The sequence below is a fragment of the Rhinopithecus roxellana genome, chromosome 6 (genome assembly GCF_007565055.1).
Source record: "Rhinopithecus roxellana isolate Shanxi Qingling chromosome 6, ASM756505v1, whole genome shotgun sequence".
NCBI lineage: Eukaryota > Metazoa > Chordata > Mammalia > Primates > Cercopithecidae > Rhinopithecus > Rhinopithecus roxellana.
The window spans coordinates 75,210,867-75,282,955 of NC_044554.1; the positions used below are offsets into that span (position 1 = coordinate 75,210,867).

The 72,089-nt window shown below is 39.2% G+C and overlaps 1 pseudogene across 1 annotated transcript; it reads left to right on the forward strand.

Moving 5' to 3' along the window:
• The first annotated feature begins 15,969 nt into the window (after positions 1-15,969).
• On the forward strand, positions 15,970-17,392 carry LOC104665043 (annotated as a pseudogene). The gene has a single exon (XR_748354.2). The product of XR_748354.2 is annotated as a cell division cycle-associated protein 7 pseudogene (transcript).
• Positions 17,393-72,089: the final 54,697 nt, after the last annotated feature.

A 72,089-nucleotide genomic window follows, 5' to 3' on the forward strand; every position in this document is an offset into this window, starting at 1 on the left:
ACACTGCTAATACAGACAGACCCAAGACTGGGTAATTTACATAAAGAAAAGAGGTTTAATTGACTCACAGTTCTGCTGGGCTTGGGAGGCCTCAGGAAACTTACAATCATGGTGGGAGGGGAAGAAAATACATCCTTCTTCACATGGCAGCAGGAAGAAGTGCTGAGCAAAGAGGGGAAATCCCCTTATAAAACCATCAGATCTTGTAAGAACTCACTCACTATCACAAGAACAGCATGGGGATAACCACCCCCATGATTCACTTTCCTCCCACTGGGTCCCTTCCATGACACATGGGGATTATGAGAACTACAATTCAAGATAAGATTTAGGTGGGGACACAGCTAAACCATACCAGCCATAATAATGTATTTTTTTAAAAAAACAAATACCTCCTCTTAACAGGACTGAATCTTGGTTCTCTACCCACTACTTCACTTCAAGCAAAGATGTTTGATACATAATCCAGTAATATGATTTTCAAAAGGCCATTAGAGAAGACAGTCCACAGAGTCATCTTGTTAATATTTCTGCTATTAAGACATCTGTTTCCTATATTTAGAATACCCAGAAAGAATGGAATCTAAATATTTAAATGTCTCACAGAAAGAAACAAATCTGACAACTGGAAAATGTCTTAAAAGCCTGTAAAGTCTGGTGCTAGATAATCAGAATCAGCTAACAGGATTCATTTTTATTAAAGCATTTCAAATGATCAAGTCACTGATGCGTTTTAACACTATAATGACATAATACCCTTTTCCCAACTCTTGGAAGAGGCAAAATGTTCACAGATTAAGCGAGTTCAACTGCACACAATGTTTTCACAAGCACAGGAATGTTACTCCATAAGAAATACTTCTGCTATGAATGATGAGATTTTGAGAAAGCATCATTTTGGTATAAAATGATCTAGTTGCCTGTGGTTATAAATGACTTCAGGCCCAGTCATCTTTCCCTTCCTCCCCCAGGTTCTCTTTCTGCTTGATGACAAAGGGAGTTCTGAGCATGGAGGAAATGAACCAAATGATGAGGTGAACAAGAACCTGACCGTACCTAATTTTTTTTCTCCCTCTGCAAACCCCCCCCACCCCGCCCCACCCTTTTGTTGCGTGTGATAACTGAGAGTGTGGCAGGAGGTAACCAACAGAGAGGCACAGACACTTGAAGCAAAGATAGAACAACATTTGCTGCCAGGAAGTAATCTCAACTTTCAGCTTTAATTCCAGCCCTAACACTCATCCTTATAAGAATGAAAAATGAAGTGAACAGTGATGTTTTACTCTCTGTGCAAGAACTAAGTTGTCTAAGGACCCAATGCAGTGACCCTATAGATAAAGGATGCTGGGGCAATGTAATCATTATTATTGAGAGGAGGTATCTGACTTCTGTGCCCTATACAGGGCTATAGAATACAGTAACCTCATGTGGAACCGGGTGGCTTGAAGAGACTCATTTGCATGGAAAATGCCAGAACTACTGTCTACTGTCTATGCTTTGCTGGTCTAGCATCCCCTTATTATAAATTCAGAATAGGCTCTGTAGCCCAGGCTGGAGAGCAGTGGAGCAATCATAGCTCTCAGCAGCCTCAACCTCCTGGGCAATCCTCCCATCTCAGCCTCGTGAGTAGCTGACTTAGAGGTGCACCACCACACCTGGCCAATTTTTTTGTATTTTTTATAGAGACAGGGTCTCGCTATATTGCCCAGGCTGGTCTGGAACTCCTGAGATCAAGTGATCCTCCTGCCCTGGAGTCCCAAAGTGCTGGAATTACAGGCTTGAGTCCCAGGGCCCACTGAAACTTTTTTTAGTTCGTGGAGGAATAACTCAGCACACTCCCATGGAGAGGCAGTATGGCAGAAGTTCAGAGCATTCATTCTGAAATAAGACACAACCTGGTTTCAGATCCTGCCACTACCTCATACAAGCTGTAAGATATTGAGCAAGCCACTTAACTCCTCGAAAATCAGCTTACTTGTTTGTAAAATGAGTCTATTGAGAACACCTTCTTTATGGGGTGTTGTAAGGGTTAAAATTGAGAGCTTATGTAAAGTCTTCACTCAGTGCCTGGCACATGGGAAGGACACAAGATAAGTTGCCTCAGTGTCATGACTACCAGTGATTTCTTAGGTAATTCATATGTTGTCCACCTTTTAAAAACTTTTTAATTTATATATTGTTTTTATTTTATTTTATTTTATTTTATTTTATTTTATTTTATTTTATTTTATTTTATTTTATTTTATTTTATTTTGAGACAGAGTATCCCTCTGTAGCTCAGGCTGGAGTGCAGTGAGGCGATCTCAGCTCACTGCAAGCTCTGCCTCCTGGTTTCACGCGATTGTCCTGCCTCAGCCTCCCGAGAAGCTGGGACTACAGGCGCCCGCCACCACGCTTGGTTAATTTTTTGTATTTTTGTGGAGACGAGGTTCCACTGTGTTAGCCAGGATGGTCTCGATCTCCTCGATCTCGTGATCCGCCCGCCTCAGCCTCCCAAAATGCTGGGATTACAGGCGTGAGCCACTGTGCCCGGCCTGTCCACCTTTTATTTTTTTGTTTTTTCATGCCCATAAACCCAATGAGACAGCGTCCTGGTCTTTTGTAATGTTTTGTAAATTGTCCTATGTGTCTCTGGTGATTTATAAATAACAAAAACAATACCAATGCATGTCTAATCACTTGCAAGTGGACTTCTTAAAGTTTTCATGGCATTGGAATCATTACAAGCTAATTGGGATCTTGATGTTATCTAAATGCTGTCTAGTAGATCCTTCCAACTGCTGCACTTGCTCTTCTGATTTTTCCCCTTTTCATCTTTTCCACATTATCCTACATCTAGGAGCAGGAGTCAGCAGCTGGAGTCACCACAGGACCTGACTGTTGGTTGTAGGACCCAGATGGCAGAAGCCTGAAAATGTTTCTGGCAAATACCTCCACAAGCTGGAGAGTGTGTGTGTGTGTGTGTGTGTGTGTGTGTGTGTGTGTGTGTGCGCGCGCGCACGCGCGCGCATGCTCCTCCTTTTTATTGGCACTTGAATTAAATGCCTAGCAGTCGCTTCTTGGCTGGATTCCATTCAAACTACAGTTGGCGCCTGTAAAAATGGCTTTGGCTCCAGTATCTTGTATGTGACTGTCTATCATGAAGAATTTTCCCACTGCTGATGATTTCTATTTTTATGAATACTTGAAAATACATGTCTCACATAAGAGTTTTGACCTCCTTTTATCTTTCCAGTGGAAATTCTTTCATAAAGAAGTGTAATCTCTTTTATACAATTATGCTTTGTGAGGGGCTATTTATAGCTCTGTGAAAATTAGGGAACGTAGTACTCCTTTTGACTTTCAGAAAAATTGTTAAGCATCAAATTGCATGTCAAGGGAAAAATGATCTCATGAAAAAATCAACAGGCCTCACTATTTTCCACAGTCCCTCATAGCTCCCACTCCCCAAATACATGGAGGATGAGTAGTCATTACCCTTCAATAAAATAAAACTATCATAAAAAATAAAACTATGCTTTATCTTGCTTGATGCGATAGCTATGCTGCTGGAAGGGGGACATTTTAAATGCACTACAAGGATGAAAGAGTTGTTTTCCAAATAGAAACCGTTGGAGAATGCTTTCTGAAAGAAATGATTCTGGATCTGACTATCCAGAACCTGATATGCATGGCTTATTAACTAGGATTTTCTCATACTGCCATTCCTTAAAGTTGGGATCACCTATTAAAAGGCTAAATGTATTACATGACTTCAAAGCTCTCAGGTCATGCATGAGCACTCTTTCTAGACATTTCTCTCTCTTTCAGCCATGATTTCTGTGATTTTCAGAAACAGTAAGATTTTCATTCTACTGGGAAACTTAAAATATACTAAACCAAATAAATAACTAAATGTCTCCATTTAAATGTCAAGAGCATACTCCACAATATACCAGATGTGAAAAGAAAGAAAGACTAGTTCAAGGTGTTGGAATCCTCAACAAGTAAGAAATGTTTCCTTTAAACTGTAGTCAAAGCGATAAATACAGGTTGTAGGACTTATACAGTCAGTCCTCTGTATCCATGGACTCTGCATCCATGGATTCAACCAACCAAGGATCGAAAATATTCAGAGAAAACCATTGCATCTATACTGAACATGCAGAGACTTTTTTTCCTTGTCATTATTTCCTAAACAATATATTATAATAATTATTTACATAGTATTTACATTGTATTAGGTATTATAAGTAACCTAGAGATGATTTAAAGTATATGGGAGGATGTGCATAGGTTATATGCAAATACTATCTCATTTTATATCAGAGACTTAAGCATCTGTGAATTTTAATATCCAAGAGAGGTCCTGGAACCAATCCTCCTCAGATACCGAGGTACGACTGTGTATTTCTTGATTAATTAGTGTGTAGAAAATTTATTTCTGGGAAAACAAAAGATATCAAGATTTCTCTAGTGTGAATTTTAAGAAGTTTTGCACAAGAAGTTAAATAAGTCTCCCTAGGAGACCTGGAGGATCCAGTGTCCAAGGAAGGTCGAGATCAGGTGCTGGAATGATTCATTCTGTGAATCATCATCCTGTGAATTTGTTTAGCACTAATCCTAGATTCTGGAAGCTGGATCTGTCTGATAAATTCCAACTCAAATACATGAATGCTTATAGTGACTGTATTTGTAATCTCCAAAAACTTCAAACAATCCAAATGTCTTTTGGTGTATAAATAGGTAAACTGCAGTTCATCCATATAAGGGATAATACTCATCAGTTGAAAGGAATGAAGTACTGATACCCAAAAAAACATGGATGTATCTCAAATGCATGTCAAAGCAAAAATGCTAAATTCTGTACAATTTCATTTAGATGGCATTCTGGAAAAAGTAAAACTCTGAAAAAAAGAGACCAGTTGTTGTCAGGGGTTTGGGGGCCAGGGGTCTGACTATAAGTGGCATGGAAGAGCATTTTGGGCTGACAGAACTGTTCTTGATGGTAGTGTGGGTTACGTAATTGTATGTATTTGTATAATCCTGTAGAACTATGCACTTTTTAGAAAGGTGAATTTTACTTATGTAAGTTATACCTGAATTTAAAAAATTAACCCATTCTATTCAAAAAACAAAAATGATAAATAAGTTAATGGTAAGTTTGACAGATACATTTAAGCTAATGAAGATTTAACAAATTTATTTATAAATATCCTTTATAAATACTTTCAGTATATTTTTTTAAAAAAAGAAGAGAATGAGTGGCTTAAAAAAAAATCTTATTCAAACCTGAGTGCCTGGCTCTGTTTGTGGCAGAGTTTATCATTCTGATGTCACTGGTGGTAACAACTCCAGGCCCACCACACATCATTGGAGATTTAACCCTCAAGACATTTCTTATATTCTAAGTAGTCACAGTGGCAGAGTTCTTCAGAAGCCCAAGAACATCTAGGCACAATCTCAAAGACTAGGAAGGGGTCCAGACCACTGCTGGGATGCCCAATATTTTACATTCAAGAGGGTAAATCTGATCACTCAGGTTTGGGAACCACTGGTTCAAATCAATTACTTTAATACCAATCCGAAAATGTGAGATGCCCAGGCATATGCAAAACAAATCTTTTTCTAGGTAAGATCCACTTAAAATAAACCTTAAGGGAAACCTTGTGTAGGAAAAACACAAAATAACATATTGCCTTTGGAGTATGTTGAAAATAGCAGACCAAGTGTCACCCAATCATTGACAGTGTCTGTTCAGGCCATGGTTGGATATAGGCATATATATGTGTGTGGGTATGATGTGTGTGCATGAAGAGTGAAGCTGTCTCTTCATTCCTGAGAGCTGCCTCCTTCAGCCACGGCCCTACCTTTTTATACACAGTTATGTAAAATCCACCCTCATCATGTGATGGGCTAAATCAATTTTCCTGACTTTCCTAAGTGTTTTGGGAACCACGCTGTGATCTGAACTCCCAGTGTAGGCCCTTATCTCTGGAAGACCATGTGCACATGTCCTGTCACCTTATTTGGCACATCTGGGCATCCTCTTGCCAAGTACACATGCACACATTCAAGTATGAGAGATCAGTTGGTTACAAAGTTTCTGCAAATAGATGAAGTCAGGACTTCTCCTCATTGTGCATATAACTCAGCTTCAGAAATCCAGTCTGAAGAGGTCACTGGGATTCACCTTTCATGAAATCTATATTTCTAATATACCTGGCTATACAGGCCCCAAGATTTTTATAAACCTCCCAAGTCAATATAAGAACAACAACAAAAAAATACGTATCCTTTGGAAGATCTTGAAAGTGCTTCAATAAGCAGACGAGAATAATTTGTAATTAGCTTGGTAATTTGGGGGCATGCATGTAAAGTGGATGCTACTAAAGTGATTTTTAATGTACTTGAAAAACAGTTTGCCTTTTCCCTGGAGAAGGCTGAATAGTTTTCTCTTTAGTCCTGTTGACACTATTAATTTGCTTTGCAACCTCTTCTGCCCCCTCCCCTTTCTCTTCCATCTCTACTGCAAACAGAAGCGAGGAAAGCAAGGCTTGGAGAGCTCTTGTAGAGAGAGTCATTTGCTCTGGCTCAAGCAAATAGCAAGTCCAATCAGCCTGAAATCTGAATTTTTCAGACACATAATAGGCCCTTGGCTTATCAAAGTCTCTTATCGGATTGGAAAAAATCAAAGGTAAACTTCAGGGCCCATGGAATTAAAAGACAAATGAGATGTCATAATTATCAAAGTGGCTAATTTAGAAAATTAAGCTGTTCACATAGGTGACATAATTGCTTGTCACAATCATTCTTTTTCTCATTAGCTTCTTCCATTCAGCACCTACATGCTGTGGAACAATCTCTGGCCTTGCTTAACAGTATGGGTGTTCTTTTGTGGTTTAGCATCAGGTAATTCTGTCAACTCCTTTAAGAAATGCATAGATTTATTCTGGGGTTTATTCAGAGAAGACTTCCAGAAAATCCCAGTCTTTCCCAACTTGATATTTATTTTAAATTTGAGACCAAACTTTCTTTCAAAATAATTAGTTAATTCTCAAGAGGATTTATAGAGTTGATATAGCATACTAACATTTCTTGGAAAACATTAAGTGTTTCGGTATATGTAATATTTAAAAACCTCAGAGGTTATATAGAATTTGCTTTTAGTTGTCTTCCCAAATTCTGCATAGAAGGAAAAGAAATATATTTTCAAGACTGTTTTATTTTCCTAATGTTTTATTATTTGATTTCTATAATCCAGCCAAATATAAATAAATTCACTCTAACAGTTATTTGTAAGAGTGACCATAATACTGTTTATATGTTAGCAAGTTCAGAAATTATAAAAGATAAGGTCTAAGAAAGGAAATGACTATTGTATGCTTCTAAAGCATACCATTGTAAATGAGCAAGATTAAATATTTTGGATGAAAATCATGAATATGAGATTGACTAAAGTCTATAGTCTTATAGAGTTGTAGAATATGGCTGACCTGACTTATAGAGGGACTCCCTTGATGTTACTCATCTGAAGAGATAGTTCATCCTGATTGCATACAATGCAGCTGTCATCTGTGTTCTGAAATATTATATAACCATAGTGTTTTGATTTCATTAACATTGATTTAGCAAAGTAATTGCATTACAAGAGCTATTATGGTCACATACTAAAAGACAAAAGCTCAGAAAGAAAGAAAAAGAAAATCCAATCAAATCCCTAAATATATCAGGTTACTATAAACTCTGCCTCTATTCATTACTGAACCTGAAGTGGTGAAGTCTAAGGACCTACAGACATAGAATTATATAGACAATTTATCCCCCACAGCAATAGATACAAGCTCAATTACATCAATGTTATGCTTAATTCCCTTGATACTCAACAGTTGCAATCTTTGGAGCGGGGGTGGGGGGGGGGGGGGGGACGGGAAGCACACTGAATGCTCTAACCAGGCAAGAGTGAAGACTACGAAAAAAAGAGCGTGGACAACTTGTCTAAGCTTTCTTTGTCCATTATTCCTGCAGTCTCTGATAGTACAGCTGAGCCCTTGAGTGTATAATGGTTTTATAATAAGAAAGACAATGTGCTGCTTTATAGCAGAGGAGATAGTAGAGTAGAATTTTTAGAAACAAAGAAAGGGACCAAAAAGCCTGAGAGAAGATAGTCTTTTGCAGGTAAGTTGGGCTTATGATAAACGTGTGGCAACATCTTCGAGCTATCTCGATGGAGAACCGAGAACTAAGGGAACACCTGCCAATTATAGATGGAAACTACGCTTGGCTATTTTCAGTAATTTGGCCATTCATTTGACTCATCATTTGAACTATCCATGGAGTTCAGTGGTGTTTTAGTGCAATGGTTTCAAATTGTGCTCTATTGAGTCTTAGGCATTTGAATCAGGAAGGCAAAATAGACAAAGGCCTGTCTTTCAACTCCTCCTCCTTCAACCAGCACAACTGTGCTCTCATCTTTTTATACAATTGGATTCCATTTAAGGGTGCATTTGAAGATAAAGCTTCACAGCTAAAAAATCTGCTGCTTCAGTGAGTAGGCTAGTGTGTGGCTAGAAGACCATATGCTTGCACTAGTAAAATAACAATGATATTGAACAGGAAGTAACATATTATCTATGTTTTCACCCAAGGCAAATCTGTTGTCAACTCAGAAAGTTACTCCCAACATTCATCTGACAAATATTTATTGAGTTCTCCACTGCTCATTACCCTCCCCTCGGGTAAGCCGTAGGTCACCCTAAGACAAGACATCATCTGGTCACTAGAACTGCTCATTTGAGCTATCTGCTGTAGCTGTGGTTAGGCTGTCTTTCCAATCTCCCAACCAGAAACCAACTTGTGACCTTATTTGGGCTGAATTGTTAGCAAGTCCCTGCCTTATTAGTATCTGTGATGAACTAAATGATATCTTAACAGTAATGGAAGAAACCTAGAGAAGATCTGTTTTCTGCTGATAATTTCAGGTGGCAGCAATGAAGAAAAGAATACAGGATGTCTCAATATTTTCATATTTACAAAATGGATCTTGTACATGATACTAGTAAGATTAGGAAATGTGTGCTGATTCTGTGCCTCTTATGCATCATTAAACAAGTGACTTTCTCAAGTTAAACCAAGAAGTGACAAACGGGATCTAAACATAAGCCTGTCTGAAACCAAAGTCTACCTACCACACCAGTAACACCTCAAGTGTGGTCTACAGACCCTTTGCCATTCTACAAGGAGATGAGTCCAGGAATTAGGAGGTAGCATTGTAGATACTTTTGGATGCCTTGACAAGGTAATTTTATACCTGTTAAATGTAATAGTAAAAACCTGAGGCTTATAAATTGAAGGTCTTTGCTTTTTATTTCATATTTTAGCAATGCATTTGTAGTATATTTCATAAAAGTATTGATCCATGACAAATTGGGGGAAAAATGCTAAGGCAAAAGCTGGTCTACTCCACAGATCATTTGAGGAGCATCACACTGCACCAAATGGTTCCCTAAATTTTGAGCTCTCAAGATAAAATGGATGCAGTACAGAAAGGGTAGCACCACTGTTAGCGGCACCTTCTTATCTTTCAATATAAAGGATGATATGAATTCCCAATGACATGACTCAGTTCCGCCATCGAATACATTTCATGTCCAAGCATAAGAACTTTCCCACAGCCTTTTGCCCACTGGCTGGCTGAAACAGCATACGGGGTTTCTGTTCTTGTCTCCAAGCTGCAAGCTCTTCTTCCAGCTTCATCAACTTTACCTGGATGCAGTTTTAATTAGTTTCCTTCTTAGACTGAGCTGAATTAAAGGGAGACTTTCTAATGGCCAGTTCAGGGGCACTCGCTGAAGAAAGATCAAATTTATGTAGGATGCCCTTTGGCTAAGTGCTTGCTTTCCTTGACAAAACATCACTTGAGTCTTTAAAGGTTTATCTTTAGGTGTTCTATAGCTGGCCTGAAGCCATGTTCTCTTAAACGGTGATCAAAGGCACAGACAATACAAAATCAATCAATAGAAAGTGTGTTCTATTTAAACATACTGCCTGTTTAGCTTTTTCATTTTTAAAGGGCCAGAGCCATGTATTGGAGACAGTTATACACAATTCTACTGTACTGTAATTATGTGTATCTTAAATTGTCCTTATTTTCCCTTTTGACACTCAGAAAGAACTGTCACAATTCAAATACATTTTCTTATTTATTTAAATAACATGCATTAGGAATTTAAGTAGCATATATATGGTAAGATATATTGTTAAGAAGGTAGCTACATCATAATTGTAGCCAAAAATTAGAAACTATAATTTATAAGGCTTTTGTTTAGTAGGAGTGCTCACATTAAAGACAGGTCTCTTAGTAACTAGAAATATCCCTGTTTTATTATGAAACTCTTATAATAAATTGAGACAAAACTGTTAAATTGTGTTTTGAATCTCATTTTAAGGGGGTGCCACTATAAAGTTTAAAACAACAAGTCACTGTTTTCCAAGCTGTACTGCTAAAATACATTTAGTCACTATCAGAAGTCAGACTGTTGTGACCAGAAATAAACTTACATTTTAAAAGGATCAATTACTCCTGCAGAATTAAATCTATCCTAAGTAGCATTTTCTCAGCTGTTGCTTGTTCTAGGTGTACATTTGATTCTGCCAAGTTGGCAGCCCCTGTGTTACTTTCAAACTAAAGTGCTTAAGCCCCTGACAGAGACTGTCTTGTTATCTCTTTACTGTAAATATGGGTCTTTTGCCAATAGTGAATACACAAAGCAAGGAGAGTTGCTTGTGTTATAACTTTAACCTACTGGTCGATATTGGGCCTTCCTTATCAGAAGCTTTTGAAAAAATCAGGGATGTTTTCTCATATTCTTTGAGGCAAAATTGCACATCACTAGATCAAAGGGCCAAAGTATAGACTACTGGTTATCCAATAGATAATTTATTATTAGATCAATTTTTGAGATTTAAAAAGTTGGAGAAAATATTTCTTTTTTATTATTATTTTGCTTTAAGTTCTGGATACGTGTGCAGAGCGTGCAGGTTTGTAGCACAGTTATATGTGTGCCATAGTGGTTTGCTGCACCTATTGACTCTAGAGGAAACATTTCTGAAGTGCCAGTAAGAACAAGATTATAAACAGAGAATTCACTCAAAAAATAAATGAAATCTTTAGCAAATATTTGGCAGTCTATTTAAAATTTGCTTTCAAACTGAGATAATAAAATTGTATTTGATGAGTCTATGTGGAAATAATGCCTTGGTCCAAAGCTATTTTATAAAGTGGAAGCTTAAGAATAAATTACCTGGAAATATCCAAGCTAGGGAAACTTACCTGTTTAAGCATCTGATATGGAACTGGTGTTGGTGAGAAATAAAACCTAGCAAACTCAACAAAATGTGACCAGGTTTTCAGTTGGATTTACTCATAGCCTTCATAGATAAAGAGGTATTTTATTTATTTTTCTTTTCCTTTTAGAGACAGGGTCTTGCTCTGTCTCCCAGGCTAGTGTGCAGTGGCTCTATCACAGCTCACTGCAGGCTCGACCTCTTGGGCTCAAGCCACACTTCTGCCTCATCCTTCTGAGTAGCTAGGACTACAAGCACATATCACCATGCCCAGATAACTTTCTGATATTTTTTGTAGAGATAGGATTTCGCTATGTTGCCCAAGCTGGTCTCTAACTCCTGGTCTTAAGTGATCTTCCCACTTTGGCCCCCGAAACTGCCGGGATTACAGATCTGAACTACCGCACCCAGCCAAGAAGTCTTTAATTCAGGACTAGTGTTAGTTAAGTAAATGCAAGTTGGCAGGGCAATTGATAAAGTTCACATTTATGTAATAATATAGACCTAACACCTCTCTTAAGCCCTCTTAAATTGTCCTTCTCCCCTAAAGACAAAAAGGACTGTGGTCAAAATCTCTAGTCTCTTTTGCATAGGTAGTTCTTTGAATTCTATACTCAAGTCATGGGGATAAGTAATTCCTTCTAGGGTAATAATGCCTCTTGAAGTATAGGGTCAGTGCTAGACACTTTGATGTAAGAATAGCTACCCCTGCTTGCTTTTGTTGTCCATTTGCATGAAATGCCTTTTCCCATCCCTTTAAGTTTATGTAAGTCCTTACGTGTCAGGTGAGTCTCCTACAGGCAGCAGATGGTTGGTGAATTCTTATCCATTCTGCAGTTCTGTACCTTTTAAGTGGAGAATTTAGGTCATTTCCATTCAATGTTAGTATTGAAATGTGAGGTACATTCATTGTGCTCTTTGTGGCCTGTGTACTTTGGTTCTTTTGTTTTTTGTTTTTGCTTTTTAACTCGAATTTTTGTTTTATAGATCCTGTGTGATTTATGCTTTAAAGAGATTCTGTTTTCATGTGTTTCCAGGATTTGTTTCAAGATTTAGAGCTCCTATTAGCAGTTCTTGTAGTGAGGGCTTGGAAATGACAAATTCTCTCAGCATTTGTTTGTCTGAAGAAGACTGTATCTTCCCTTCTTATATGATGCTTACTTTCGCTGGATACAAAATTCTTGGCTGATAATTGTTTTGTTTGATGAGGCTGAAGATAGAGCCCCAATCCCTTCTAGCTTAGAGGGTTTCTGCTGAGAATCTGCTGTCAATCTGATAGTTTTTCCTTTATAGGTTACCTGGTGCTTCTCATAGCTCTTAAGATTCTTTCTTGCCTCTTAACTTTGGATAACCTGATGATAATGTGCCTAAGTGACGATCTTTTTGTGATGAATTTCCCAGGTGTTCTTTGTGCTTCTTGTATTTGGATGTCTAGATCTCTAGCAAGGCTGGGAAAGTTTTCCTCGATTATTCCCCCAAATATGTTTTCCAAACTTTTAGAATTATCTTTTTCCTCAGGAACACCGATTATTCTTAGGTTTGGTCATTTAACATAATCCGAGACTTCTCAGAGGCTCTGTTCATTTTTTCTAATTCTTTTTTCCTTGTGTTTGTTGGATTGGGTTAATTCAAAGACCTTGTCTTTGAGCTCTGAATTTCTTTCTTCTACTTGTTCAATTCTATTGCTTAGACTTTCCAGAGCATTTCACATTTCCAAAAGTGTGTGCAAAGTTTGCTGAATTTTTTATTGTTTTTTCTTTAAGTTCTTTATTTCCTTGAATATTTCTCCCTTCACTTCACCTAACCAAGGTGATGCCTCAACCCAGGGGTCCTTGCAATTCACTAGTCTACTTTTCACTAGATCTACTTGGCCTTTGGACTTCAGTTGGGAAATAACAACTTCCCAGAAAGATTCTATGTCTCTGAATGAAATCGACCCATTTTTGGTTATTTTCTCCCATTAAAAATGTACCTCTTCTCTCCTTTATGGCAATGGACAAATGCTTGCGTTTGATCTGTAAAAGCCAAGACACATATTTAAATTGTTGTGGCCTAGCAAAAAATCTCTGTCAAGAGTTCAAAATCATTTATTTCCTTCTCACTCCCTGAAGCACATATTATATAAGCCAAATCACTTACTGAAAAATCTTAAAAGATGCAGTGTGTGCATTGCTGTTATTAAAAATGGAATTTAAAGAATTCATTACCTGGCCAAAAATATGTATTAAGCACAAACGATGTCATGAAAAAATGAGAACATATTCACATCTCTTTAATAATTTTTTGATTTCAGAGGAATATGCAGTCTGTACTATTTATTATTATATCATATACTGAGGTAGATATGTACATTTATGAAGTACTTAGCAAGTATTTATTAAGTACTTGCTGTGCACGGAACTTGCTCTAAGTGTGGAAATACAAAGGCATGCAAGATGGTCTCTGTCATTCCCTGATGAGGCCTTGAACCCTGGACTCCCTCTCAAAATCTCATAAATAGCCAGGGTTTTTAAACTTTCCTGTGCCATGTCCCTTTTGACAGTTTGGTGCTGCCTACAGACTCCTTCTCAGAATGTTTTGAAATCTGTAAAGTCAAATACATAGGATGATAAATACAAATAAAGTCAAATACATAGAAAATCAATATTAAAAATATGTAATTGTAATACAGAAAATAAATGTCTTTTTCCCAATCCATTTTATCAACACAAGATCTAATGAGATTCTTATCCATGATATCACAAGTGCTACAAATTCTCCTGGGATTTGTTGCCTATATTTATAACTGAAGAAAAGGCTAAGTTTCATTAGAGGGTAGTAGAAATAAAGTATAAAGGTGTAACTCTTTCTCCATCCATGTTTAAGAACTCCCAAGATTCCAGTTTATTTCAGTACGCCTGGTCTAAGTTAACGCTAAAGAACAGTTTCAAAAAAAGAGAATCTTAAAATGTTAGCCTTAAATGATGATATAATTCTATTTTTCCTAATTATTAATTGTAATTTTGATGAATTACCCGCAAGTATACCGTATTCTCCTCTGAAAGAAAAACAAAAGGAATCTTTAAAGGAAAGAGATCTTATCAGTAAAAGGGACAATGTGCTGTTGCCTGTTTATTTATTTGTATTCTGCCTTGTTCCAGGAAGGATTTAAGGCGGCTTGTTCCTATGTAAGTTCCTAGAACTTGGTTAATTAAATCTTCTGAAAATGTAAATTAAAATGCAGTAATGTTATTTGACAAATGGGACCAAATTATTATCATCTTTTAAATAATTATGTGATTGGGAATGTCTACATCATATTTATCTAATCTGCAATTAAATCATTTATATATGCAATTAAATCATTTATATCTGCAATACATAAATTCGCATCATCAATAACGGGAAATGTGGCCAATGGCCAAGTGTGTTGCAAGAACAAAATGGCCTGTGTCAGAAGGAAGGGTCACCAATGATGTTCTAATTGAAACACTGACAAATTAAACAAGGGCATAACTCATCCTTACAGCTAGCAAGTGACACAAAGATCCTCACACTTAACTGGCACTATTTTGTTTACCCTTTTCTACATATTCTGTTTGTAGAATATTTGCCTCATGGCAACATCATTGTTAATCTCTGAAGTAATGGCTTTCTAGATAATTTCTAATCTCTTTTGGGGGTGGGGCGTGTACTTTATTGTATAAACCTCAATTAGCATTGCTACCATAAATTTCCAGGTTCAATTTCACACCAATTCAAAAAACATTTATTAAGCACCTAATATGTGCAAAGCACCAGGCTTAGGCATGCATAACAGTAAGACTATTAGTCTACAGATTGTAAGGTCTGCAAGGCAAGTCTCTATTATTATCTAAATAAACTCAAAAGTGACTCTGAACTCTCTACCTTAAAAAGCAGCATTAAGCTCCATCCATCTCCATCCCTCTTTAGGTCCTACAAAAACTCAGAAGACCTACCTGAAACAACAGAAACCTCCGGACCATTAAGTGACCACCCATATCCAAGTCAGTGCAGACTTTAAATTCTGGCAGCAATCTGTTTCCATGTGTTTTTGCGAGATACAGAAATCTTTGCAGAGGATGGAAGCACCAGTTGGATGCCTACGTGCGTCTGGTCTTCTTCTGAAGTGTGCGCACATGATCATTTCCCCTGAGAACTTGCCACCTCCCTGGAGTGATGATGCCAAGGAGTGTATGTGTGAGGGCTGAGGGCTGTCTCTACTGTTCCTGCAGTCTATGGGCCTTCTCCCCATTCTTAGCCTGAAAAAATCTTTCTCTTTTCTCCTTTTGCAATTGAAGAGATACCTTCCTCTCTCTTCTTGCCCTCTAAGACAAATAAGTAGTGTTACTGATGAATTTAAACTCATGCAGAAGAACAGAATTGCTGTTGACTCTCAGCAGCTTTAGTTTTCTCTGTCCACAAAAATAACCCCTGCCCCAGATAGGTCTCTTTTCTACCCACCAGAAAAAAAGGAAACAAAACATGCTTGAAGGTTGGGGTGGGAGGGTATAAAAAACATAGTCTGAACAAATACAGATCAGTATCTTAACAAATCAGTTTGCCCTCATAGAAGATGTGACTTCTGGCGCTGCTGCTCCGCTCTCCCAGCTCCAAGCACCGACCTGGGCACCCGCCACCAGCATGGACGCTCGCCGCGTGCCGCAGAAAGATCTCAGAATAAAGAAGAACTTAAAGAAATTCAGATATGTGAAGTTGATTTCCATGGAAACCTCGTCATCCTCTGATGACAGTTGTGACAGCTTTGCTTCTGATAATTTTGCAAACACAAGGCTGCAGTCAGTTCGGGAAGGTTGTAGGACCCGCAGCCAGTGCAGGCACTCTGGACCTCTCAGGGTGGCAATGAAGTTTCCAGCGCGAAGTACTAGGGGAGCAACCAACAAAAAAGCAGAGTCCCCCCAGCCCTCAGAGAATTCTGTGACTGATTCCAACTCCGATTCGGAAGATGAAAGTGGCATGAATTTTTTGGAGAAAAGGGCTTTAAATATAAAGCAAAACAAAGCAATGCTTGCAAAACTCATGTCTGAATTAGAAAGCTTCCCTGGCTCGTTCCCTGGAAGACATCCCCTCCCAGGCTCCGACTCACAATCAAGGAGACCACGAAGGCGTACATTCCCGGGTGTTGCTTCCAGGAGAAACCCTGAACGGAGAGCTCGTCCTCTTACCAGGTCAAGGTCCCGGATCCTCGGGTCCCTTGACGCTCTACCCATGGAGGAGGAGGAAGAGGATAAGTACATGTTGGCGAGAAAGAGGAAGACCATGGACGGCTACATGAACGAAGATGACCTGCCCAGAAGTCGTCGCTCCAGATCGTCCATGACCCTTCCGCATATAATTCGCCCAGTGGAAGAAATTACAGAGGAAGAGTTGGAGAACATCTGCAGCAACTCTCGAGAGAAGATATATAACCGTTCACTGGGCTCTACTTGTCATCAATGCCCTCAGAAGACTATTGATACCAAAACAAACTACAGAAACCCAGACTGCTGGGGCGTTCGAGGCCAGTTCTGCGGCCCCTGCCTTCGAAACAGTTATGGTGAAGAGGTCAGGGATGCTCTGCTGGATCCGAACTGGCGTTGCCCGCCTTGTCGAGGAATCTGCAACTGCAGTTTCTGCCGGCAGCGAGATGGACGGTGTGCGACTGGGGTCCTTGTGTATTTAGCCAGATATCATGGCTTTGGGAATGTGCATGCCTACTTGAAAAGCCTGAAACAGGAATTTGAAATGCAAGCATAATATCTGGAAAATTTGCTGCCTGCCTTCTACTTCTCAAATCTTTCTTATAAAAGTTTCCAATTTTTTCACTGAAACCTGAGTTAAGAATCTTGATGATCAGCCTGTTTCATAAGAAACTCCAGTCAAGTTAATCTTAGTAGACATGTGTTTCTGGAGCATCACGGAAGGTATACTGCTAGTTACACTTTGCCCTCCTGCAGTTTCTTCTCTGCTCCCAACCCCCATCTCATAGCATCCCCCTCTATTTCCAATGCCCCTCTCCAACCGCTTAGTTTTTGAATTTCTTTTAAATTACAGTTTTATGAAAGCATATTTTATTTACTTGGTGTTGAAATAGCCTTCATAAAACCTAAGCACTTGGAAACACAATAAAAGTATTAACTAACTAGATCTATTGAATTTCAGAGAAGAACCTTCTAACTTGTTTACACAAAAACAAGTATGATTTAGCATTCATACTAGTTGAAATTTTTAATATAAGCAAGGCACAAAAGTCTTACAACCATGTGGAAAAATTAGGTAATTATTGCAGATTGATGCCTCTCAATCCCATGTATTGCGCTTATGTTACAAGTTGTTGTCACAGTTGAGACTTAATTTCTCCTAATTTCTTCTGCCTGAAGGGTAAGTGGTGCGTCCAGCTTACACAATCATGATTCAAAGGTTGGTGGGCAATGTAATACTTTAAAAGTATGATGGAAGAGCTATCTGGAAATTATGAGTAGGCTGAATTTTTGGTATAAAACTTTAGTGTAATTGTAGTTTGCAAAGTTTATTTCAGTTCACATGTAAGGTATTGGAAATAAATTCTTGGACAATTTTGCATGGAAACTTGATATTAAAAACTAGTCAGTGGTTCTTTGCAGTTTCTTGAAAATTTATAAACCAGGCACAAGGTTCAATTTAGATTTTAAGCACTTTTATAACAATGAGAAGTGCCTTTTTGGAGATGTAACTTTCCGCAGTTTGTTAACCTGACATCTCTGCCAGTCGAGTTTCTGGGCAGATTTCCTGTGTCAGTGTTCCCACTCCTCGTTGCATTAATCAAGTTACTTGCTAAAGGCGGAATCTAAGTGTTTGTATGTCCCAGTTTACTTGCATGTGTAAACCATTGCTGTGCCATTCAATGTTTGATGTACAATTGGACCTTGAATCGATAAGTGTACATACAGCTTTTGATTTGTAATGCTTTTATACAAAAGTTTATTTTAATAATAAAATGTTTGTTCTAAAAAAAAAAAAAAAAAGAAGATGTGACTTCTACCCTTAAGGAAACAGCAAACTAGACTTTAAAATACAGACATTTTTGCATGGCCCCTGGTGCTTATTAAATTCTTAATAAAATAAGTAGGTGTTTAATAAATACTTTTTGAGTCTAATAATAACAAGTTAATAAACAGAAGTCTATAGAACCATAATTTTATTACTACAGTTAATAACATTGGACATTTAAGCCTGTGTAAGTAAATGAAAACGCTTAATTTATATATATATCACACTGTAATTTAAAGTAATTGTTTTTCTACTTTTTAAATTAGGGGCACATACAAAAAGTCACCATATTTAATACCAGCAAAAGCAAAGAAACTTGATGTTTAGCCTATGCAGCCTTCCTGAAAATAAATCTCTCATTTCCAGGGCCTTGTTTGAAATATTAATGAGCATTTGTGGATCCTGATTCTTCCCTTTATAGTCCCCTATAAACGGGAAGCCAGATTGAATAGTTTCCTAAGCATTTACTATGGTTAGCTACTATCCTAAGCGATTTATATAATGGTTTTATTTCATCCTTGCTGCAATTCCCACTTCACAGATGTAGAAACTGAGGGTAAGAGAGGTCAGACAACTTGCCCAGCATCAGTGGTAAATGGGGTTGCAGAATATTGACATGGGAAGGGCTTGGCCAAGGCAATTTTGTTGAAAGAGGTGCTGGGGATTAGTGCTAGTCAGGAGAGTCATCCTAAAGCTACATTTGCAGGCAGGGGTATGTTTCTACTGAAAGATAGAGACTTATTACAGTGGCAAAGATTGATGGAGATTTTAGAGCTGTAGCCACCACCCCTATCCAAGTTGGTATCACTATGGTCCACAGTCAGAATTCAAGTCCAAGGCTTCTGGAACACATGCTCTTAAGCATTGAGTTGTGCTGAGAGTCACAACCCATCATGGATCACAGGTCTGGTCTCTCATTTCACAACCTCAGTTCTGTACCACAGAGTTTTAATGATCCTCTTCACTGCTCCAGGACTTGTTCTAAACTAGGGACACAGAAGTGGAGAAGTTGGCCTGTGAGATGGACCTAAACTGAGGCCCTCTGGGAAACCCAAACTTCCTGGATGGGATTCAACCAAATCTTGCCTTGTCCTGAATTCTGGGCCATCCTGAACAATATTATAACATAAGTCATTTTAAAGAGTTTATCTTTCCTTGTTGAGATAGCACTGTATGGTGGTTAATAGAATTACTGGAGCCAGATTGCCTGGTTCCAATTGCAACGCATTACTGACTAGTTGCATAACCGTGGGCAATGGACTCCTCATCTGCAAACCAAAAACCACAGTAATACCCACCTCACAGGGCTCTATATAGATTGAGTAACAACAGAAACAAAACCTAACTTAATGTTATGTGTTTACTAAATAACATAGGGGATAAAAAACAAACAAACCCAAGTGCTAGATTTACCCACGAAAAATGAGAGTAGAGTCCAGCATAAGGAATATACATCTCAAAGTTTTGCTTATTTACCAATCACCACATTGCAAACTCTGAGTCAGATACAGCCATGTGAAACTTTTCCTTGCTTTAGTGTAGCAGCAGCAGCAAGTTTCTTCATATAACATCTGCTTTTATTCATTTGAATAATAGCTTTCATAGTTAATATAACTGCTAAGAGTTACATTAACACTTTGCTATGAAAAACATATTATTCAAATGACCTAAGTGACTTGAATAGTTATATATGTAAACTTATTTTTACAAATAGAAAATAGCATCCTCCTCATCGACCAATGCTGAAAAGGTTGGCACAAACTTAGGAGGCCACCTGAGCCAAACCACAGATCAGAGACTATGTCTGGGAAAGAAAGACATTACATAGATTTCTGCAAGTCTAGCCCAATGTGAAACAGCAATTTGCCAACAGTCACAGGAAACCAAAAGTGAAACCGGAACTGGAGCTAAGGCAATGTAATAGTTGCTACATCCATTCATTTATTTATTCATGCTATGTTGAGCGCCTACAGCTAACTTCCACAGCCATCTTCACTTTTGGTTCAACATCCCAAATTTATTTTTAAAGTGCAGGTCAACTTCCTCACTGTAGTGCTAATTACATCCAATCCCAAGAGCTTTCCCATTTTTTTAAAGCAGAAATTAGAGTATTGCAATAAAAAAACTTATCAGTGTTGCTATATTTATGTATATTTGGATGTTTTAAATTTTAGAAGTAACTCCTAAGAGAATGGAGCACATTTAAAGTAGCGATTTTGGCAGCTTATGGTAAATACCTTATCTATTCTAACACACAATGAAGTGGAGGAGCAGGTCAGAATTGGGGAGGAGGAGTACAACCTCTTGGGGAAACCAAGGGGCTCACAGAATAATAACTCAAAGCCACTGGAAGAACTTACAGAATATGAGTGACAAACCATTACCAATGTAGAACAGTAAAGGTCAACATAAATATATTGTCAGTTTCAAGTATTAGACAATGATTAGTCAGAGATGAAGAGTTGAGTAATGGAAAAACCAACCAGGAAGTGTGAAGCATGGTGAGGACAAGGAGAGAGGCTATGGAACATTTTCTATAAAAGCTCAGAATTGAACTATGGTCAGAAAGACGGCAGGAAGAGAAAAATCATCCTTATATAGTTTTGATCAAAGAAGTGTCATATGATTTGCAATACTCAAAACCAGTCAACATTAGTTCTGATCCTAAGAAGAGACTGTCTGGGGAACAAAAATGAACACTAAATACCAAGCTTCCTTTGTATTATAACGACATGACAATGGACAGGATCAGAATTCATGGGCACATATGGTTTCAGGTAGTTGGTATAGTAAGAATGTCCCAAAAGAGGTATTGGCCCAGAATCTAGGACAGAATCAAAAAAACTAAGGAAGGAGGGCAGAGGGGAGAGTTGTATAAATATGGTCATCTAAGTATGTATATTTGAGAATGTTTGAGGTGTTTCCCTCTATGATGCTGTTTAGGCAAATAGAAGGTAACTAATCCATAGTTGTAGGTCCTAAAAATTGAGACCGTCATAATTCCTTGCCCCTAGATTAAGCAACGCTAGGACCAGATATAAAATACTAAGCTTATCTTGAAAGATAAGATTGTGATCTAACCAAAACAACAAGTTAATCAAAACTTGCTTCAAGACCCTCTCCTAGCTATGTCCATCAATACAAAGCTCTTGTGTCATAAACTGTTCCCAAATCCAGTCAGTTCCCACATTTTGCAAGATCCACCTGGAAATCTTTCAGCTCAGATGCTAAAATCTTGTAAATAGCCCTCCTTTATCTTTGCTTGAATTTAAAAAATCAGAGTTGGGTTGCAGCAAGCTTTGTGTTACTGGGTGTTTTTCTAGCATTGGAGTGTCAGTGTGGGTCAGAGGGTCAGACTGAACCATGGGGCTGATGCTACTGTCAGCATTGTCATCAATGGGACGGAAACAGGATAGATGAAAGCAAAGACAAAGTGGTTTTGCACTTACTCTTAAACTTAAAGACAATAACTCAATTTTCTGACTAGTATTCAGACTTGTTGGATATTAGTCACTATTAATATCTGAGAATAGAACACTTGATCATGAACATTATGGCTTTGTATCAAAATGGCTGCATCAGGACATCATGTGTCCTGCTGTAACAGACTGAGGTTTCTCAATGTCTACTTGTCGTTCAACTATTTTTCTTGCAAAGGGCTTGTAGAGCTTTCAAAATATAATCATATTCTGATAGTGGAGCTCATGATGCAGCACATAATAAGATTTAAACCTATGAGGAACCCTATGAGCTTCCTACCAAGGGAACTGTGAGTCAAGCTCCAATTAAGAAACAAGGGTCTCTATTGACCCTCAAAAATAGGTCTCTAAGAAATTAGATGTTTTGGTCAAATCCTTATTTTGATTTGTCAGAGTCATTTTTCTTTGAGTTTCTCAATATTTACTTTAATTCCCTTGATGCAACATGCGGCATTCTATGCCTTAGAAAAAACAACCTTTTTTCCAGCACCATTTATTAAGTAGGGAATCCTTTCCCCATTTCTTGTTTCTCTCAGGTTTGTCAAAGATCAGATGGCTGTAGATGTGTGGTATTATTTCTGAGGACTCTGTTCTGTTCCATTGGTCTATATCTCTGTTTTGGTACCAGTACCATGCTGTTTTGGTTACTGTAGCCTTGTAGTATAGTTTGAAGTCAGGTAGCGTGACGCCTCCAGCTTTGTCCTTTTGACTTAGGATTGTCTTGGCAATGCGGGCTCTTTTTTGGTTCCATATGAACTTTAAAGCAGTTTTTTCCAATTCTGTGAAGAAACTCATTGGTAGCTTGATGGGGATGGCATTGAATCTATAAATAACCTTGGGCAGTATGGCCATTTTCACGATATTGATTCTTCCTATCCATGAGCATGGTATGTTCTTCCATTTGTTTGTGTCCTCTTTCATTTCACTGAGCAGTGGTTTGTAGTTCTCCTTGAAGAGGTCCTTTACATCCCTTGTAAGCTGGATTCCTAGGTATTTGATTCTCTTTGAAGCAATTGTGAATGGAATTTCATTCCTGATTTGGCTCTCTGCTTGTCTGTTACTGGTGTATAAGAATGCTTGTGATTTTTGCACATTAATTTTCTATCCTGAGACTTTGCTGAAGTTGCTTATCAGCTTAAGGAGATTTTGGGCTGAGACAATGGGGTTTTCTAAATATACAATCATGTCATCTGCAAACAGGGACAATTTGACTTCTTCTTTTCCTAACTGGATACCCTTGATTTCTTTCTCTTGCCTGATTGCCCTAGCCAGAACTTCCAACACTATGTTGAATAGGAGTGGTGAGAGAGGGCATCCCTGTCTTGTGCCAGTTTTCAAAGGGAATTTTTCCAGTTTTTGCCCATTCAGAATGATATTAGCTGTGGGTTTGTCATAAATAGCTCTTATCATTTTGAGGTACGTTCCATCAATACCGAATTTATTGAGCGTTTTTAGCATGAAGGGCTGTTGAATTTTGTCAAAAGCCTTTTCTGCATCTATTGAGATAATCATGTGGTTCTTGTCTTTGGTTCTGTTTATATGCTGGATTACGTTTATTGATTTGCGAATGTTGAACCAGCCTTGCATCCCGGGGATGAAGCCCACTTGATCATGGTGGATAAGCTTTTTGATGTGCTGCTGAATCCGGTTTGCCAGTATTTTATTGAGAATTTTTGCATCGATGTTCATCAGGGATATTGTAAGCTGAAACTGGATCCTTTCCTTACCCCTTATACGAAGATTAATTCAAGATGGATTAGAGACTTAAATGTTAGACCTAATACCATAAAAACCCTAGAAGAAAATCTAGGTAGTACCATTCAGGACATAGGCATGGGCAAGGACTTCATGTCTAAAACACCAAAAGCAACGGCAGCAAAAGCCAAAATTGACAAATGGGATCTAATTAAACTAAAGAGCTTTTGCACAGCAAAAGAAACTACCATCAGAGTGAACAGGCAACCTACAGAATGGGAGAAAATTTTTGCAACCTACTCATCTGACAAAGGGCTGATATCCAGAATCTACAAAGAACTCAAACAAATATACAAGAAAAAAGCAAACAACCCCATCAAAAAGTGGGCAAAGGATATGAACAGACATTTCTCAAAAGAAGACATTCATACAGCCAACAGACACATGAAAAAATGCTCATCATCACTCGCCATCAGAGAAATGCAAATCAAAACCACGATGAGATACTATCTCACACCAGTTAGAATGGCAATCATTAAGAAGTCAGGAAACAACAGGTGTTGGAGAGGATGTGGAGAAATAGGAACGCTTTTACACTGTTGGTGGGATTGTAAACTAGTTCAACCATTATGGAAAACAGTATGGCAATTCCTCAAGGATCTAGAACTAGATGTACCATATGACCCAGCCATCCCACTACTGGGTATATACCCAAAGGATTATAAATTATTCTACTACAAAGACACATGCACACGTATGTTTATTGCGGCACTATTCACAATAGCAAAGACTTGGAATCAACCCAAATGTCCATCTGTGACAGACTGGATTAAGAAAATGTGGCACATATACACCATGGAATACTATGCAGCCATAAAAAAGGATGAGTTTGCGTCCTTTGTAGGGACATGGATGCAGCTGGAAACCATCATTCTTAGCAAACTATCACAAGAACAGAAAACCAAACACCGCATGTTCTCACTCATAGGTGGGAACTGAACAATGAGATCACTTGGACTCGGGAAGGGGATCATCACACACTGGGGCCTATCATGGGGAGGGGGGAGGAGGGAGGGATTGCATTGGGGAGTTATACATGATATAAATGATGAATTGATGGGTGCTGACGAGTTGGTGGGTGCAGCACACCAACATGGCATAAGTATACATATGTAACAAACCTGCACGTTATGCACATGTACCCTAGAACTTAAAGTATAATAAAAAACAAAACAAAACAAAACAAAAAAAACCTTATAGGATTGCTTTCCTCTTAAGAGATTAAAAAGAAAAGTTAACTTCCCAAGTTAAAAAGAAGAAATGGTTCCGATAGAGAAGAAGGAAGGCGCTTTTTCAGAGTGAAATTGGGAAACCATGCAGAGGCCAGCAGGAGGTAAAGAGTCAGGCAGTCAAGCAGGTGGCCCAGCTGCAGGTAAGCTGCACGCCTTGCCATGCTAATTGATGGCAATTACTCCTGTTGTTTCCATAGTTTTAGGAACAGTTGATCTTAAAGTGGTGGGAACCTGCATTTATATTAAGAAATTCAATGAGAAACCTGGAATTGAAACTTCTGCCAAGTGATAACCATACTCTGCTGCCTTCTGGGGCTCTCTCTGGAGAGCCAAGAACATGTCAAAGGCACAGACTTTAAGGCATAGGTGCTCCATTGTTCATGAAGAAAAGGCTTACATACTATTTTCATAGAAATGCATCAAAATTCAGGGTAGTAAGAGGCTTTTATTATAAACAAAAAGTTACCTATTGAGCCAGCAACTTACATATTCCTTGAGGCAAAAGATAACCTCTGTTCTAATGCCTAGCATAATACATGGCCATGGCAGCTATTCAATAAAATTCCTGTTGAATAAGACAGTTTGTTTTTACAACTTGGACTCCTTCCTGATAGACTGATAAAACCTTAGGGGGAAAAATTACTGTAAAAGAATTTCTTGGACTCAGTGGAGGTGTATCTATCAGGCATTGATTACCTGAAATGTTTTCAACCCAGCTTGTTAAGATATAATCAACAGTAACAAAAACATTCCAATTAAGGAGTATTAAAACCCGGGGCACATGAACTGGTAATGTCTAGCATGACACAGGGGTGTGTAAAGGGTTTATGGAACCATCAGTTAATCAGGGTGAGACTTCACCTGTCATTTAACTTTAGGCAAGAGTTCTGTGACAGGTAGGCCATAGTTACAGACAAGATTGTGAATAGTAGACAAGTAAAAACACAGGAAATGCCACTTGGCTGGAGGCCACTGAACAAGAAGATTCTCCTGCGATGGGCTCAGGATGGTGAAGGGAAGAAGGATCCGTGTTCTGTCCAAACAGGTACATGGGAATATTTGAGTGATCAATTCAATAAATTGAATATGGCATTCCCATAATTGTTACCACAGTCATCCTTTTAAGGTTCGAACTATGTGGGACAACATTAGGCTTAATTAGAAAAAAATTTTAAAATCCTGGACAGAGGAACCAGAAAAGAAAGAGAAGAGAGTGAGATTATAAATGCAAACATTAAAGGAGAGCAAAATGCTAAGAATTGCAGGTGTTTAAAGCTGGAAGAGGTTCTAAAGATCACCTAGGATGGAGTCCTCTTATTGAAGACTGGCCAGCAAGCAAGAACAGAGAGAACTGACTTGTCCAAAGTCATTCTGCTTTGTGACTTGCTATTGAGAGCTGAGCCAAGGGCGACACAGACCAAAGGATGCTAGAAGAAGTAGCCAATTCCAATGGGGTATTTGGATGGAAAACAGCCATGTGTGTTGAGCTCAGTGAGATTTTTAATTTGGGAAACAATTTTTTAGAATAACTCTTTATCCCCCTGCTTGTTTAAAATGTGAGTGCTTTTCCTGTTGTGTAGCATTGATTTTGGCATGGCTAACAATGGCCTATTTTACGTGATAAACTCCTAGAGATTAGAAATCTGTCTAGCCTTGTTTGTCATAGCCTAGTAGCACATGACTCCTACACAGATCCACACTAAAAAAAGCCTGTGTTTGGACAACAAAGGCACTCAATGAAGAAGCTAAAACGAGTATGGTTACAGATATTTGGGAACATGTTGGTTGGTGTTTTTACTTTAAGGCATTTCTATGGATGAGTTATGAAGAGATATTAATATCTCCTGAGCACACAGGACACAATGCCCAGCACCAGAGCTCCACTTTACAAATCATTTTACCATTAGCCTGAGCAGCTCTAACACTTCAACAACCAGTGCGAGTGCATTTGCTTTATTTTAAGGTAGAATATTTATTTTGGATAATGGATTATTAAATAGATATGTATCATTTATCTCTGCAAGTCATTTTATTGAGAATGATTTATAGCACATCAACAGCCATTGCAAATGCATTTGCTCTCTTTTGAGGGCTGCTCATTTTATTATGAATGGCTTACTGAGCAGGGAGAAGCCAATTGCAGAGAGCCTGCTTTCTTGGGGCCATTATATTTTACAAGGGTTGCCTTATAATATTTTGTGAATTACTTATAAACCTCTTTTTGGCAAAATAGTCTGAAGTCCAATTAATGTTTCAATTCTAGATGGTCATTCTGGGAAAGAGGGTACCTCTGAAAGGGATGCTGAAATTTGGACTTCTTTATATTATATGGTAGCAGGGTACCAGGATAGAATTATGTCAGGAAACATTGATTTCTCTTCTGAAATTCCAGTGTAAATTAGACTATTTATTTATTAGAATCTCAGTGACATTAGAGAAGTTTCCCAGTTGAGAATGTGAAGAAAAAAAACACCTCTAGCTAATCTCTACCTTCTGTTGTTGCTGCCGGGAGAAGTCAAAGTGTTATGCATTCAAGTAGATGAGGGTTCACTGTGCATGAAAAATACTGAAATGGTGGTGAAATAAAAAACTGGTGATAATTATTCGGATTGGCTTAAAAAAAAAAACTTGACTCTTAAGTTTATCTTGAATACTCTAATGTACAGCTAGATGAAAAAATACAGATACTTGGCTACAGTATAATGCTGTCAGGTTTTTAATTCCAGAAAGGGTAAACATTGCCAAGTTTTGAAGGTCTGCATCAAGGATACTGACATAATTTTCAAAGTCATGGGTAATACTGCAGCACCTCCCCTTAACATAAAACCCAGGGGGTTGACATCAGTACATCTCTCCCTAATCTATCCTGTGCAGAACAATGTTGCCTCAGAGCCTTCCTGAATATTTGCAGCTGCACAGGCAGAAGTGGGTTTTGCAAATGAGGCAGGGGTGATGTATTTTATTGCTGATACTGTTTCACCTGTATTTAGTTCCACTGACATTGCAAACCCCACGACCAATTGTCCTTATTATAGCCCCTGTGTATTTCTCCCCAGTACACTTGCACAGGGGGAAGATGTGAGCATGGAGCGTACTTAACTGCCAAGCTGAATGGCTCTGTAATGTAGCTTCAGTGTGGCATAAATTAAGCTGTCATTTTTTTGGCAGCAAGTGCAGAGAGGCGATTTTCCTGTACTGTAACATTTGAAACAACAATTTTCTGGCTCCAGTACTGACTGACAGTTCTGTGTGATACATTCTCAACATGTGTGCTTCAGGGCTGCAGCTGGAAACTGCCTTCAGGGCAAGGTATTGTCTCTATTAGCAAATCCTGGCTGTGGTTACCCTAATGCAAACGTTTTCTGACTCCTGCTGCTGCCAGTCAGCCCAGGGAGGCTGCCACTGGGCCAGCAAAAATGGCACTGGGGATCTATCAGCTTGAGCAATGGTTTTAAGCATGTTTCAAATATGCAAAATCGTCTTTTATCATGAAAATCAGATTGTATATTCTTGTGCGCTGGCTCTGTGCAAAACCTTTTGTAAACAGGAAGATTTTCCCAAGCTGGGTTGAGGTTTCATGGCTAGGAAACACTGAGGGATGCTCTGAGGGGCCTCCAAGTGTGGACTGGGAGTGCTACTACCACTTTGTGTCCCATGCTGCCGGTAAGCTATGGTGGAGAAGTAGAATATTGGTAAAAGTAATGAGAGGTGTTGGCGGGAGGGTCTCCAGAGGGAGCACAGCATACTGCTCTTTCTTTAAATGTCCTCCATCCCTGCCTTCCTCTTCCCTACCCTCACAGGTGTCTACAAAGCAATAGGGGCACCACTTGCCAACTATCTTGAATACACATAAAACACAGAAAAGGTTACCTTGAAAGCCATCAAAATAATACAACTATAATCACATCAGTCAGGATGCAGCAGGGAGAAATAAGTTATGCTAAGCTTGTACTTGCATCTGAAGTTGAAGTACAAGCTTGCACCTGGAAGGGTGTTGCTCTTCAGATCAGAGCCAAGGCTTTCACCAGTATACAGTTAGGGAAAACTGCACCTAAACTGACTCCAGAGTGGGTTGTGATCATGTTTCAAGAGCTCTTCAAGGAAGAACCAATGTCTTCCCTGAGTTGGAATAATCAAGCTATTTGCTGAGTAACTTATTCACAGCCAGTAGGGTCTTTCTGGCATAGAACCTAAGTCTTTGTCTGTATTAGTTTCCCTTTATTCTGTTTAGTGTTGTCATTGGGTCACATAGACAAAATGTCATAAACCATCCTCATAAAATGGCATTTAAAGGCAGCCCATCCTCAGGTTCAAGTATCTTGTTTCTACAGTTTTTCACATTGATTTTGTGAAGCATTCACTTATTTGTCCAACCAGCAAACATACAATGCTTGCCAGTGGGTCAAGGACAGCCCTAGGGAAACCAAGGTAAGTTACAGATTAAAATTCAAGCCCTCCATTCATGACCATAGGCATACCTTCCTCACCAGCCTCATTTCCCACCACTTTCCAGGCTCATACCTGTGATGTCAACCACACCTACTTTTTACCAGTGTATTAGTTCATTCTCACGCTGCTATAAAGAAATATCCTAGACTGGGTAATTTATAAAGGAAAGAAGTTTAATTGGCTCACAGTTTCACAGGACTGGGTAGGCCTCAGGAAACTTACAATCATGGTGTAAGGGGAAACAGGCACGTCTTACATGGTGGCAGGTGAGAAGTGCAAGCAGGGGAAATGACAGACACTTACAAAACCATCAGCTCTCATGAGAACTCACTCATTATCACAAGACCAGCAGGGGGGAAACGGCCCCCAAGATCCAATCACCTACCACCTGGTCCCTCCCTCGACATGCAGGGATTACAGGGATTACAATTAGAGATATGATTCAGGTAGGGACACAAAGCAAAACCTTACCAACCAGCAAGAGCCAGCCACATTTTCTCTTACTTTCCTGTCATGGCTCCAGTGGCTTTATTTATCGGAAAGAACCACTCATCCCCTTTTCTTCCTAATTAACTCCCAACTCAGACAGGTAGCCTTGTCTACCCAACTCCTGAAGCTTAATTGGGGTTAGGCATTTCTGTTGTCTGTTTTTTGAGGATTTTATAATATGTATCTCTTTCCAATTTTAATATTTTTAAAATCTGCCTATTTCTAAAGCTACACATTAAATTTTTTAAGACGGGGACTGGATTTTCCTCTGTAATCCTGCCACAATGCCCATTATTTAATAGGTATTTAATACACTTAAGTAAATAGATGAATAAATTTATGGTTTTTATCCTCAAGATATATCCACAAATCATAAATCCTTAATAAGAGAAAAAAATTCTATGATAATGGTTCATTTTTTTCTTGGGGGGTAGGGGGTGAGAATTACTATATAGGTCATTCATCTTATATTTCTTTCATGATGTCCTAACAAAATCTATTTTTTACCATTGCTTCAAGTTCCCACATTGCTAGTTCATGTTCAGCCCATGGTCAACCAGCTTCTAAATGTTTTCATGCTGTGTATAATATCCGGCCATTCCCTAGAGTGTATTTCCACAATTTGCTGAGCTATGATCATCCATATTGACTTTTCATTCAGCTTATTCTAAGCCACATTATGAGCTTGTCAAAACTCTTTAAATGTTTTCTCTGCCCATGAGAGCACAAGACAAGGAGAATATATGTAAAAGGAGCAGGAAAAAAAATTGGTAAAATACTCCTCAGGCCCTGGAGTCAGGTTCTGGCAGTCCCAGAGTTCTCAGACCTGGGTGCTGGTGGATGGAGGAAACAGGCATGCAGAGACCTGGTTTCTGGTCTTGAGTTCACTATTTACTAGCTGTGTGACTTTTAGTAAGTCACATAACCATTTCTGAGCCCAGTGATACTTACACTACATATAGGATTTTTGTGTGATGATGTATATTATAAAAGATCTGAAAGTTAGGACTGATTAAATGAGAGTGTTTTTGTTATTCTTGACATTTCAACAACCATACTGATTTACAATCAATAGGAAAATAATCTTTGCTCACTTCCCACCTTTTTCTCTGTCTCCTCCTTCTCCTCACAATTATCTCCATAAAACATTTGAATTACATACTTACTCCACTAAAATCACTAAACCAAGTCCTACAGTAACCTGTTAACCAACCAACCAAACAGTGTGGGAAAACCCATATATTTAGCCTCAAAGGCTTACAAAACACTCCTATAATAAAAGATAAACAACACAAGTATCTATATGATAAGTGCCAAGTGGTTCTTTCCAGTACTTGCTCTCAGATGTGTAATGATCTAGGACAGCTTCAGGCAAAGATTATTCCCACCTGGAACTTGAAGTTTTAGTAGAATTCTGATCAGTGGAGATAAGGAAAAAGGATATTCCACAGGGGAAGAGATGGCAGGTGCAAAGTTCAGAGATAAAATTTGTAGACCCATGTTCATAGCAGTGTAATTCATGATAGCCAAAATACACAACCAACCACTATTCATTGAAAGATTAATGGATAAACAAAATGTGGTATATACGTAGAATGGAATATTTTTCAGCCTGAAAAATGAGGGACATTCTGACAAATGCTACAATATAGATGAACCTTAAGGACATTATGCTAAGGAAAATAATTTGTCATGAAAGGATTTCATGTACGATTTTACTTAGGTAAAATAAATCTAGAGTAGTCAAATTCATAAAAACAGAAAGTAGAATGGTGGTTGCCAGGGCAACCAATCTACTGGGGAAGTGGGGAGTTTTCTGTTTAATGGGCACAGAGTTTCAGTTTTGCAAGAATGAAAAGGTAGCTGTGATGGTTGCATAAGAAATGGTGGTGCTGGTTGCACAACAATGTGAATATAATTAATGCCACTGAACTGTACATTTAAAAATAGGAAGGTAAATTTTATATTATATGTATTTCACCATAGTTCTTTTTTAAAGGTTGGAAGTAGAAAAGGGAAATTTAGAGAAAAATAAATAGATGTATTTGGCTAAAGCCTAAGTTTCTGAATCCTAGAAAGATTCAGACTGGATCACAGACAGTCTTCAGAGAACACTGAGAATTGCTGATGAAGAATTACTGAAGGCTTGTAAGTGGGAGAAGGACATTGTTGGAACTGCGCTTTGGGAAGCTGAGACTGGTGGTGGCATGCAGACTGGCTTGGGAAGCCCAAAAATGAAGACAGGATCCTGATGTGATGACCTGTCATTACTTGAGGAGTGAGATTGTGAAGGCCTGAAAGAGGATGGTGGAAGAGGGCATGAAAAGGATGGGGCTTGGTGGAAAACTAAGATTACCTTGGGACTGACTGATTGAAGGTAGGGAATGGAGTAAGGGGTATTAGAGGTTGTATTAGTTTGTTCTTATGCTGCATTAATAAAGGCATATCCAGGACTGGGTAATTTATAAAGGAAAGAGGTTTAATTCACTTGCAGCTCCACATGGCTGGGGAGGCCTCACCATCGTGGCAGAAAGTGAAGGTCTTACATGGCAGCAGGCAAGAGAGAGCTTGTGCAGGGGGAATGCCCATTTTTATAAAACCATCAGATCTTGTGAGACTTACTATCACAAGAACAGTATGAGGGAAACCGCCCCCATGATTCAGTTACCTTCACCTGGCACCTGGCTCTGCCCATGACATGTGAGGATTATTACAATTCAAGGTGAGATTTGGGTAAGGACACAAACAAACTATATCAGAGGTGGTTCCAAAATTGTGTCTGAGAGACTTGAAAACTAACTGTATTATCAAAAATGGCAACATTAATAGCTTGTTTTATTTGGTTTGAAGGTGCTGAATTGAGTCCAAGACATGTTGAATTTGAGAAGATCATGAACTACATAAAAGAAAATACCCATCAGGTGATTGGTGTCCAACAAAAGATCAGAACTTGAGATAAATGCCCAAGAGTCATCTCCTAAGGAGTAGAAAGTAGGCTACTTTCATAAATATAAGAGGAGAAGGGAAGGAACAGTATGGAATGCCCCCACTAGGCCAGGCACCCAGTGAGAAATTTCTGAGGACTTCAGAGCACAACCCTGTGGCATAAGTGGGAATATTGATGCCAATCATAATCCCCAGAAAAACCACAATCTTGAATGCCATAATACCCAATATTAAAATCCTAAAAGATCAAAACCTCTAAAGTCTAAAATCCCTAACATTTGAAATCCCAAAAGATTGAAATCCTAAAAGCCAAATTCTGGGGAAGGGATTAGTGCATTTCCAGGTATAGCAGGACAGCTGCATCACATTAGGAGAAACTACCACCTTTTATTGTTTTTATTTGCATTTGGCAGAAAATTCAGATGAATGGATTGGCCACTCCATTGGGCAACAATGAAAACTTCAGTGTATTTATTTTTTATTTTTATATAGATACCGGGTTTCACCATGTTGCCCAGGCTGGAGTGCAGTGTCTAGTCACAGGTGCAATCATAGCTCACACTCCTGGGCTCAAGCAATCCTCCCACCTCAGCCTCCCAAGTAGCTGGGACTATAGGCACGCACCACCAAGCCAGGCTAAAATTTCAGTTTAAAAATGTGTCATTTTTCTGCATTGGCACTCTTTCCAGCTGATAATGAATAAAAGCCACGTTTGCCTAAAGAAGCCAGCAAAGTTACCGACTGTTTCACAAATAATCATGTGCATTGTAGGATGAAAAGACACTTAAGCAACAGTGTTGCTGTTTGATTACCAGTATTGTTTCCACCAAATTTGTGGTCTGCATACTAGTGCACATGGAATACATTTCTGAGTATTCAAAGCAATGTAGAAGCATGGCACAGAAGATGAGAAACTTTAACAGGGAATGCTCAAATTGGTGTTTTAAATCATGGAAGAATTTCAAAGAGTAGTGCCACATAGAAAATGAATGTGAACGTATTCTCCAAGGAGAGCCATGCCCCACTCCCCACCCCCGACAAAAAACAAAACAAAACAAAACAAAAGAAAAACAGCTATTCATCACAATGCAATACTTTAGAATACAGTTGATCCTTGAACAACATGGATTTGAACTACATAGGTCCACTTATGCATGGATTTATTTCAATAAATATATTGGAAAAGATTTTGGAGATTTGCAACAACTTGAAATATTTCACAGACAAACTGCATAGCCTAGGAATATCAAAAAATTAAGAAAAAACTATGTCATGAATGTATAAAAAATACATGTAGATACTAGTCTATTATATTATTTTCTGCCATAAAATATACTTAAATCTATTACAAAAAGTTAAAATTTATCTAAACTTATATACACAAACACTTATGGACTATAAATGTGCCATTCAGTCAAGTAAACAAATGTAAAGTTTCAGGATTAAATCATAACTGCACAAAATCAACTGTAGTACACACTGTACTACTGTAACAAGTTTGTAGCCATCTCCTGTTGCTATTACAGTGAGGTCGAGTGTTGCAAGTATCCACTTAAAATGCCATGTGACACTAATCATCTCTGCATGAGCAGTTGTCTCTCCAGTAAATTGCGTGTCACAGTGAAAACTGATTTCTCGAGATCCTCCTATATTTTTCTGATGTTTAGTGCATTACCATAAACCTTGACTAACACCATGGGACCCATATGAAATGTTACTGGTGATGTTGGAAGTGCTCTCAAGAAGCAGAGAAAAGTCATGACATTACAAGAAAAAGTTGGATTTTCTTGATATGTACTGTAGATTGAGATCTACGCTGTGGTTGTCCACCATTTCAAGATAAATGAATCCAGTGAAAAACCATTATAAAAAAAGGAAAAAAGAAGGTGAAACCATTGCTGAGGCTATGCCAGCAGTCATGAGAACTTTGCAGTTTTTTTGAAATACCTTTTTATCTCGTATCAAAAATGCAGCTTTTATGTTGGTGCAGGATTGCTACAAGAAAGGCATACTGATAGATTCTAATATGACTCAAGGAAAAACAAGTCATTATATGGTAACTTAAAACAAAAGGAAGGTGAAGGATCCGAAGGTAAAGAAGTTAATGCCAGCAAAGGATGGTTTGATAATTTTAGAAGGAGATTTGACTTTAAAAGTGTCAAGACAACAGGAGAAGCAGCTTCTACCAAGTGAGAGCCAGCCGATGAGTTCCCAGACACCTTTTAAGAAAATCATTGAGGGGAAAGAATATCTGCCTGAACAGGTTTTTGTTGCAGACAAAAGTGCTCTATTCTGGGGGAAAAAATGTCACAAAGGACATGTATTAGTAAGGAAGAGAAGTGAGCACTAGGAATGAAGGTGGGCAGGAAGAGGCAAACCCTACTGTTTTGTGCAAATGCAGTCAGGTTTATGATTAGGACTGCCCTTATCTATAAAGCTGCTAACCTCTGAGCTTTGAAGAACAAAGATAAATACCAGCTGCCAGTCTTTTGGTTGTACAACAAGAAGACCTGGACAATGAGAACCTTTTTCTAGATTGATTACATCGATACTTTGTCCCTGATGTCAGGAAGGACTTTGCCAGTAATGAACTTTTAAAGTTATTTTGATATTGGACAATTTCCCTGGTTACCCACAACCCCATGGATTCAACACTAAAGGTGTCAAAGCACTCTACTATTCCCCAAAGTCAATGTCTCTAATTCAGCCTCAGATCAGGGGGTCATAAAGACCTTTATGCCTCATTACACACAGTACTCTATGGAAAGGATTGCCAACACTGTGAAAGAGAACCCCAACAGAGGGACCATCATGAAAGCCTGGAAGGAGTACACCATTGAAGATGCCATCATTGTTAGAGAAAAGGTTGTGAAAGCCATCAGCTCAAAACAACAAATTCCTGCTGGAGAAAACTGTGTCCAGATGTTGTGCATGACTTCACAGGATTTAAAACAGAGCCAATCAAAGAAATCATGAATGAGATTGTGAATATGGCAAATACAAAAAAGGTGCAGGGTGAAGGGTTTCAAGATATGGATCTTAGAGAAATTCTGAACCATTCCCAGGCAATGAAGAAGAGGATATAGGAAAAGCAGTGCCAGAAAACAAATTGATATTAGACAATCTGGAAGAAGGGCTCTAATTATCCAAGACTCCTTTTGACTTCTTTTATGACATAGGCCTTTCTATGATATGGGTACTGAAACAAAAGTAAATGGTAGTGTACTAAGTCCATTTTCAAACTGCTATAAAGAATACTACCTGAGGCCGGGCGTGGTGGCTCACAACTGTAATCCCAGCACTTTGGGAGGCCGAGGTGGGCAGATCATGAGGTCAGGAGATCAAGACCATCCTGGCTAATACAGTGAAACCCCGACTCTACTAAAAATACAAAAAAATTAGTCTGGCGTGGTGACACGTGCCTATAGTCCCAACTACTTGGGAGGCTGAGGCAGGAGAATCACTTGAACCCAGAGGCGGAGGTTGTAGTGAGCCAAGATCGGGCCACTGCACTCCAGCCTGGGGGACAGAGCAAGACTCTGCCTCAAAAAAAAAAAAAAAAAAAAAAAAAAAAAAAAAATACTACCTGAGAATGGGAACTTATAAAGGAAAGAGGTTTAATTGACTCACAGTTCCACAGGCTTAACAGGAAGCATGGCCAGGAGGCCTCAGGAAACTTACAATCATGGTGGAAGGAGAAGCAGGCATCTTCTTCCCAAGGCAGCAGGAAAGAGAATGAATGCAAGAGCAGGAAAAACTGCCACTTTTAAACCCATCAGGTCTCATGGGACTCACTCACTATAATGAGAACAGCATGGGGCAAACTGCCTCCGTGATCCAGTCATTTTCCACCAGGTCTCCCTCTCAGTATCCCAGGATTACAATTCAAGATGAGATCTGGGTGGGGACACAAAGTCTAACTATATCAGGTGGAAAAAAAATTGGTAAGATATAAAAATATTTTTAGAGAAACAAAAAAACAAAAAGTCAGACAAAAATTATGGTGTATTTTCATAAAATTACACCAAGTGTGTCTGCCTCTCCTGACTCTCCTTCCACTTCCTCCGCTCTTTCACCTCTGCCACCGCTGAGAAAGCAAGACCAGCCCTTCCTCTTTCTCCTCCTCCTCAGCCTACTCAACACGAAGACAAGGCAGATGAAGAATTTATGATGATTCACTTCTTAGAATAAATGTATTTTCTCTTCCTTATGATTTTCTTAACAACACTTTCTTTTCTCTAGCTTATATTTATTGTAGAATACAATATATATAACACATATAACATACAAAATATGTGTTGACTATTTACAGTAACCACTGAGGCCTCTGGTCAACAGCGGACTATTTGTTAAGTTTTAGGAGAGTCAGAAGTTAGATGCAGATTTTCAACTGTGCAGGGAATTGGCATCTATAACCCTTGTGTTGTTCAAGGGCCAACTGTATTGCTAAGAATTGTAAAAGTTGGCATCATCCCTTATGGACCTGCCCCTAATCTATCCCTGTAATATATTTTCACATGTCAAATTTTCTTTTTAGTTGCTGGAAGGTTTTGTTTCCTTTTTGTTGTTGTCTCTTACAATTTTACAATTTTAAATCGTCAGCATTATTTTTTACAATTTGCTATGCTATGTTGCTATGTATTTCATCTTTGCTTTATTTCCAATACTGGAGATATACATTGTGTAAAGACTTTTAGAAAGTTATAACTTGTTTTATACATTTTTGCAAATTTCACTCCAGGAAAGCACACTATCACAATGTTGACTTTGTGTGTAAGCATTGTTCATGTATGTAAAAACATTACGACTTCCTCAATAAATGAAGGAATATGTAGTGTTGACCCATTATAGTTTTAGATGGCTCTCATCAAAAGACTTAGATTGTCTGTCACACTATTTCAGATGATCACAGTCATGAAGCTGAGGACACACAATTACCAACCATAGTGATAAGCATCGATACATTTTGCTTTTTCATTTATTTATTATGAATAGGGTTTGTCTGCTAGTAACTGTTATACTTTGCAACTGTCATTACTATACCTGTTTATACTTGCAAAGTTATGTATGTTATTATTGCCTTTTTTATTATGTAAAGTGACCTATGAAGGGTCCTTTCATGTTTTTATGTTTCTCAAATAAATCCCTTTTTAAAAGAGTAAATAAATGTCTTTAAAATGTTTTTAAATTATTTTTTCCAGAGTTATATTTTTGGGATTTTGATTCTTCAGGATTTCAACATTCAAGATTATGGCATTCAGGATTGTATCTTTCAGGATTGTGGCCCAAACCCAGTGATTTTCTCATTTACAGGAGTGGAAACTGAGGCATAGAAAGGCTAACTTGCTTGCCCAGTTCCACAGGCAAATAAAAAGAGGCAGGGCCAGAAAAAGCATGCATGATGACCTGACCCCAGAGTCAATGCTCCTCCCAGACTATTCCATGCCGACTGTCTGGGAAGACACATATCCTAGTTCTGGCTCTGCAGTCATGTGCTGTGCGGCCCTCAGGAAACATTTTGTCTGAAACTAAATTTATTCAGCAAAAATACACATTATAGGTTATTAAATGCAATTATTAAGTTCTTTCCTAATGCTAAGATTCAAAGTCTGTAAATGTGGATTGACGACGCTGGAATGAATAATATCTCTGAGAGACTATCAAGAAAGAGAAACGGAGATAAGGAAAGGTTGTAAATAACAAAAAGTTGAGGTAAAGAAGGTTTACCATTAGAACCATTAGAACACGTGAAGAGAGAGAGCCAGGAATGCAGAGAGAGTGAGCAATGAGAGATGAAGAAAGAGGATCAAGGTAGTGCTCTTTTATAAAGGTCATGAAAGAAACACTTTTATAAGAGGCAGACAATAGGGTCAAGAAGGATGAAGTTTGGTATTAGACCATCAGGTTCGGCCGTGGTGGGTGGACCCCGCATGACATAGGGACGCAGATCAAATTGCAAGAATTTAGGAAGAAGGTGAATAATGAGAAAATTAAAACGAATATAGCATTGCTTGCTTGAAGTTTGAGTCTGATTGATATTTCATCTATTTTTATGGTTATTGGAAAACTTTTAAAAGTATTTTTAGAATTAAGAGGTAAGAAAAGCTTTTCATCTGGGGGTTGAAACCTGGACTTCAGATCTGCTTTTGTAAGCTGTATGCATGGTCAAGAAACAGCTCAATTAAGTTTCCATTCCTCATTCGGAAAAGTTCCCAACTTCTTTTTTTTTTTTTTTTTTTTTTTTTTTTTTTTTTTTTTTTTTTGAGACGGAGTCTTGCTCTGCCACCCAGGCTGGAGTGCAGTGGCCGGATCTCAGCTCACTGCAAGCTCCGCCTCCCGGGTTCACGCCATTCTCCTGTCTCAGCCTCCCGAGTAGCTGGGACTACAGGCGCCCGCCTCATCGCCCGGCTAGTTTTTTGTATTTTTTAGTAGAGACGGGGTTTCACCGTATTAGCCAGGATGGTCTCGATCTCCTGACCTCATGATCCGCCCGTCTCGGCCTCCCAAAGTGCTGGGATTACAGGCTTGAGCCACCGCGCCCGGCCCCCAACTTCTTAACATGAAAGTTGTACCCAGGTTTGAAGATCTGGTTTACCATCCTAAATGCACTTAAAAAATAATTATCTTATTTTTAGTAAAATCAAAGGTATAGCACTACCACATCTGGTAATAATACTAGCTATTGCTGACTGAGGACCTGCAGTGAGCCCAGCACCACTGTCAGCACATTGCATGTATTAACTCATTTAATCCTCCAACAATCCTGCAAGGTAGATTTTATTGTCAGTCCCTTTTTATAGATGATGGGACAAAGAGAGGATTACCTAAACTTACCTGAGGACACATAGTTAGAAGGTGTTAAAGATGGGCAGTTTAAGCCAGGATCCCAGTGAGTAGCAAGCAGATGCAAAGTCACTCAATATTTTAATTTACTTGTGCCATCTTGTTCTAGGTAAAATAAATTCTCACTACTTCTTAAACTTTGTGAAATACAGAAACCAGTTTGACTTTTATCTTCAGAAATGCCCAAGGTGCCGTGAATCCCATACTGGGAGTTCTTGAAATCCTTATTCTGAAAAGTGTAGTCTACGGACTGGCAACATCAGCATTACCTGGGAGCTTGTCAGAAGTACAGGGGTTCAGGTCCCATCCCAGACCTACTGAATCAGAGTTTGCATTTTTTAACAAGATTCTCTGAGTAGCACACATTTGAACACTCTCTCTCTCTCTCTCTCTCTCTCTCTCTCTCTCTCTCTCTCCCTCTTTTGCTCTCCCTCTTTCTCTTCCAGTTCTGGTGTTCTATCCTGATTCTATCAATTTGCTCTCCTCCTTTCCTCAGCATATTGACTTGCCCAGCAGAGCTGGTTTTGCAGAATTCCTCCAGGATTATTTATTTGGCACCCAATGTTCTATGTTCTCTTATCAAATGAAGAAGTTACTTTCCTTAAATAAATATAAACTTTATTGATTTTCACAGTTCTCTAGTTCCAAACTTGACTAAATGCTGTCTGTTATGCCCATAATGTGACACACAGGTCTTTAATGGCATAAGACTAGGCTTTCCTATTTCTTGAGTCCTGAAAGATATGTATGGAGATCATTTCTCTACCACTTATCTTCAGATATTTTGATACTTTTGCACACCTTTATTGCCTGCTAACTGAATTACTACAATTCCTTTCTAATGGGTCCACTGCCAACTTCTATTAGCAAATTTTCCTGTATTGAATTCGTTGCTGCCAATCAGGCAGCACCACCTATTCCAATGTTCATTCAAATCACCCTCTTCTAAAGGTATTGGCTTTCATTTCCGACTAGTATTGATTTTGGACCAATGGGAGACACCCCATACTGCTGAGAGTTCCTGTCTTCCCACTTTCCCACTTCCCACAAATGTAGGACTCCACATCGTGAAACTCCAAGTCAAAGAATCACATCCACAGGAATCTGGGAGGCCTTCTTTCTTCCTACTTGCTCAAAAGACATGGCTGTTTGGTGACTGTTCTGTTACTCACAGGTTTCCTGGCTGCATTGGGGTGGTTTATGAACTAGCCCCACACATTTATTATATCCACACTGAGTAGTGTCATTATAATTAAGTGGCTGTTACAATTTCCATTACCCTCTCCTGCTTTAAGGAACCTAACATACAGCCATAAAATTTACTTTTGACTGAAACTTGGCATGTCTCAATCCAGTGCCTACTCACTACTTTTCATAAACAGCATAAAATTATATTATGCTCCCCAAATGCTAGTTCACTCACAATACTTTTATGTACAGAAGAACAAAGATGCTACTTCTCTATCTCAGAATGTTCGTTCAATGAATATGATAAACTTGAATGAAACTGTGCTATAGGGCATAAGAAATTTCATAACATCTGATTGATTTATAAACCTCATGCTACATCTTCAAGAATTAGCAGTGATGGTTACATTAAATGCTATGAAATATATGCTTGTGTAATTTTATGTAAATAGCCTAAAGAAGAATTATAATACAACACATTTTGAGGCAGTTATATCCAGCAACCCACCGTATTTATGGCTTTTTCTTAGTTTTGCTTTGAGTAGGTAGGAGTAAAAAGAGAGGTAGAGAAAGAACATGAACATGCCACTTTTATGGCTGAAGTTCCAGATGGGTAAATATATTATAAGAAAACCTGAATGTAGAAACAAAAGCCACCAAGAACCCTATTTATAGCGAGAAATACTCCTCCGAATAAACGACTGTGGTAGATTGAATAATGACCTCCATTGATGTTCATGTCTTAATCCCTGGAACCTGTAATGTTACCTGCTTACATAGCTAAAGAGACTTTGCAGGGGTGATTCAATTAAAGATTTTGCAATGGGAGATTATCTTGGATTATCTGATGGACACAGTGTAATCACAGGAGTCCTTATCAGGGTGAGGTAGGAGAGCCAGAGCCAGAGTAGGGGATGAGACAATGGAAGCCACAGGTCAGAATGATGTACAATCACGAGTCAAGAAATCATCAGCTTCTAGAAGGTGGAAAAATCAAGGACACAGATTCTCCCTAGAACCTCCAAAAGGTAGGCATCCTGCTGACACTTTGATTTTAGGGTTTCTGACCTCCAAAACTTAAGAGAATAAATTTGTGTTGCTTTACACCACTAAGTTGGTGGCAATTTGTTATAGCAGCAATACGAAAAGTATATAAATACTTTTGGAAATTAAAAATATCAGGAAGAAGAACACAGATGAGTCCATTATTTTTGAATGTTAAGATCTGTTAACGTATTTCAGAGATATAAAAGGAAATGCTTTGGGAAATCTATTTCTTAAAAACCTTTGAACTGCTTTTATTTATCAGTGATTAATCTTTTACTTATTACTTTTTCTTTACTAGTAAGCTGATTTTAATTGCTCTGGTTCAAGAATTGGGTTACACAGTTCTATTACGTACCTGAGATCATTACCCAAAAGCAGTGGCTTCTTGTTTGTACTTCACGACACATGGTTGATCAGGATGACTTATGGCTAAGTGCAGCCTCCTTTATTGGTAGGAAGAATGCTGAAAACATTTAGTTCTCATAGACTTTTTAAGTAAGTTGCTTCTGGAAATGCATGTATGGCCGATTGATTTATAAACCTCATGCTACATCTTCAAGAATTAGCAGTGATGGTTACACTAAATGCTATGAAATACATGTTCGTGTAATCTTATGTAAAGAAGAATTATAATACAACACATTTTGAGGCAGTTATATCCAGCAACCCACCGTATTTATGACTTTTTCTTAGTTTTGCTTTGAGTATTCTGTATGCTTCTACCAGATGTATATTAGACATAGAAGCACAACCTCTTTTGGCTAAGAGAAAATCCCCAGTCCTCTGCTCACCTGTGTAAGGGTAAGAGTGAAATAAAGGGATGCACCAGCTCCTGACAAAACTCCGGAGCATAGATTGTCCTGGATATAGGAACTTGTCATGTTCACTTTCTTTATCAAATAATTTTAACAAATAATGAAGTAAGTGTTCAGCTATATTGTGACCAGATGATAAAATTGATGAGTCTCCAAATTACCTTAACTCCACAGTGAGGAGTAGGGGAGGGGATTCTCCAAACCAGTACAGGAACTACCAACACCACTTCCTCAACTTTGCATTTTGCACTGGAAATGATACCAGTAAATTATATTCCCAAGCAGCCTAAACCCTTGCATCCAGATGCATCTGAGAGGCATATGTGCCAGGACCAATTCTCTTTTAAAGGGTGCCAGAGCCTCTGGAGGAATGAAACGATTATCCTGCAGCTTGCATCCTGAGCCATGTACAGTGATAGAGATCCAGATAGCAGACTGTGTGAGGGTAAATAAATAACCACACAAGAATCCCACCCTGTCTCACAAATAAAAAACACCATGCACTCTAAAAGTAGGAGATTTACGACTTTTATGGCTTTAAATTCTGTAAGTGTTTTAAAATTCTATAAGAGATCAAATGGGACTGAACAATTCCTTCATACCATAATGGAGCCATTAGATGATTTTTACCTGGTTTTATACTAAATGGATACCTAGGTTGCTGAAAAAGAGCTGAAAATTGACCTGAATGCATATGGAGGTCCTGTATTTGAAAACCTTTGGCACAATTTGGAAACGATGTATGGCTCTTATCCCTTTTGGCCTTGTAATAGCGTTACTTCTGCATGTGTCTAATCTCTACTCCTGGACTGTAGGAACCTAGAATCTAGGTGTGACTAGGTACCTAGTCACTACACAATAAGCTTTTCTTGGAAAAGAGAGAAAGGGAGGAGAGGAAGGATCGAAGTAAGCCAGCCCTTTTCATTTGCCTTATGTATTTTCACAGACAAAAGAGGAAATATACTTCACATTTGGCTACAGGGGCTAGTACTCCTGGCTTTTCTAGTGCTGGCTTCATAAGTCACCAGGATGTTGGCACAAGAAGCACCAGATAAGGATAAAGAAAGAGAAGAAGGAAGCCTGGGTGGTGGTGGTGAATTTGTAGTTTCATGATCATCCTGATGGATGTGTCATAGCACCCCCACCCCCAAACACACGCATATACGTGGTCTCAGAAGAATCTCCCCATGGAGGACTGCCCTGGATGGAGGAAGCTGCTTGGAAACATGAGGCTAGTTAGTCTGTTTGAATACTGCGATCGCCCTCTGTGTAGCTTCTCCGGTGAGCAGCTGTTACTTAGTGTAATTAACCTGAAAGCCCAAATTTCAAGCTTGTTACCTCCAGTGGGTAACTGTAGGACTTCAGCCCTTGGTCTTTCCGGGTGACTGTCCCCCACTCAAAAATCTTGAGGGTTGACTTACATGTGTTTGTGAATCAGACTGAGCCAATGCTCCTCTGATCCAAGGTTCCCTGTCCTAGCGAATTTGATCCCCTCTGGAGGGCAGTCCACTTGGGTTGACTCCACCTTCAGCTCCTCCATGGTCACAGTTCAATGCTCCGAAGTGGCCACTGTCCTGAGCAAAGTAGTTTCTGCTGATTCCAGGGAAGTTTCTTCATCACTCTGAGTAACCTGAGGCTGGCATGTGGATTTGCCAAGGCAGAAGGTCAGAGATTGAGGTTTGGCAAGAGGGGCAAGTTGGTTTCACAACCTTTATTGCCAGTTACATCTTCATCATCTTTCATTGAATTTCATCACTGGGGCTCTGGATTCCACGTGGTCAAAGGTGGTGGCTCCTGTACTCGTTTGGAGCATCCCCTCCCCTACTTCTCACTGTGGAGCTGGGATGTTGAGGGGAAAATTCAAATCAGGCTTCACTTGAGGTGGTAAGTCATGGCGGTGCCTGTGGAGTTGCTCCCACGCTCTCCCCTCTTCCTTTTGCTGGATCACGATCCTGGATTGTTCAGTGTCTCCTTCAGGAATTTTTTCCAGAGTTAGCTGAGCCATTTAGGAGGGAGGGTAGCACTTGTTTCAGTTCCATTTGCTTCCCTTGCCCATCCCAGAGAGCCCTAAGGCTGATTCTTAGCAATACTACCTTCGACTCAGACACTACTCTCTGAGGTAACAAAAATGAAATCACAGCAGGTCTGCTTTGCTGAGTCTAAGCATTTTCCTTTTGAGGGCTGGGACATTCTTCTTCTAAATACAGTGGACTCCAGTCACGCTGGACCATGTTCTGAGGGGCAGTGACTGGTCCCTTTAACAACTGAAAGACTGGTAGGGATTTTGAGCCTCTTTCAGATGTCTTGAAGTACTTTTTGAAGACACTGAAGGTGGCCTCCTTCTCCTCTAGGAAGCTGGAAACCGGACTCAAAGCAGGATACTGAAGCTAGACCAAGTAGGGCTTACTCAAGGCTGACATAACCCTCATTGAAACAGGCCCTTTTTGAAACAGGGTTTCTAATCATGACACAAGGGGAGACTTGCTTCCCTGTCCACTGCTAAGTCCTAGGACACCACTGCAAGTCTGGCCATACTTCTGAACACCTGCCTAATATCTGTCCCTTCTCATACCGGCCTTCCTGCTGCACCTACTCAGCCACCAGCTGTCCACCACCTTCTCCTTGACTCTGTGTGGCCTGTGACAGCCAATGTTACAATTCTTCTCTCTTTTTCAGTTTGCTGAATATTCTTCCTTACTGCCTTACCCCTTGGGGGTCATACTCGGGGTCAGAGGCTAAAAACAACTGTAATTGTGGCAAAGATTCTGGCCACACCTGCCTCCTGCCACCTAGTCTTTCTCCAGCAAAAAGTCACTCTTAAAAATCTCTAAGCAATGCGAGGTAATTAAACATCACTTTCTAGGGACCATATTCTTTCCTTGTTTCTTCCTAGGGACAGAAGGAAAATTGACATTTTCTGCAAACTCTAGAAGACTAACTTTGTTTTCTTCTCTCCTGAACATCTGATGAGCATTCTCTATGCCTGAGGAGGATTTTTAACAAAAACATCAATTGGCTCCAATCCCTGGGGCAGTAGTTAATTTCTGGTGCAGAAGTGCACAATCCAGGATTCAAATAACCCCAGAGGAACCCCACAGAATGCAGCTTAAACAACCTGCAGGCCTCACAGAGGCTAGTTTCAGTGTGGTCTATTGTCACTGAATCACAGATTTAACTAGATCTTTAGCCCACATCTGGGTTATTTTAAAAATCTTGATCCAACCCACCCTCTGAGTTTCCTCCTCCCTCCAGCAATGTTTTTTGGCCATTCCAAGGAGAACCTTGCATCTTGCTCTATGACCCACCTGTGGCCCAGCTGTGGCCCCAGTAGTCACTAGTCTGAGTTGTGGCCATTGGGGCTACAGCTGGGCCAAAGGTGGGTCATAGAGCACTATTGCCACTACCACTGCTATCAGAAGCCCAGCTTGGACGCCCTCCTACTTCATGAGTTTTTGACAGTGTGCTGCCATCTTGCCCACTGCTGTTACTGTTTCAATCCCAAATGTTGAGTGCTGAAGGCAACCTGGCCTCAATGGCACTATAAGAAGGGGACTCACTCTTTCCCTTTGTATGACATGCTCTGCTAGGTAGGGCCCACAGCAGGAAGGCTCAGTCCCCTGAAGTGTTAGGGAGTGTGAGTAGGCTTCTTTCCATTTACTATAACCTGTAATAGTAATAACTCCAGGGAGATTGCTGGCAAGATGGCCGAATAGGAAGAGCTCCGGTCTGCAGCTCGAGATCGATGATGAGGGGTGATTTCTGCATTTCCAACTGAGGTACCCAGTTCATTTCACTGGGACTGGTTGGACAGTGGGTGCAGCCCATGGAGGGTGAGCCGAAGCAGGGTGGGGTGTCGTCTCATCAGGGAAGCACAAGGGGTGGGGGAATTTTCTCCCCTACCCAAGGGATGCCCTGAGTGTCTGAGCCTGAGGAACTCTGGCACAGATAATACACTTGTCCCACGGTCTTCATAACCCACAGACCAGGAGATTCCCTCCAGTGCCTACCCCACCAGGACCCTGGGTTTCAAGCACAAAACTGGGTGGCCAATTGGGCAGACACTGAACTAGCCACAGGAGTTCTTTGTTTGCATTCCACAGGAGTTCTTTGTTGGCGTTCCAGTGGCACCTGGAACGCCAACGAGAAAGGACCATCCACTCCCTTGGTGCTGAAGCCAGGGAGCCAAGTGGTCTGTCTCGGCGAGTCCCACCCCCGCGGAGGAGTCCAGCAAACTAAGATCCACTGGCTTGAAATTCTTGCTTCCAGCACAGCAGCAGTCTGAGATTGACCTGGGAGGGTTTGAGCTTGGTGGCAGGAGGGGCATCCGCCATTGCTGAGGCTTGAGTAGGCAGTTTTATCCTCACAGTGTAAACAAAGCCGCTGAGAAGTTCGAACTGGGTGGAGCCCACTGCAGCTCAGCAAGGCCGCTGTGGCCAGACTACCAGATTTCTCTTCTCTGGGCAGGGTATCTCTGAAAAAAAGGCAGCAGCCCCAGTCAGGGACTTATAGATAAAACCCCCATCTCCCCTGGGAGCACCTGGGGAAAGGGGTGGCTGTGGGCACAGCTTCAGTAGACTTAAACATCCCTGCCTGACAGCTCTGAAGAGAGCAGCAGACCTCCCAGCACAGCATTGGAGCTCTGCTGAGGGTCAGACTGCCTCCTCCTGTGTATCCTGACTGGAAGACACCTCCCAGTAGGGGCCAACAGACACCTCATGCAGGAGAGCTCTGGCTGGCATCTAGTGGGGGGCCCTCTGGGATGAAGCTTCCAGAGGAAAGCTCAGGAAGCAAATTTTGCTGTTCTGCAGCCTCCACTGGTGATACCCAGGCAAACAGGGTCAGGAGTGGACCCCCAGCAAACTCCAGCAGACCTGCAGCAGAGGGGCCTGATTATCAGAGGGAAAACTAACAAACAGAAAGGAATAGCACGTCCACTCAAAGACCCCATCTGAAGGTCACCAATGTCAAAGACCAATGGTAGATAAATCCACAAAGATGGGGAGAAACCAGTGCAAAAAGGCTGAAAATTCCAAAAACCAGAATTCCTCTTCTCCAAAGGATCAAAACTCCTCGCCAGCAAGGGAACAAAACTGGACTGAGAATGAGTTTGACAAACTAACAGAAGTAGGCTTCAGAAGGTGGGTAATAACAAACTCCTCCGAGCTAAAGGAGCGTGTTCTAACCCAATGCAAGGAAGCTAAGAACCTTGAAAAAAGGTTAGACAAATTGCTAACTAGAATAACCAACCAGTTTAGAGAAGAACATAAATGACCTGATGGAGCTGAAAAACAAGGCACAAGAACTTAGTGAAGCATACACAAGTTTCAATAGCTGAATCGATCAAGCAGAAGAAAGGATATCAGTGGTTGAAGATCAACTTAATGATATAAAAAGAGAAGACAAGATTAGAGAAAAAAGAATAAAAAGGAATGAACAAAGCCTCCAAGAAATATGGGACTATGTGAAAAGACCAAATCTACATTTGATAGGTGTACTTGAAAGTGACGGGGAGAATGGAACCAAGTTGGAAAACACTCTTCAGGATATTATCCGGGAGAACTTCCCCAACCTAGCAAGGCAGGCCAACATTCAAATTCAGGAAATACAGAGAATATCACAAAGATACTCCTTGAGAAGAGCAACCCCAAGACACATAATTGTCAGATTCACCAAGGTTGATGTGAAGGAAAAAAATGTTAAGAGCAGCCAGAGAGAAAGGTGGGGTTACCCACAAAGGGAAGCCTATCAGGCTAACAGTGGATCTCTCTGCAGAAACCCTGTAAGCCAGAAGACAGTAGGGGCCAATATTCAACATTTTTACAGTAATAACTCTAAAGTAATAATAATAATAATTACATTTGTTGAGTGCTGACCACACACAGTTCTAAGTATGTTACCTGTGTTTACTCATTTCATCTTCACAAACATACTCTGCAATAGCTTCTTTTTCTTTTTATTTATTTATTATTATTATTATTTGTTTTTTTTGAGATAGAGTCACACTCTGTCACCCGGGCTGGAGTGTAGTGGCACAACCTCAGCTCATTGCAACCTCCACCTCCCCGGTTCAAGTGATTCTTCTACGTCAGCCTCCTGAGTAGCTGGGATTACAGGCACCCACTACCAGGCCCAGCTAAGTTTTGTATTTTTAGTAGAGACAGGGTTTGACCATGTTGGCCAGACTGGTCTCAAACTCCTGACCTCAGGTTATCCACCCACCTCGGCTTCTCAAAGAGCTGGGATTACGGGCATGAGCCACCGCATCCAGTCTGAAGTAGCTTCAGGCTACTAACACTCCCATTTCAGAGGTGAGGAAACTGAGGCATAGACCAGTGAAGAATAAAGCTTACAGAACTAGTAAGGAGCAAAGCTGGGCTTGGAACCCAGGCAGTCTAGCTGTAAAATGTGTGTCTCTAATGCCACACTATTCTGCCTTACATGTGTATGTGCCGAATGGTTGGATCATGGAAAGTTTCAGTGAGAACCATCGTGCTGTTTTCCAGAACCGTGTTCTCTTCTGAGGAGTACGAATGAAGATTGGGTTTCAGTCATCGTGCCTGCCCCTTTTTTTCTTTGTATTGCATCTTAAGCATCTCAGAGTCCTCTCTTGGAATTTAGTTTCTATTTCCCCTCCCAACCTCCACCTCACTCCATGTCATAAGACATGTCTGCATTCTGGAATATTAAACAAGGACATGGCTCAAAGACTTTTCAGAGAAGTCCCTTGTTCTCTGGATAAATTAATGGACACGTATAGGTAGGGGGGAGTAAACTATTGTCTGCCTCCCCCAGCCAGGTGTATCTGAACTTCCACTCCAGCCAACCATGACCTCTCTTGTAAAAATATGGAATATTTCATTATTCTTCCCCAAGAGCAGAAGGCAAGCCTTAAAGCCAAATTTCTGATGAGGCTTTGTCAGAGTGATTATTTTTCATCTCCTATGAGCAGGTTTTATTGAGGAAGGAAGTGAAAGATGTTAAGAGATATCCGGAACATTTAGAAGTTGGCCAGAGCAACCCATTTTTCCCACTTTTGCACTGTTCTCATCAAACAGAGTAGAAAGATCAAGTAACTATAAAGGACTTGGCATCACCATGATCCAATGCAGCTGTTCACACAGAACTGGTCTAAAAATGAAATGGCTCTTCCATTGTTTGCTTATTACTCACTTCGGATAGAGAATACAAGAGCAAATGACATTCTCCTTGGCTGTAAGTGATTTTACTTCCATACAGCTTCCCTGCAGAGCCTCTTCCTGCCTCCACAGCCTTCTCCACTGCTGTCTCAACTTGCTTTTACCCTTATACCATTTTGCATTCAAGCACATTAAATGCAGCCCATGTTATAAAGCCATTATTTATTCCCACACTGAAACACTGCAGGTCACCCAACACATGTTAAAGAGAGAAACCCATAAACAAATAGGCCCTGTCCATTCAGCTCAATTGACATTTCCATTGTCTTTCGCTGAGGTCTCCACATAACAGTGTACACAGGGAGGATGTGGCAAGAACATCCATTGGCTGCTGCCTGGCTTCTCTTCTGTAACTGAGCACCACTGGGCCAATGCTGAGGGGTTTTCTGGGCGTGTTTCCCTCCTTTGTCAATGTTAATGCAATGCCAAATGATAAAGATGCCCTTTGGCATTCAACACTCTTAGCCTTTAATAATAAACACTTTCTGCATCTCAAATTGCTGCTATACATGAACAGGTTTTAGTCAACCCCTGAAGCAAACATGTACCTTCTCATTACAGGGCAGCAGTAGTGAGAAAGCAATTCACTAAGCCATAGGGCTGGCAATCACCCATATTTTCTGCTATGAGTAAATAACTTCAATTGATTTAATCATAAAAGAATAACAGGAAAACTACATTGATTTCCAAATCCCTAATGTGAACATCAGACTCTATTGACTCGGCTGCGTCCAAGAAGGTTGTAGCCATTTGTATGAACTCAAGAAACATCAATACTTGATTATTACTCGAACAAAAAAAAATGACAATTTGGACCTATTTCAAAATGGATTGAAGTAATATTATGCAGGGTGATTGGGCAATCTAGAGTGATATAGGTGATAATATGCTGCAGTCCTCATTAGGTTAAAAAGAACAAAATCCATAAATTCTGGTGAACAGTTTTCTTGTTAATTGTAATAAGTCATTCACTTTCTGTAGTAACAGTAATAACACACTAGACCTCTGTTTCTATTAAAGTAACCAAATGGGCTTGTCGAAAATTCATCTATTGCTCATGTAAATTTAGCCACTAAAATCTTTGCACATAGAAAATCTCTCCATAAGTGGAAAAACTGCAGATTTCGTCTCAAACCACCCTTAAAGGAGAATTGGCTTCCCTGACAGTAACTGGTCAATTTGAGGTGTAAAAACAATGTCAAAAATATTTAACAGGAATATTTAATACAAAAAATGCAAAAGAATATAAATGTACTTTTTATTTTAATACAGGAAAAAGAATGTTGGATGGAAGAGTTAAGTAGATGAACATTTGTATTAAGTAGTGATCACCTAAACCAGGACACTTTTGAGAGTGAGGAGAAGCACTATTAATAAGAGGCCAGGACAACAGGCATAAGCCAGGACTATTCCAGGCAAATTGAGACACACGATGACTGTGGAGTTGGGGAGACTGACTATAAACTCCGTCTCTAAGTGACTTTGAAACTCCTAGCAACTCATCCACTAGTTTTGGGTTTCTTATTTACCTGCAAAGTAAGATAATCTATAATCTCAAAGATCTCTTCCAGCTTTAAAGATCTAACTCTCACAGCAAATAGAATGGTGGTAGCAAGGGACGGGGAAGAAGGTAATGGGGAATTATTGTTTAGTAGGTACAGAATTTCAGTTTTGCAAGATGAAAGGAGGTCCAGAGATGGATGGTGGTGATTGTTGTGCAGAAATGTGAATGTATTTGATGTTACTGAACTTTAAATATACTTAATACTACCATACTTAAAAATGGTTAAGATGATATATTTTATGTCACGTCTTTTACCACACTAAAAAAAAAAAATCTGACTCTAAACCAAATGATTTGAGAGTGATTTTAATGTCATCCTTCTTTTACTAGTTACATTTTACTGCAAATGTTTCTTACCTATTATTTCAGTAGCAATAGTTTCTTTTACTCTTTTTACTAAAGAGTAAAATAAATTACTAAGCTTTACTGAAGCAAACAATGATCATTTTAATATACATTCTTGTCTATTACAGAAAAGATAACATGTAGGCTCTCTCCCATTCAAAAGACCCAAAATCCCTGATAATATTTAAATATGTAAAATGTTGGTGAGTCCCATATTAAACACTTACCACACACTGAGAATTCTAAGCAACTCAGTGGTCATAAGTAAACTGGTATTGCACTTTGTGTGTGCCTAGCACACAACGAGGTCTACTGGGACGTGGAAGTCATATAAAAAAGAATTGTCTGTCCTCGAGTAGCTTACACTGTTGTTAGAGAAATGAAATTAACACGCAAAATAATTACTGAGTCGTACTCCAGAGTGGATAATTGACTCCAAAGTTGAAAGAATATGTTGGGAATTTAGAAAAGGCTGAAATCAAAAAGGATTGGATTATTCAGAAGTGATTACGAAGTTTGTAATTAGAATGTGGACTAGGCTTTGAAAACTATGTGAAGTTTGGCCAGATGGGAAGGGATCAGTAAGATCTTCTAAGCACAAGAATTAATATGAAGATGAACATGCAGAAAGGGGAATTGTGTCACCGGCCCAGAGACATGTGCTAGCATCTCATGGGAATACACTTTCGTTAGGTGAAATCAGATAGAAGAGCATTACAAAATAAAATAGTTTATGTATTAGGTGGAGGGAAATATAATGAATTGCTGTGTTTCTCTAAGTATCAGAAGCTTATAAGATGTGGCAGGAAAGATTATTTTAGGTGCATGTAGACACAGTATTAAGGAACATTGAATCATTTTATGAGAAAGTTAATTTTAATTGTACTAGTAAGACTTTGCCACATGTACATCACTTGTTAATTTCCCTTTGTAGGAAAAGAGAAAACAAACCTCAGGAACAACACTTTTGGCTGGCAAAACTATCCACATAATAAATTAATAACATAGTGTTTCCATTGCATTGACTTTAAATTATCTTCTAATTCCATTAAGTGATGATGGTTTTCTCTTCATGACTGTGATTTAGCATTTACTTCAAAAATATATTTTTTTAAAATAGCTGAACAATGACCAGTTCATGAAATGATATAAACAGTACGAAGATCTGAGAAAAGTCTTGAAGGCGGCCTGTGATAGAAAGAGCACAGGTCCTCAAAATGAAAGCCTGGCTCAGATTCCGACTTCTGCAGCTTGTTAACACTGACCTGGAGTAAAACACTTACTCTCACTGAGACTCAGTTTCCTTGTCTGTCAAATGAGCGTTGGGTGAGATGATCTCCAGGGTCTCCTTCTACTCACAGTTGCGTGATTAAATGGCTATTGGGCGGACAGTGGCAAGATGAAAGTGGCGTTTAAAGAAGATTAGTTTGGCACTGTCAGGAAGGTGAGATTGGAGAGGAGAAAGTTGGGGTCGCGGAGGCCAGATAGGTGGCCGTTTCTGTAATCCAGGAATGAGCCAATAAGGGCCTTGGCTAGGATGATGGTCCTGAAAATTTGAGAGATGAAGAGACATGGAAGACATTTCAAAGGAAGAGCTGACAACATTTCATAACTAAATAGTAAAAAGACATAAATATGATTTGGTGATAACGAACTTGGTGAAGTGAAAAGGGAAATTGTTTAACAAAATCCTATGTTGGAAAGAAGAGCTTGTCTGGTTTTAAAAATCATGAGTTTGGGCTGATTGCAAGATACTGATATTGAAATGCTCTTGGGACAGTTGAAATATAGGACTGCTACCCAGATAAAAAGAATGATGTGGAAATAGAGATTAAAGGTCTTCTGCATTGAAATAATGAATAAGTTGCTTGAACAAGCTCAAAAGAAGAATAGCAGAAAGTCCAAAAATTGAATTTTGGAATATGATGCCTATTGTTAAAAAAGCCAGGAGAAGCAAGAAAGACCAAACAAAGAAACAAAAATGGAATTTTCAGAGTATGAAAAACACCAGAAAGCAGAATGCTCAGAGTGTGAGAAAAGCCAGAATGGTGTGGGATTCTGCAAACCAAGAAATAAACCAGTTTTCAAAAGATGAGTTGCATTGAAGTACAGAAAGTCATGCAAGGAGTAGGGGCTCTGGAGCCACAGCAAAAGCTTGACTGATGTCATTAACGCCCTTTGTTTGAGCAGAAAGCTTCAGAGTGGTAGCAGTTGATTAAGACTAAGAAGAGACTAAGAAGCCTGTTAGAAGGGAAAACTCAAGTTGCAAAAATCATAATGCATTTTGCACTCCCTAAATACATACAACTATAATTTGTCAATATAAAATCTTAAAACTTTATTTAAAAATTTTAAGTCGAGGTAAAAACACAGAAATTTGGTAGGAAGAAGGAAGAGAAAAAGAAGATACTGGCAAGAGAAAAGTTGCAGATTCATGGAAAGTTTATTTTTAAAATCTATGGAAGGTGGGCACGGTGGCTCCCAGCTTCAGGTGGCTTAAGCGGGAAGATCCCTTGAGTTCAGGAGTTTGAGAGTACAGATGTCGATGACCATGCTTGTGAATAGCCACTGCACTCCAGCCTGGACAACATAGCAAAGCTCCATATGTGTGTGTATATATGGGAGACTATAATTTTGATAACAGAGGAGGATCTAAGGCTCTTGGGAAGAGATTCATGGAAGGTTCTAGAAAATAAAGTGAGATAAATTGTGGGCTCCACATTGTGAGGTCCAAATTATGAATATGGCCCAACCCTTGAATCACCCAAGGGGTCCCATAATTAACGTCAAAGAAAGAGGCCTCATGTTTATTTCCTTTTCCCCAGCACATCTTCAACCCAGTTTAGGTGAAAAAAAATACTGAAAAAGAAATTAGTGTTGAAGGTCTGAATTTTGGGGGGCAGGCTTTTATTGTAGATTCAGTCCTTCAGGACCTTCCAATTGGTCTGTGGGGTTGAGATGGACATGCCCTTTTCGTACAGAAAATCTGGAACATCTTGACCTCCTTGTTCTAGCAACTTAAGTGTGAAGCTGGGGCACTCACATTATCAAGCCATGATACACTTCCCACCCTGGAGAGGATGAGCAAATGCTGTTTGAGTATTTCACACATGCTCAGTGGTTACAGCAATTGCCTTTTATTGTAGGTGTGGTCGTTTCCAGAAGGCTACAAAACACTGTGAACCAGGATCTCAACTTACGTCAGAAAATAAATCAGGCTGCTGTGGGACAGGAGTTGTCACCAGCTATAGAAGAATCTAAAAATACAGGGGCCAGATTGTCAACTCATGCAACTCTAGGGGAATTCCCTGTACCAAAGCTGTATAACTCATTTACCTGAACAAGAAATCCCAGTAGACACTGTGCCTAGATGCTCTGATGCATATAGGAAGTTTTCTAGATTTGACATGTATTATCCCTGAAAACAATGAAAGAATGGGAGAATGAATTGAGTTTCCTAAAAATTAATTAAAGTTGTAATTCTGAACATATTGTCTAAATTCAGTGTTAAGCAACATATCATATTAAGAACACAGACACTTTGCATCATGAAATTCTGACTCCTCCACTTATTCGTGGCAGGTTATTTAACTCTCTTGTGCCCTAGTTCTTTCATCTGGAAGGTGGAAAACCTCATTGGTTTGCTGGGAGGAGTCAGTGAGTTGATATATTTAAAGGCTTACAACAGTGTTGACATATAGCAAGCTCTATGTAACCTTGTTAGCTACTTTTGATCTGATAGGTGGATCTGTACCTACAGTGAATTTGGAATTGGGTCATAAACAAAAATTAATTTTTCCTGGAGATTGGTCTTAATGTTACCTCAGAATCCACTTTACTGACTTTTCCTTCTTTTATTCATGTTATTCACTCCCTCCTCCAGTTCTCTCCATCAAGTATGAGAATAATTGAAGCTACATAGAATGTTTTAAAACTTATGCATTTTTGTGCATGTGTGAAATCAAAGAGAAGAATGAAATAGTGTTTCCAAATTTCTGACAGATACTAATCTTTGGAATATAAAAACAAGAAATCAGAACTCCCAGTAATTCTTGAGAATTCTCTAACGCGTGTTATTCTAAAATAGTACAACATTGATCATATTCTTTATTCATTATCACACATATCTTTAAAGGGTTATTTACTAAATAAGAAATGTTAAGTTGGTAAGTAATATTGTTTGTAACTATCGAAGTACAAAAACTTTGATAGTTTGTGTGCTTTGGTACAAAGAACTGTAGTGGATAGAGAATATTCGAACACTGGCATAAACTGTGATCATTATTAGGTAGGATGTGCAAAACATAACATTCAGATCTCCTGGCAAGGTTAACAGCACTACACAGAACCACATATCAAAACTGTCAATGTAAGATCTTAGTTCGCTTTCAAACTTGTTATTTCTTGGATTTTTTATTTCGTAAGATTTGAATAAAGTATACTTTTCCTATAAATTTATTAATACTTAGCAGCAGACAGGGCCACCATCACAGGCATGTAACAGCTAGAAGCAAGACTGATGGTTAGATCATGTTGATTCTTTTCATAGATATCATGTCCCAGTTTCTGGAAGTATCCACCTTAACCTTCTACTTTCTCTGTCAGTATTTTCTGTTCTAGTTTCTGACTCAAAGCCAGATTCCTTCAACCCAGTTACACATGTTGATTGTTATGCTATAATTCTTAAAGGAAGAGTTATGATACTTTTATTCATTTTCCCAATTTCTCAACTGATTCTTCTCAAGATTCAACATTTAGAAAAACAAATTTCCCAAAAAAATCCAGAAAGGAATTCCCACATGGAAATTCAAGAATGGACTTGACTAGAAGGACAAAACAACAAACAGCTCATAGAGGAATGGTGTCCACAGAGGGTGACTTACCAGAAAGCTAATGAAAGCTGAAGCTGTAGGCCCCTGACTTGCTCCAACCCATTCTGAGGATCTGGGAAGGGACCCTACAATATGTGTACATGGTCAAAATGTTCTGTACCAAAAATATGTATAACTACTATATATCAATAAAAAATTTTAAAAAATTACACTACTTCAAAAGTAAAAATTAAAGATGGCTCTCTAATTATACAACTTTCAACTCCACAATATCTGACTCCATTCCTGGATGCCATGGGAAGGCAGCTATAACACCAACAACAAAAAGATTAGCTTTGTTAGATGGAGCCTGGTGAAATAGGATAATATAATTCATGCTCCATAAACTCAGCTGCATACAAAAATGAGGAAGTGTAGCGTGTAAGGCAATAGGGACAGGTGGGGCCCGTGGTGACTGTCACAGGACATGCCCTTCTGAGGGAACCTGCCACCTACTCCACTCAAGCCAATTGATACCATATGACAATGAGGTCTCAGCTAAGTCAGATCATCCAATTATTCAAGAGAATCTAGAAATCTTAATTTGTATATGAATCTCCCAATTTCTGAATCTTAGCAACTAATTAAACATGTTTTAGATATTGTACTGGCCAAACAAAATGTGTCAGTGAAACATGGTATTCTACAAATTGGCTGCTGGCTCACAATCATTAAATACCTGATCTCTTTGAGATCTCATGACCCCAAGAGTAAGCCCATTTACTCCAAATAGCTAGTCTGAGGCCCATCCTTCTCCACTCCAGAGCCCATCCTGAGGCTTTGCCCTTCCATAGGGGCATCTTCCATTTCCTGTCTATAACCCATCAAAGCCTGATTCCATCAGTGGTCCCTGACTTCCCCAAAATGATAGAAGAGATGCTACCTAACTAAAAACCTGGGTTCAAACAGGAGTACTTTTTAGAAGGATTTACATCTTAAAAGAGAACACTCGTAGGCTGGGCACAGTGGCTCATGTCTGTAATCCCAGCACTTTGGGAGGCCAAGGCAGGTGGATCACTTGAAGCCAGGAATTCGAGAGAGACCAGCCTAGCCAACATGGTGAAACCCCATCTCTACTAAAAATATAAAAAGTAGCCAGGCATGGTGGTGTGCGCCTGTAGTTCCAGCTACTTGATTGGCTGAGGCAGAAGAATCGCTTGAACCCAGGAGGCGGAGGTAGTAGTGAACCGAGATCACACCACTGTACTCCAGCCTGGGCAACAGACTGAGACTTCTCAAATAATAATAATAACAACAACATTTTTTTTTAAAAAAGAGAAAGCTTGTGAACCCAAAGCCACTTTTAAGTTGCCTGAGGGAATAAAATAAAATGTATTGCACAACTTCCTGGGAGACATTTAGGAAAAGTCAAGAATCTTCTTGGATCTCCTAAATTCCATCAGCATCTAATAGACACTAAGGAGCAGGGATAGCTCTGCCTCATTCGTTCATTATTTTATTCATCAAGAAAATGGGGTTTAGTTTATGCCATGTGCTAGGCATAAAGATGGGTCACAGGGGCAAAGGACAGATAGGCCTGGTAAGAGCCTTGTCTTCAAGGTTAGCACAAACCTGTTAAAGAAGACAGATAAGTAAATGGGCTGTTACATTGCACTGCCTCAGAGTCCAAGACTGAGACTCTTCAGAGGGGGCTGTAGACCCATGTCCTGTCCTTTCTAGTTCCCTCTTCTTCCTTTCTGCCACCCTATAGGTCTTCCCTCACTCCAGGCCCTGCCTCTACCTTTTTTTTGTTTGTTTGTTTGTTTGTTTGTTTTTTTGAGACGGAGTCTCGCTCTGTCGCCCAGGCTGGAGTGCAGTGGCCGGATCTCAGCTCACTGCAAGCTCCGCCTCCCGGGTTTACGCCATTCTCCTGCCTCAGCCTCCCGAGTAGCTGGGACTACAGGCACCCGCCACCTCGCCCGGCTAATTTTTATTTTTATTTTTTTAGTAGAGACGGGGTTTCACCGGGTTAGCCAGGATGGTCTCCATCTCCTGACCTCGTGATCCGCCTGTCTCGGCCTCCCAAAGTGCTGGGATTACAGGTTTGAGCCACCGCGCCCGGCCGCCTCCACCTATTCTTAACTCTCAGGTGTGATAGAGCTTCCTAACCCGTGACTGGCCTCTCTGTACAACCTGGTTTCTACCAAGACAGTGAATTTAGCAACTGGGTACCACTGGCCCACTCTTGTCTCCAAATGCCTTTGGTTTTTTCACCTGCAAACTGTGACCCATGCTGCTCCACCAACCAGTAACGTATTTGGCTTGTTCCTTTGCCATTGCTCTTGTGCTGTTCTGCTTTACTGTTAAGTTAGTTGATTCTATTTCTCTTTTGTTATCAATCCGCAAGGTGCAGAGTCATGTCTTTTTAATCCGTGCGTTCCCCAGAGTGTGTTTGTGGGTTTGTGGTTTTGGTGCTCAATAAATGTTGATGTAAGTGTAATATCCCACCTTTCAATCTGTTTGTAGAAATTCTAACTACCTTTGAGGACTAAGTAAAGTGCTGTCTTTGTCAGGCAGCCTTCTCTGATCACCTCAGCCTCAAAGAATGGTCTCTTCTTGCTTGGAATATCTGGTTTTGGGTTTTAACTGCTGTCACTGCCTTCCTCACACAGGGCTTAGTACTGTAAGCACTGTGTATGTGTGTCTCAGCTCTACTAGACTAATTTTTCTGAGGGTGGGTGGAGTTTCTTCAGATCTTGCCATGTTCCATAGTAAATAGCATGTGGCATTGCCCATAGTTGGATTTCAATGTGTATGTACTGAATTAGTGTGACCGAACAAATGCATGAACTGAGTAAATGAATAGGGCAAGCTTTGAGGAGGTAGTCAGTCCAGAACTGATTTCGCCCAACTACCCCCTTCCTTTATGCTTAGATGTCAGAGTTTGATACATAGTTTATATGGGTGTTTTTATGTCTCATAAGTGCCTATAAAAATAATGATTGTCATTCATTTAATTTCCCAAGTAACCAAGAACCACAAGTCCTTTTGTGTTAAATCCTTATTGAAGAATGTCTTTATGGTAACAGGTAGAAGAAGTTCATTATGATGTCCAGATCATTATACAGTCTATACAATATTAACTCTTCAACAGCTATGAAGGTGCTTAAGACTCTTTACTTTTGCTGAGTTGAAAACAGGTAGCTGTATTTTTTACATTATGTCTGTAACGTTTTTTTCTCTGTTCTCTTACATGTTGCTATTACTACTTTCAGTAGCCTTCTCCCATCCTCTCTCATCAATTTAGCTTACTTAATCAACAATTGTTTATTGACCATCTATTATGTGTCTTTAAATCTGCTATGGACCTGAAAAGCAGACATCTCAGTTTGTTCCAGTGGCATTGAAAAAATAAATTGGAGTGTGGAATCATGTATTAGTAAAACAACCACACTTCGGTGCACGGATTTTGGAAATTCTATTTTGGATTCAGAGTGAGGAAGTAGATATGTCACTCTCAGCTGTATTCCAGAGAACAGAGTCAGTTGAATTATTAACTAGGGGATGAGTACCATATGACTGGACTGATGGTCTCTAAAACGGATTTGATAGCCAAAGAGATGAAAGGATTGACTCCATTCCTCAGTGAAACCAAGTTGCAATTCGGCATCCTGACTTCTCTCCTCTTGATTTTGCCAATAAGCATGTTATCTCCTCATAATAAATCACTGGAGAGGTTGTTAAAATAATGGAGGAAAACAAGGGAGAATGGTATTGAGGAAAGAATAAGAAAACCATAAAACCATACTCTGCAAAAACTAATAGCATGATATAGTCGAGAAATTAACAGGGTTGTTTTTTGTTGTTCTTCCTTTCCGGCAAGAAACAAAAAAAAAAAGAGTGGCCAGTTACACAACATTTCTCATGAATATTTTCATAGCCACAGAATAGACAATGTAATACTTTCAATAGTAATGGATTACAGATCTATCTAAAATATAACAATAGCTCACAAATCAGTGTTTAGGGCAATAAACAGCTGCATCATTAATTTCTACCTCAGATTCATGAGTGATTACACTTCGTATCTCTAAAAGTCCATAGACTAACTATTGGAAATGAAAATAATGTGCCATTGATTTGAGCAGCCTTTTAGAATACAGGAATAATGATCTGAGGGATTTTTAATTATCTAAACTCCACCAAGAGCCCTTGAGAGCTTTTCAAAAAAAAAAAAAAAAAAAAAAGAACATGACCCAATATATAACAGGTGCCTGAGAAAATGTGATGTGCTTTGGACGAATTTAGATTCTATAGCAAAGAGGCTATCATAACACAGAGAATTGAGTCCGTTGTGCCTCAGAGGAGACTGGGCAGAGAAACTTTCAAGAAAGGCAGATGAACTCCCCGTACAGGAATTTTTATACTGGAGTAAATAGTATGCAGCCATCTTGGTGGTTACAGTTTTATTATCTGCATATGCCTGAGGACTGTTGCAAGTCATAAACACATGCCAAATGACACCAGAGACAAGTGTGGTATTGGCTGCCTTTTCACCTTGAATCCATTTGTGTGTTAAATAGCTGATGTGATGGGCTTTTTTTTTCCCTTGCACCTATAAGCCAAAGTCATTGTCCTGTCAATGTATAATGCTTTTATATTTTGGAGTGCTAGCCACGGGATTTTTCCACTGCATAATGGATTGGCAGCTGCATCAATAGTCGGACTTAATGTGTATAGGAGGGGAGAAAGAAAGGAAATTGGGTCCAAGACAAAAGAAAATGAAGAGGACATTTTCTATTTGGAATGCTGGGCCTGAACCCCTCTCAGTAAAGAGCTTCTTAGGCTGTCCTGGGCAAGCTATTTGGTTTCTCCTCCAATGATTTCAGAGTCCCAAGGCTCATCGAAATGGCAAATGTTTTTCAATGAACCTGTTACCCCTCAAATTTCTGAAGAGTTGAGCCCTGGAGGAAATTGATATGATGCACACCTACCCTTAGGCTCCACTTGCAGTGTTTCCTAAGCCCACTTTTGTCTGGTTTCTAATCCATCAGGTATTAATTTGATATTTCTGAAGTGCTTAGTGGTGTTTGTCTATGAAAGGGGCTGTGGAAAAGCAGGCTGATGGATTGGCTGTGCATTTGACAGGAATTCAAATCTGAAAAACAAGCCTACTTATCTGAAGGTGCCAAATAACCATCATATGTTTCCCTAAAATGAAAGCGATACATAAAAATCTTGTAAGATGGGGACACTAATTTCCATGTTTGCTACACCATTTTAGCACTCCCATAAACCTGTAGTAGCTTTAACAGAAATATGGCTGGATGTGGCATATTTTATTCTTCAGTATGCAAGCCTAATGAATAGAAACTTTAACACAGTCTTAAATAGTCCCTGCATCCAAACTTGGTTAAATATTTTTAAAACACATACAGTTTATGCTCTACTTTTAATATTTGGAAGGGATAATCTAGTATTTGGTTATGTTTTATAGGATCAGGACTAGTGTGAGAAGACAAACTGAAAATCTTAGAATGAAGGTTTCTGCCTAAATTATGGCCCAACCTCATGGATTTAAAAGAAAGTCACCCAAATCAGCATTGCTCTTTATTTTGCCAAACATGATAATTTTACCAAAGCAGCCTCTTATTCTCCCTCTCCCATCCATGAACCTCCGATGATGGTCCCCACCCTGACTCTTTGGTAAATCCATTGTATGAGTACTCCATGAGGACTAAGTTAAAGGTGAGAATTTTAAGTTCTTATTCATCTCAGAAATGAAACTGGTGAATTGAGCTAAAAAATGTCCTATATTAAGCTAAATTCTGTGTAAGCAAAGCTTAAGCATATATGCTTATGTATATAGAAGAAAAGTATGTTTTATCCTACTGAATTTTTAAAATAAGCTATTCCTAATATGAAACTAATATACCACATACCAAAATAAATAAATAAATAAAAGAACATTCAAATAAACGAAAGGATGAAATGGAAAGATAATCACATTTAACCTTTGGTGTCCATCTTTTGAGGTTTATACTTACATAACACAGCCGATCCTCAGTATCCTCTGGGGCTGGTTCCAGGGCGCCCACAGATTTTGTGGGTTCTGTATTCTGTTGCGTTTTTCAAATATTTTTTATCTGTAGTTAGTTATATCTGTGGACACAGAACCTGCAAATATAGAGACTGTATATAATCATAGATAGCTGATTTTTACATAACAGGCTTGAGTATAATGAAATATACTTAAATATAATTAAAATACATATTTTTAGATAATGGTGGTTGCACAACAATATGAGTATACTCAATGCCACTGAACTGTACATTTAAAAATGGCTAAAATAATAAGTTGCATGTCTGCTTTATCACAATTTTTAAAATACAAATTTTTAAAATAAAATGAGATGCTAAAGAACATGTTTCTTTGTTATTCTCATTTTAACCTGATATATTACAAGTACTGTATCTCTCCATATCAGCCAATACAATTCAAGAACATCATCTTTAATTGCTATAAAATATTCTGCTTTGTGGATATGTACTTTAGATTATTTAAATCAGGGATTCTCACTCTGGCTGCATATTATAGTCACTTGGACAGTTTATAAAATACAGATGATCAGGTCTTAACTCATGAAAGTCTTATTCAATTGGTCAAGGGAGGGACTTTTGGGCATCAGCATTTTTTTAAAACTTCCCAAGTGATTCTAATAGTTAATCAATGATGGCCAACACTGACTTTTTATCTTTTCTTATTAAGATACCTGTCTAAGAAAAGATAATTAAAGAAAAGATTATTTTAATTGTCTTTTCTTAAACAGGTAAGCCATTTCCTGTTTTTTACAATTATATGTAACTCTGAAAAGATTAAGTTTAAAAGGATTTCGTAGCATATACCCATAGTTACTTATCTTTTACTGAGTATGATGACCATATACTCTATCTTACAAACTAGGACACTTCTGAAAGCGAAAGGAGATATGATTGTTCATTATTCCAAGACAAGATCTATGCAAACCAGGCTTATCTGTGGCAAACTGGGTCACAGATGATTGCACTAGTCAAAACATATAAACTTTTAATACGTTTGGTAGTTTTTACCTAAAGGCCATCCAAAATCAGCATACCAATTACATCCATAGTTTTTGAAAGAACCTGTACTCTGAAATCCACAAAATTTAAAAGTATATTTCTTTTAAAAAATATTTATTGGAAAACTACTATATGCCAGCTTGTGCTAGATATGGGGAATAATTGTGAGGAGCAAGCAACACATAGTTTCCATTTCATAAATTTACCAGGAATTACAGACATTATAAAAGTGCATGATGCCATAGATATTATCATTTTACTCAACCTTGATAAATTTATTAGGCAAAAATTGTACTTTCTTATTTTCCTTTGTATTCATTTGGTCACACATAAAATTGAACATATTGTTTATTATCTGTATTTCTTCCTTCATGCATTATCCATTCATTTCTCTTCCCATTTTGCTATCATATGTTTATAGCTTTTTTCCAGTTTTTTATTTGATTTTGAAATTTGTTTATGATAGGTTGTGATAGAAGATTAAAACTATTTCTGACTTTGATACTATAATTCATCTTTAGCTCATAATTAATAACTTGGTATAAAAAGAGGTAAGGATCTTATATTAATGATTTCAAGTAATTAAACAATTGCTCATTAGCATTTATTGAAAAAAACAAATTATTTTTTGTTTTCCCCGGCTAATTTGAAATGCCCTCTTTAGCATGCAATAGAATCTCATATATATACAGATCTGTTTCAGGGATTTCTATGCATTCCTCTGTGCTTTCTCTCTGTTCTTATAATATTATCTCACTAATTTAATTATTTTGTGTCATACTATGGGTTGATCATCTGTGCAAGTCTTCCTACCAGATTCTTCTTTTTTAAATGCGTTATTGGTTACTTTTGCCTTTTCAATTTTTTTTTTTTCAGGTAAATTTTAGAGGCAGGTTGTTGAGTTCCCACAAAATTCCTATTGGAATTTAATTGTTATTTTATAAGATAGATAGATAGATAGATAGATAGATAGATAGATAGATAGATAGATTAGTTTAAGGAGAATTAACTTTACAAGATTGATGTTCATCCAGGAACTGGATATGTCTCTCCACTTATTCAAATATTCTTCTATATGCTTTATTTTTCAGATTTTTCAGGTCTTTTCCCACAGGTCCCGCGTATGTCTTGTTAGGTTTATTTCTAAATATTTCTTTGTTTGCTTTGTTTTGCATTTATGGGTGTGTGTGTATATGTCTGTGTAAAGGAAATTTTTTAAGCCCATTTATATTGTCTAAATGATAGCTTCATCCTACTGATTTTTTCCAGCTCTATCTGATAGCATACTACTATGCTATATAAGACAACAACATATACCAACAACTTGCATAAATATATCCCTCTAATTTGAGTTATTTTGCTCTATTTTAATTAAAAATATTAGATAGTAATGATCTGGCTTACTTTAGGCTCAATCCATAATAATTTGCACCGTCCATTCTTTAATTCACCATATATCATTGAGACCCATCTATGGCTTCACACTGAGATAGGTATGGAGGTATGACAGTAACGAGTGGGACGAGAGTTATGAACAAGATACGCGCAGGGGATCTAATTTAGCTGCAGTACCAGTTAGGCAAAGTTCCCCTGAGAAAAATGATATGTAAGCTGAGGCTTGAAGCGTGCACAGGATTTAACCAGGCAAAGAGGAAGAGAAAGAATATTTAGAACACGGACAACAGTAGGGAAGGACTCTGAGCCTGGGCAGAGTAGGCAGAAGAGTGACTCTGAATGCAGCTTGTGTGTTGGAGGGACCAATGCCACAGGGCATTTGGGACATGCTAAGGCTTATGTATCTTATCTCGGGAGCAGTGAAAAGCAATGAAGTGTTGTGTGAGTCCATTTTCATGCTGATAAAGACATACCTGAGACTGGGCAATTTACAAAAGAAAGAGGTTTAATGGACTTACAGTTCCACATGCCTGGGGAAGCCTCACAATCATGGGGAAAGGCAAGGAGGAGCAAGTCATGTTTTACGTGGATGGCAGTGGGCAAAGAGAGAACTTGTACAGGAAAACTCCATTTCATTCACTATGATGAGAATAGCGTAGGAGTGATCCACCCACATAATTCAATCACCTCCTACCAGGTTCCTCCCATGACACGTGGAAATTGTGGGAGTTACATTCAAGATGAGATTGGGGTGGGGACACAGCCAAGCCATATCGAGGGTCTAAATAAGGAAGTGACATAAACATGTCTCTAGTTTTGAAAGATAATCTGGATACCAGTGTGGTGAATGAACTCTAGAAAAGCAAGAGAATTTGTGGGGTGAATAATAACCAGGTTTTTAGAGCAGTCTACCTAAACTAACCAGGTCTATCTGAAAGATGACATTATTAGACCAAGGAGGCTATAAGTGAAAACCAAGTTATGGAATAAGGAGGCATCTAGAAGACAAGAACAACAGGATTTGCACATCAATTTGATGTGGAACATGAGGGTAAGAGAGAAGTCAAGAATGACTTGCAGGGTTCTAGGCTTGAGCCTCAAGTTGCTCAGAAGTGCCATCCATGAACTAGGAAATACTAGAGGGCAGATTTGTGGAATAAGGGGAAATTCTAAGTTCCCATTTTGGAAGTTTGGAGGTTAAGGTGACTATGAGACATGTAAGTAAACACATAAAGTAAACCATTGGTATATTGAGATGGGACTCATGAGAGAGGATTGAGTGGAAAATATAAATTTAGGAATCACTAGCACATAGATGGTGGTTGGGACTGTACAGCTGAATAAAATTGTCTAAGAGTAAAAATTAGCATTAAAAGGCCCAGATCCTAAGAAAGTCTGAAACGGTCAGGCTCAAGTTGGGTTAAACAAGAAAGAAATAGATGAAATAATGATTTTAAAATATTTAATGGTGTTTGAGAACATGAAAAGGGAAGAAGGTGAAGGCTTATATAATTTAATTTGGTGCTCTGTACCCACTAAAAAATCTTAACTATTTTATTACATTTCTGATGTGTTTTACTGAAGAGAGCAATTTCTTTGCAATTTCTCAACATCCTGCTTTAATTTCCCTTGGTGGCAGACAATTTCCCAGCCTAAAATGATGATAGACCTCCTTGCTGAATTAGATGTATAAGTTCCCCTGTAGAGCTGAGTTGATGCTTAGAGGCCCTTGAAACCAAATAGCCCTTCTTCCTTTGAAACAGGCTTTGATCTCTCAGACTCTTGTCCTCCCAGGGGAAGGTGGGGATGGATATGCTTCTACAGAGTCACCACTGGTGGCAGAATTTAGGAACACACCTGTATCAGTCACCTGGTGCCAGACAGGCATTTCATTTTAAAGAGACAAATCATTGAAGTTTAGGGATTAATGTCATTAGCTGGAAATTCTTGTTTCGTGCAATTTGTTAGATTGATACATGATAATGATGCTTTGGGATAGTTTGCAAAAGGATTGGTGGGAAGTAAAATGAGGTTAAACTCAAATTAACAGAGGAAAATAAAATCAAGTGATGGGATTGTGAATAACTAGGAGACACTTCAGTTTGGAGCCAGCAAGTTTCATAAACATGCCATTAGGTAATTTACTTGATACACAGATTTGCCAAGAGAAGATAGTGTTTTGTGGTAAAATCCCACCCATCACAGAGTGGGTTTGAATTCTGGCCTGACCGTTTACTGGACATATGATCTTGGACAAATTGCTTTAAAAATCTGAATTCGGTCAAGTTTTAACTTCTTCAAGTGGTAAGGAGAGCTAGATCACCTCACTGGTAGGGAGTCTGTGATGATCAGTTAAATCTCAAGTGCCTACTAAATCCCCTCCATTTCCTTCCCCACGTGAAGGCTTAGCTGACCCTGCAATTTTGGGTTTAGATCTAGCTGATGCTCTATGATCTCTCTTTCTCATAGAGCACACCTTCACAATTTCCAAAATCACAATCCTAGACATATCTATGAGTGAAAAAAATATGTGGCATTGCAGATATAATTTTAAATCCCAGAGAAAAGCTAGATAGTTCAGCTTGAATAAAAGGTTAATAGCAATCTCTGAGAGTCCCCCGGCTGACAGGAGATGCACAGGCAGTTCCAGTAGTTTGCTCTCTTACAAAGATGCCACCACTCCACCTTCATTAAAATAGATCATTTTCATTTCATTTCTGGTAGTGGTAATATTTGTCTGAGCATTCAACATTCTTGTTCAGCCTACCACTGTTTATTAGTTAAGACAGAGAATCAAGTTGCTATAACAGAGACCCAAAATGCAGGGACATAAACAATACAGAAGTTGATTTCTGCCTTATAAAACTGTTTTAAAAATTAGTATTCCAGAACTGGTATGGAAGTTCCAGAGTTTTGGACACAGACTTTCTCTGTGTCACTCTCACATCCTTGGAGTGTTGCCCTTATCTGCACAGTACCAGATGGTATTAAGCAGTCATAATGTGTATGTTGAACTTGACCTCACTTGCAATACGCTGCAACTGCCAAATACCAGGGGATCTTTGTCCCTAGGCTCATTCTTGTGACTTCCTCCAACATATGCATTTTTATCTTGTTTTCCAAACAGTTTGAATTCTTTTGTTTTTAATCTTTTTTATTATTTTGAAAACGTTTATGGGTACATAGCAGGTGTACATATTTCTGTGGTGCATGAGATGTTTTGATACAAGCATGCAATGTGAAATAAGCACATCATGGAGAATAGGGTATCTATCTCCTCTAGCAAACAGTTTTGAGTTCTTTCATGTCTTTGGGTCTTTGCTTCAAATAAATATGATTTCTTTTCCAGCCAGGTAAATTCCTACTTATCATTAAACCTTTTGTTCAAAATCATCTCCTCTGTGAAATCATCACAAACTCCCTCCTAGTAGATTACTCATGCTTCTATGTTCCTGTAGCACTCTCTGTATTAAAAAACTTTTAGTGTTTAATGTGCCATGTGCTAATTATTCATTTACCTATAATATCCACATGTGCTGTGTTTTGGTTGCACACATCCATGTGCACATGTGTGTAGGCGTACACATGCATACAACATGTGTGTGGGTCCTACATGTGCATGTGTGTGGGGGTGCACACACCCACACACATTCCTATCAAAGAGGGGGCTTCTGGACCTCATTCTGATCACCTTTTCACGCTTACATGCCCCCCAGTGCTTTCCACGTAGTGGCACTCAGCAATGGTGGGGGAATTTATCCTACAAACAAATGAAAACCATTCCATAGAAAAAAACTCATTTTATACCGCTGGCCCTCAATTTTCCCTTCTTATTTATAGTTCTTCTATAAAACCTGGTGAGTAACTTAAGTGTTTTCTAAAATCTTATGATTTGTGCAACATTGGGCCAAGATTATTATTTCAATGGAAGAGAGACTGCAAGTCCTAGGAACAAAGTCTTCTCAAGAAGCAGGAGTAAAGGTCATGGCTTCTAAAGATAGCACCTTTGTTAGGAGTTCACCTTTTCTGCAGATAGAACCAGATCCTCTGTTCCATTTTGTAAATGCTGTCTCCAAACACTAGCACATCTGTTTCATTACAGAGAAGCAAAGTAAAGAAAACGAAATTATTAGTTTACAATCTAATTTGAAAACAAGAATATTATCACAAACACATACATAAAATAAGAAAATAAAAGAAAAAACTCTCACCAAATAATATGTGATGCAACTTTTACATTTCCTCAACTTGCGATGTCCCCAAAGGGGTGTCCTGGAATACTTTTGTTTTCAGGAAATGATTTGTGCACTCAAGTTGTAAGAATTAAAAAAAATCTGCATGACACATTTTTCTAGAAACTCAAGACCAACTGAACAAGGGCTTGCCCATCAACGAAGTTTTCACATTGGAAAAAGTGCTTAAAATAACCTAGGAAACTTTCTTGACTGTATTCACTATCTTTAGGATGTAACATTTACCAAAGTTTTCTCAATGAAGAAGCTGTGTTATTACCTAAGCACAATTTATAACAATCTGTCATCTGGGAAGGAAAAATGGCCACTAGGTAAGAACCGGAGAGGGTTGGAGGTAAGCCTTAGGGGAAATCTCGTGCGCGCCTTTCTTTATTTTCCATTTCTCCTTTCGTTGTTGGCGAATATCAATGAAGTGTGAGCAGCCTCAGCCGCAGGAGTACCAACTGGGAATCACCCTGACCCAGCCTGCTCCCTTTGAGCACCGCGAGATCAAGGAATTCATTTGTTGTTTACTCATTTGAGATTCACCCCCTACACACCACTTTCACAAGTTGTAAAAAAAAAAAGAGAGAGAGAGAGAGAGAGAGACAGCGAGCAGCAGCAGCAGCAGCAGCAGCGCCCACTCACAGTGGGGAACTCCGAGGTTTTACCTGTCTTTAATTTATGCAGCATTTTCCAATTGTGCCATTCCGGCAGGTGTGACCTCTCTTTAGCGGAGCCTCAGTGCTATTTTACCTGCTTGACTCTGTCAAAAACCCATTTGTATGCGCCCGGTTAATGTGCTAGAAATAAAAGCCCCAACCTGTCAAGTAAACTCTCTGCACCTGTACGAAGCAGTTAAATTGTTCCATCTGCCATTAGCCCGGGAGATCAAAGGCCCTCCCCGGGAGGGGTGCCCGAGGTCCAAAGCAAAGGATGGAGCTCCCTGTCTTGGAGTTTCAGAAGACGGGGACGACGAGGAGAGAGTAGAGAGAGGGGTTAACAACCCGGAGAAAAGAATCCCGGAGCCCCGGCCTGGCTCGGCTACCTGAAGGCGCTTTTGTTTGACTCAGGCGCGCCAGGAGCACATTCTTTCACATTAGGAACCGCAGGGGAAGACATTCATTCACTCCTTTTTTTTGGTGACGTAGCTGGGGCATTCATGTGTTTTTAACCTTGAATAATTTTTGCCTCTAAGCTCCAAACAAGTTTTATCCTGTCCACAGGTCAGTTTTGTTACAGAGGCCAATTAGCAGTGCTACCTTCGCCTGCGGCAAAAAGCCAAGTAATGGCCGGGCAAGCCCTACGGAGGGGTGATGAATAACTCCGGAGAGCTGTAATTTGAAAGGGGGGCCTTTGAAGCATTTACCTTACATGGGACGCCATTGTCCCTGCAGGGTGTTTGATCTTAAAATAATTTACTTAATGATCTCACCATGGGAGCAATTGGCAGAGCAAGATTAGGCTGTAAGGCCTAATGGACATGGGAAAAGTTAAAATTGCTCAGAGAAAGGTATGTACAGAGCAGAGATTCGTCGGTGTTGTGTGTTCATTACTAACGGGGTGAAAAGCCCGGCTGACTGCCATCGCTCTGCAAAGCTCATCAGAGAAAACCAGCAGATGCGGGCCTCTCCTGGGATGTGGGCTCAGCGCGTTCCCTCTTTCTTGCATATCTGCATTTGTGGGAATTAGTGATCTTATTTTGTTTTTTTCAATTCGTGTTTCCCCCCGCCCCCCTCCATTTTTTGCAACTGTGGAGCCGCTGTCCTGGGAGTACACACAGGAGCAGAGGGGCATCCCCAGGGCAGGTTTCTGAGCAGGAGTTAGAGGTGAATGAAAATGTGAAAGTAAGCCATGTTTTGTCCCCTTTGAGTTGGCAAACATGACGTCAAGTAGACACAGCAATTATTTGACATTGTTATCCTGGGACTAAATATGGTTTTCTCCTTTAGAAAACAAAAATTTAAATGTAAGCCCCAATTTAACATATTTATAACTCATATCTACTTGTGTTTTCTTACCTACACATCAATTATGCTTATATGATAATTGCAAGAACTATCTCAGCGTTGCATCTAGAAGCATAACATTTCAGGCTTAAATAGCTTTGTAATTTTGCTCTTTCAGCTGTTCGGCATTTGCTTTACTGCCACAGCCTCTTGTTGCAAAAATTACTTTTCCCAATTTATAGAATTGGAATAGACAGCTTAAGTGAGTATCCAACAGGAAAAAACGCAACCTAAGAGTCTGTATTGCTGTTTATGTATTTGATGCTACAACTAAGAAAGTGTGAAGTGATAGAACATGAATAATGAATAAGTGAGCAAGTTTCTTCTCTAATGCAAATTCCACCTAAGTGAATCTCAGCAGCCTACCCATGTTGCCCAATGTCTTGATATGTGTTCGTCCCTGAAAGAAAAAATACAACCCAGGAAATGTATCTAAATATGTCATCAGGAAAGTCTGAATACATGTTACTTGTGTAAAATAGAAATACTTTGAGCTCAGAGTACAGAAGTCTGATTTCCCAGATCTATAACTTTTGCCTGTGTCTGCTAGGACAGTGGAATGAATTTTTTTCATTCACTGCAAATCAAGTAGTTGTGAGCATCAGTACCAATATGCATGTGTGAATGGAGGTAGCACAAGTGTTCCCCGCAAGTTTGAGGCTTTTTTGAAATTTAGCCTGTGGAATCTATTGCTGGTTTATCTATTGAGATTTACCTGAAAATCTCTACCTACCAAAATACAGTAGACCTCTCTTAAACTTGACTTTTTATCTCTTATCTATAGTGGGAAATTAGCAATTTATTATGCTTTAAAAATTTCTGCTCTGACACATGGAATT